Source organism: Theropithecus gelada, chromosome 13 (genome assembly GCF_003255815.1).
Source record: "Theropithecus gelada isolate Dixy chromosome 13, Tgel_1.0, whole genome shotgun sequence".
NCBI classification, from domain to species: domain Eukaryota; kingdom Metazoa; phylum Chordata; class Mammalia; order Primates; family Cercopithecidae; genus Theropithecus; species Theropithecus gelada.
This window is the reverse complement of record NC_037681.1, coordinates 12,962,377-13,034,465: the sequence shown is the minus strand read 5'-3', so window position 1 is coordinate 13,034,465 and position 72,089 is coordinate 12,962,377.

Below are 72,089 nucleotides of genomic sequence, written 5' to 3'. Positions count from 1 at the left end.
AGATACACACGGACACAATTGTCAGAGGTGAACTGTATTCTCAAATGGGAAAACTGGGAAGATGTTTCATGATTTTTCGTAGCTTCAAAAGGTAATTTTTGGATTATTTTTAGTGAACTTCTTTTTAAGAATGAGACTTAGGAAATTTGATAGAGAAAAACAATAAGCATGGTCTAACTTCGGACGAGCAGCCACTTATGAAAATAATTTCCCATTCTGCCCTGTTGCACTTTCTTGTGATTAAAATAACCTTTATAAATGGACATTTTAAAGAGTTTTAGTTTAAAATGGCCTCCAAAACCAGCCAAACATCAGAGATCTCAAATTTTTGTTGATAAAATTTGCTCAGTCAACTCAGGTGGATGGCTGACATTTAAGAAGTCTAGTTAGTAATCGCCCCTCCCAGAGCGGTGTCCTTGACAGAGGGTCTAATGGAGTGGTGAATCTTTGTACTTGTCTCTTCCCACAGCAAGTTCTCTGGTTTCAGTGTTCCAAGTTCTCCAGTATTGAGTTTTTCTTGCTGGAGTAAAGGCAACCAACTTTCTCTAAAACACTTCCTAAAAGCTCCCAGTCAATAATTCCGTGCTACTCCCTCCATGGTCTTGACAGCTCCTCACAGGGTTCCTTACTGTTTTTCTGTCTCAGTTTTCTCATCTCAGCAGGGGTCTAGCAACCCACATTCTGATTTACTAGTCTTTTACCATCTCCAGGAAATGCAAAAGCTCATTGATTTCTCCTGCTCTTTTTGTGTTTCCTACCTTCTCACATAGGAGTAAATGGAGTTCTTAGATGAAGAAACTCGCATGTTCAAAACCTTTCACCTTTCTAGGAGTACCCACCCCTTTGGATGAACAAAAAATAGGAAGAGTCTATAAGCATTTCAAAGGCTGCTTGGAGTGTTTCTGTAATAGGAAAAGAACGCCTTAAAAAAAAAAAAAAAAAAAAAAAAAACTTCTTAAAGATATGTAAAAGCTGCCAGATTCTGATTTTGCAGCAAGTTACTTAGTTACTTTGCTTTCCTGGGAGTATATGGATTGTGAAAATTGATACAGAGCTGGAAAAGAGTTCTGAGTAGAGCATCCCAAAAAAGTATGGCACCCATGTGACCAACGTCATCCATTTTTGAGGATGAAGGATCCAAACATAACATTCAGTGTTATCATGTTGATATGCTCAGTAAAGCGCCTTTCAATAAGTTAAATATAATACGAGAAAACTTATTATGGAACAGGGAATTATGTGGTTAAAATTATATCTACCAATTTCACTTGCTAATCTCTCCTAGGAAAGAAGTAGATTTATAGTGAAGTATAAAGGGCTTCATGATGGCTTGCTGATGTCATGTTTAAACTCAGAGGATTTTGCCACAGAATGGCACTTCAAAACCTTTTCAAATACAGACCATAACAATAAGGAATACTCAAAATATAATTGTTTGGGAAGAACTGATAGGACTACAGATGTTCACTAATGTGTAACCAATATGTATTTTTAATGATCTTACTGTGGATATAAGTCATTTTTACAAAGATTGGAGAGTTCTCTAATTTTTGAATTTGAATAAGCAACTATGAGGGAAAGTTTCCAAAATGATTCATAATTTATCTCTGTGGAATTAGAAATTCAAGGACTATTCTTGTAACCTTAGTGGATTTTCTGATGATTATTTACTTTGAAGTCTGAGATTCTGTTTGCTGATAATTATTAAAATGCAGTCTAAGCAGTGTCTTAGCTACAAATATGTGATAAATTACTATTTGTAACTTTTATTTTTTTTTGATTGCTTCCAACAATATCTGATAGTAATGTAAGGAAACCTCTGAAAAGGTACTTTGAAAAAAATCTTAGGAATGATTTGTAACCCTCTAAAATGTGTAATTTCCATAAACATCAATTACTTCAAAACTTAATTAATACATGCTTTAAATTTTGGAAACAAAATGTATATTTCCCTTTCCATATCTGTGTACTGAATGTTCCGTGTGTGAGTGCTGTTAAGTTTATATATGGGGGTTAATCGAATCTGGAATGGAAGAAGGAGTTGAAAACGGAAATGGCTAACATATGTCAATTTTACATTTCAAGTTAGATAAATCATTAGTTTCTAGGGAGAAAAAGCAATTAAAAAATTAGTGGAAATAAAAATATTGCGAAGACCGTGGTACTACACTAGGGCTGTAGCAGCTTCAACTATTGCTCTTAAGACCTCAAGTGTGGTCCATTCTTGCTCCTAGCTCTGTGCACACCCTCTGCAGTTACAATATTTTACCAGTTAAAAATGATCACTTTACTTTTTTACACCAAATTTCGATTTTGACTGTTTAATAAGTGACCTAAAATAGTAACATTTCATATCTAAATTACTCTCCTAGCTATGAGCAACCCTTACCAGAAAATCAATTTTTTTTGAATAATCTAAATTACAGTGAAACTTTAAAAAAGTAAATACTACTTAGTTAAATTGATATCTTATAAGTACATATAATTTGTATATGGGCATACATATTTTGTGGAGTATGTTTGTATGTGGGTATACATATTTCATTTATATGAAACCATTACATATGATATGCCTACCTGTACATGATTATGTGAATTTGCTGACACTGTTATCTCTTAAAGTTTCTCACACAAGTTTCCTAAGATTTTAATAAGGACTGAACACAAAGCAAATGATCCAGAGCAGACTACTATTTAATTTATTTGCTAGGAAATGAATGAATCCACTTGTATTCAATAATTATGATTGGAATTAAATTAACCTAGAATGAATAAGAGTACATCTTCTTTTTACTTTGTAACTAGTATGAAATTTCTCATGGATTTCATTCACTCCCCTATTTTTATGAATTATATGACTATGTTTTTATTGCTGTCAGTTTATGCTAATACAATTTTTATATATCAGAAATATGTAATATTGACATGAATGTAATATTAATCTCGCTACACATTAAATATCTAGGTTCATATCTGATATAAAGATGAGAACCTTTCAAAGTTTGAAAGACTCTCATCTTCAAAACTACATTTTGTTTAAAAATGTTATTTGTAATCTTATTAACATACCCCAATTATACATATGCTTAAATTGCATTAGTTAATGGTGAAGATTCATATTTTTCTAAGTTGTGATTTGTCTATGTTTTAATTTAAATTATTGATATGACATTGGAAAAAACATATAGTTTATATTTTTGCTTTTGAATATTCACTTGTGTAAAACATTGAAAAATAATCGGGGAAACCGTCTATCTCCAGCATATACATAGGTATAGATAACTATGCACCCTTGCCTTTTAACAAGTTAAATGTAATACAGAGAAAAATTTTTATGAAACAGGGAATTATGTGGTTAAAATTAACTGAAAAGTAATTTTTGTTTCATGGAACCTGACTTTCCTTACTTTTAACTTTCATATGTATTTTGTCTTTCAAAGAAGGCCTACTCTATGTAGTATTTAAATGGTCTAATTCAGCTTCCTTTAACCTATTGTTCATTTATTTTATTCAATTTATTTTTATAATTATTTTATAATTAAAATTATTCTTGCCCTATGTGAGAGTGTTATAACTTGAGTAAAGCAAACACTAACTCAAAGAACAACATTAACTTTGGACTGAAACTAATCACAGAACATTATAATCTTGAAGTCTGATTCCTAAGGAGGTTATTACAGAATGAATAAGTTGATTATGATGGAAATTTTCCTCCTGGTGTCATTCTGGTCCTCACTCGCATACCCTGCAATAGAACTTCACGAGCACTCATGTTCTTCAATATTTGCTGGTGTAACAATTCACAATTGAAGCCTCAACAGTGATAGTAACACTTAAATGAAATTGTTCTACATAATTTCATGATATATGAAAGAGATTAAAATAATTAAATTGCTTTAATATATCCCATTAGTGTTTTAGATATCTTGATTCACGTTTTCTTTCAAGCCATAGAAAGTGCAGTTTCTGTCCTAGGAAAGCAGCATTTCATGAAGTTGGGGGTGGAGAGGAGTGACTCCAGATGCTGACAGAGAGGGCGTTGGGGCAGCGAGACCAGAAGCTGGGGTGGAATAGAGTGAGGAAAGGACAGTGACAATGTCTAAATTTTTATATGAATCTGTGAGTTTGAATTAGTTTTTGTTTTACATTTAACTGTTGCTCAAAACCCAGAGAGTCCATTTTAAGACAAAAAAAAAAAAAAAAGCCTGTTTTGCTTCTTAATTTCTATGCTTTGAGAACTCAAAATTCAAGGAAAACATACACGAACGATTCCTCAAAATTTTTCTGAGATTAATTGACAATTTCAGTGTTATTGCCTAGTGCACTGCACATCTGAGCAATGCTTAGAGTTGGAATAATGTGTGTTCTTCATTTGAAAGGGGTTCTACGGTGGTAACTTGTCTCCTTTTTTATATAGATATATTACAATCAAGTGGCTTCTTGCTGCTACTGTAATTTAGATTTATAATCAAACCACTGCACCAATATTAGAGTGCAATTAATTACACGATATCAAAAGGAGAGTGAACATAAGAGGAAACTGAGAGAGAAGTAAGTTGTGAGACTTGCTTGAATGTGGGGAGAAATGATAAAACCTTATGGTACTGTATTCTGTGAGTATGGCTTTGCCCAAGAATGTAAAAAATTGCTATAGTTATTCACTGACAGGATCTTGTCCCTTTTACAACACCAGAGTCTGTCTTGCGAGACTTTGCCAAATGTATCTTGCCCGGAACTTCAAAGGCTAGGAACATACTTCCAATCACAGTCAATAGCATTAATAACCCACCCCCTCCCCCAACTACCATGAAATCATTATGCTAAATGCACCCAATTCTCTTCTGAAGACATTTCTATTTCTAATTCTATTCATTACTCACATGGCAAAAAGCAAAGTTATTTTAAAATCCAGCCTCTGTATGGTAGAAATTGATGAGGCACACAATTTTTCCAAGTGGATATATTTTTGACATTAAAATGATTTCTTTAAATAAGAAACGTTTATAGGAAAAGTGAACTCAGTTAGGCGAACTCAATTTAGGTAGAGAAAACTTTGAGAGCTTTGCTCTGAAAGATTATTCATATTTGACCATCATGGGAGGCTGTTCTCTGCAAGGCTTTCTATATTTGTACGATGCCCTTTCTAGGAATATGAGCAGGAAAGGAATTTCACACATCTTTCATTCCATTCTTTGGATAACAGTACATTTCCATGATACTTTGCAACATTTAATGTTCTACAACTACCACAGAAGGGTCTTTTTTTTTTTTTAAATAAAATTAGATTTGTAAAAATAGGGTAAAAAGAGCTCAACACGTGCAAGCTATGCAGCAAATAAAGTAATTTCCTCTAAGTCTGTGATATTGCCACTTACCTTAGCAGTCTTGATTCTCCTTCATGATGGCAGTTGCTTAGGACTTAGAGCCACAGAAAATATAAAATACCTAGGGGACATATTCCGGTACTGTACATTAAATTTGAGGATTTTACATGTGATAAAGTATGTCAGTGTTGCTTACAGGGAATTCCAGTGATACCTCAGCTTTCTTGGACTTATTATAAATCCTTTGTTGGAATTATTGTGGCTGGTTCAATAATTCAGATTAGCCCTCATGTTTATTAATGCACTACATCTGTGCAAACAACATGTCAAGCAGAGAGTTTATTGTAATTGCCTGAGCAAACAGAACCTGAAAGAAGCAATTTCCAGTTACAATGTGCTATGACAAGTAATGAGGTAATTGGCATTCTGTCCTGATTACTTCCACCTTCTTTTTCATCAGGTCTATATTGTGTGTGATAGATAGTTTTATAAGAAATGAAGGTGTTTGATAATATGGTTCGCTGCTGCTTAAGGTTAGTGATTAAAGACAATCATCATTTTCTCTCAGAGATCTTATTAGCTTTAACATTATTTATTCATATGTGTAAGGATGTGCCCAGGACCCAACTTCTCAGTGCACTGCATGCCGTTAAAATGTAAACGCAACCGCCACCGAGCGAATGCAGAGCGTGTTCTAGGTTTCCAAGCATGATGGGACACAGTGACTTTCTGCAGATGAAATCTATGTACTAACAGTGTGGGTTAGAATAATGGCTTTGAGCTGCATCTGTATCCAACATTCACCTGCTTTAGAATAACAGAAGCAGCATGATATTTAAGGGCAAGATGGTAATTTGATGCTGATCCTCATTTTTGCGATTGTATAACTTTCTACAGACATTACCCTTTGCTGGCAGCCTGCAGTGAGGAAAAAGATGAAATGCATCATGTTTCCAAACCCGTCATTAATAGTTTAGAAAGTTTAAGAGTCCTAGTCTTAGAAAAAGAAAGAAATTAGGAAATGAGCAGAAGTTGTTTTAGAAAGAAAGAAGAAAAACTGTTGTATTTTTATTTCAAAGAAATGTTTTCTTCTTAATTTATACCCTTTGCTGTTGTCATTTTCAAATCTATCAAGAAATTTTAAAAAGCAGTACCTTTAGATGAAGAAAATGCCTGGGGAATAATGCACATTCACTCTTTTTGCTCCCATCATTCTAATGCTATCTTTAGATTGGTGTTTCACCCGCTAACTGACCTCCTATCATTTTCCAGGTTTCACCGTAAGTGCCCCTTCCTGGCTGCCCTGGCTATGTGCTCTCAAAGCTCCCCGCATCCTTCATGTCACAGGTCAATAGTTGTTTACATATCCATCTTTCCAGCTAGACACTATAAACTACATATGGACAGGATCTCGTCTGCTTACTTGGAGGGGCTCTAGCCGACCGACAGTGGTCTCAGCGTTGAAATTGTGCTGTCCATAGTGAAATTCCAGTTCTGCCACTAACAGGTGACATAAACTCAGACAAGTCTAAAAATTTTCCTAAAGTTTATCACCGCATTTGAAAATCAGTCGAATAATTCTACATTTCTCATAAATGCCATTGAAAAGATCTAATATCAAGGGTCTCAGAGCAGCGCCTGGCATGCGTCAAAGAAACTCAGTCAATATTTCAGACATGGATAAATGTCGACTTGAGAAAACTCATCTCCCAGGTCTCCCTTTCTAGAATGCCCCATTTTTCCTAGTATTAATAAGTGAAGCAAACTCAAGCAGGAAATGACAATCTATTCAGCCATACTTTACATTCTGAATGTACTCAATTCTATAAGATTACTAATAGGAGACATAATGCAAATGGGGGAGTGGGTATACGTAGAGAAAACTGGTATAACTTTTATGGCTTATTTCCTTAAAAAGGCCCAGACTGGCATCAGATCTTTCAGAAGCTAGGTGGAACTCATCCTCACAGTTGATAAGCCTAAGAAATCTTCAGACACTCATGACCTACCTTTGACAAGACTGTGGGCTGCACTATAATATTCCAGTCTTCTAGTTGGAGAGGGACTCTGAGATCCATACACGGCACAAAATGAATGAAGTCCTGCAGGAAAAATCCTATTAGGTATCCCCATAGTCAGAAGCTGATGACATTCCACATATTCTGGCAGGAGGCCCCATAAAGTCTCTATTGCTAAAGAGAATTCTTCCACTCATCCATTTGCAAATTCCAGTACCAACCTAAGTGCTTCAGTCCTTGTGCTTACATGTTTTCCTTTTCTTAAAGTGTGGATAACTTTGTGAAAAAAAAAATATTCAGGGCAATTATTTATGCCTCAGGAAGTAGAGAGAAAGAAAAATAGTGCTGGCACGCAGAGAAGACTGTGAGTCTGGGACAGAGGTGTAAGGAAGACAGGCCATGGTGAGCAGGAGCAAAACACCACACTGAGATGCAACCTCTTCAACTCCTCATTTTCATCTTTGTTTTCTTCATCTTTTTCTTTATCAATATTTTCGAAGGCTTGTTATGAGTCAAGCGTAGTGCCCGGCAAGAGTAGCTACCTAACAAGTACTTGTTGAAAGAATGGATAGATGGGTGGATAAATTGATGAGGGCTGTGCCGGGTGTCTCTACCTGGATTTCTTATTAGTTACAGCAGACACTCTGGGGAGAAGTCCCAAACTGTATTTAAAGGTGCCAGCAACCATTTATCCAAATGCCATGTGCTCTCTTATTTGTGTCCACCTTCTCCGATTCAGAGTAATAATAACCATCTAACTTGGAGATGGCAAGCCTACAAAGGAATCTTTCTATCACAATTGCAGGAGTAGTGGCCCCCCAAAAAACTTATATCCACACCCAAAAAAATGCGCTTTCTACTGAAGAGGACACTTTTTTGAGTGTCCCACATCTAGTAATGGAAAAGCAAGCACCCAGCACTAACTCTTGTCTGAGAAACTGAGGGGTGTCTCCACAGAATTGAAGCCTATTTCATGCTCAGGTCTTCAAAATCTTTGGTAACATCTGATGCATAAGGTGACAAAACTGACAGAAAGTCCAGAAAACTTTGGAGGTTTAGACGGATATAATTAGTCAGAAGTAGTAAAGACTTGTATTAACTAATTTAAGGAGTTGTAACTTTTATTTCTTCCAGATGAGCTTATGTTATAAACTTAATGCTAAGTACATTCCAGAGGAGGGAGAATCAAAGGAGAGAGAAGGGTAAAATTAATTAGTGCATTATTTATTTAGTTAGTTAGTTTAAAACATAGAAAAGGCAAAAATGCCGGGTGCAAAAGGTTTAGGTGTTTCATAGAGTGAGGATGACCCCAGGCAGCAGTAGCATCTAGCACTTATGTATCACTCATTTTGTATCAAGATATTATGTCAATATTTGATGTTTAATTTTCACACGATATTCTGAAAATATTGAAACTAAGAGGTCACACAGGTAAAAAGAAAAAAGAACTTTGTCCCATCCCCAATGTCCATGCATTTTCTACTATTCACCATTTTTACTTAGGAGACTTGTTAGAAAACTAGAGAAATAGCTAGCCTATACATAAAGGATTAGGAGGTGGAAAAGCAACAACAGATTTGTTTCTGCAGAGGTCTTGCCCAGATCGACTCTTGGTGAAGATATGAGAAGGGGCTATGGTGCTGGTTGAGGAGGTGAGCCAGGCTGGGGCCTTCGCTGGATAGTGACTGTGAGTCCGGAGTGCAGGGAACTTGAAAGCAGAGACCCCGTGATTCCAAAAGAAAGGAAGTGAGCAAGAGGCCAGGAACACAAAGAAGTGACCTTGCCTCGGAGTAGCTCTGTAGCAAGAAAGGGCACAGACTTGACCTCAAAGATCCTGAAGCCAGTATTGATCAGAGAAAGGTCTGCAGCCTCAAGAATGGGCTGTCCTTTGAGCTTAGTCAGCTCGTACGTGCAGAAATGAGCCTGAAAGGACATAGAGTGCCACTGATTACAGGGTGCACGTATCATCGCAGATTTGGTGGGATTTTAGTTAATCTTTCTGTGAAAATAATTTAAAAAGCAGTGACACTCCTCCAGCACACGGGAAAATTGCGTGAAGGAAAAAATAATACGTATATATATAATTTTAAATAAATATAAGAATAAATTCTATTAGTTGAAATTTACATGTACTCGATCCAGCTAAAAAATTAGTAAAAGCATGAGTACTGGCTGAGAGCTTCAATAATTAGGATCATTAGAGACATCATGAACTAAAATTATATGTACACCTTGATATTCTTCTTTCATTAAAGCCATTAGTTGTCTGTGACTAAGTAAAAGGTACTTTTAAATATATTTTAAGTGCATGTTAATATCCAATAAATACTTCCAATGCTAAAGCCTTCAATCAATATTTTTCTTTAAAAATGATCAGCTGTGTCCCTAAAAGTACAAAATCATGGTTCATGAGCTTCCTAAAAATTGTGTTCTAACAGAGATATTACCTTGATATAATAGTTAAACACAGCATTTTTTTAGGTGACCACATATAGATTTACCTAAGGATACAGCAAAAAACACAGTAAAAACCTATACAGATAATTAGACTTAAAATAAATAGCCAAAGAACCAAATTGCCAAAATAAAAGAGCTGTTTCTATGCCTACTTTTCAATTCATTCATTCATTCATTCGACAGATATCTTCCAGTATATAAGGAAGTTTGCTATATGACAATGAAGAGATCAATGGTCACCTATACCCTTTATCACTCATTCTTGTCTGTCTACTTAGCCCTCAAATACTCACAGTCTTTTTTCTTCATAATTCTCAAATGATGTTCTCATTATATATTTCCATGTCCACTGAATTAGGAAGTCATCATTTCTTGTCTAGAATTGCAGCCGCCCCTTAACTAAATTACTACTCTCATGGCAGAAGAAAGGAATAGGAGATGGCATGGGACATTTGGACAACATGTAATTCATAGATCTGTGTAAGTGTGGAAAAGGTATAATACCTTCCTAATCTATCATAAGAGTCATGATTGACAGTACTATAACAACAACAACAACAAAGTTAACAAAGAAAGGCATAGTAAATTTATTTCATCAAAGTTTTACATGACACAGAAACCTTAAAAGTGAAGACCCCAATAACTAGGAAAAACTAGTTCTATGCTTAGGTTCAGTGCAGAATGGGCAGCTATGCAGGGACAAAGGGTATGATCTAATAGTAATCCAGTGAGGAGAGAATCCCAGCAAGGACTATCTGCTCAGACTCTTCTTGGCCTCTGTGAAGCATTTCTTCCTCCCAGGTATGAGGCACGACCCCTCTGAAATGAGGATCTTCAAAGGAAACAGGAGAATGAAGAGAGTGACCATTTAGGTTTTATGGCTTGCTTTAATGTTCCAGTTTCTATGTCCCAACTTACGGAAGAGGAATTCTGGGTTCGACGAATGCTTCAGGGAAGGAAGATGAGCAGGAGGCTGGTTCTGAGGCCTATCTATCGCCTGTAGTTCAAAGTACTTAGCGCACCAAAGTGCCACAATTTGGAGTACATTTTCTGAGCCCAACAATTGGAAACAGGTAGACAAGAATGCCTAGTGGGTACAGCAGCGTCTAGAGAGGTAAAAGGGGGCTAAATTATCTAGTACCAAGTTGACTAAGTCGAGGAGTTTATATCCTATTTTGGACAGTATAAGAAAACATGAGGCCGGGCGCGGTGGCTCAAGCCTGTAATCCCAGCACTTTGGGAGGCCGAGACGGGCGGATCACAAGGTCAGGAGATGGAGACCATCCTGGCTAAAACGGTGAAACCCCGTCTCTACTAAAAAAAATACAAAAAACTAACCGGGCGACCTGACGGGCGCCTGTAGTCCCAGCTACTCGGGAGGCTGAGGCAGGAGAATGGCGGGAACCCGGGAGGCGGAGCTTGCAGTGAGCTGAGATCCGGCCACTGCACTCCAGCCTGGGCCACAGAGCGAGACTCCATCTCAAAAAAAAAAAAAAAAAAAGAAAACATGAAAGGTTTTAAACAAGGGAAAGACATTCTGTGATTTGCTTTTAGAAAGTTTAGCCAGTGGATCTTGGGTTATATGAAGGGCTGTTTAATTTGTAAAGTACCATACAAACTCAAGGTATGACTAGTGTTATTTTTTTCTTACTAGTCTAACACTCTTGAAATGAGGCATACTGTTCTTTGTATTATTTTATATTGTTTTATGGCATTTTATTTTTGTATTCCTGGTATGAGTTAAAGCATATAGCATATATTAAGAGAACAAAATTAAGAAGGAAGATCCCTACCTCATAAAAATCAGTTAAATATGCTTAAAACCTAAATGTAAAGGGGAAAACATTACGACCTTTAGAAGAAAGTATAGAATGTCTTTAGGTTCTCAGGATGAAGGAAATTATATATAAAGCACAAGAAGCACTAAATTAAAGGAAAAGGCTGACAACAAATTACATTAAAATCAAGCACCTCTATTCATCAAAAGACTACCATAAGAAAGTAAAGGCTGGGCACAGTGGCTCACGCCTGTAATCCCAGCACTTTGGGAGGTCGAGCAGGCAGATCACGAGGTCAGGAGATCAAGACCATCCTGGCTAATACAGTGAAACTCCATCTCTACTAAAAATACAAAAAATTAGCCGGGTGTGGTGGAGGGCGCCTGTAGTCCCAGCTACTCAGGAGGTTGAGGCAGGAGAATGGCGTGAACCCGGGAGGCGGAGCTTGCAGTGAGCAGAGATCACGCCACTGCACTCCAGCCTGGGCAACAGAGTGAGACACAGTCTCAAAAAAAAAAAAAAAAAGAGAAAGAAAGTGAAAAGAAAAAGTGCAAACTGACAGTGGATATTAGCCACATACATAGCCAACTAATATTCAGATTCTGTGAACTGTCATGCATCCACATTAAAAAATTAATATAGAAAAGGGCAAACAATGTAATAGATATTTCCTGGAAGAAGAAGCATGAAGAATCAATAAATGTATGTAAAGTCATTTGATCTCCACAATAATTAAGTAAATTAAATCATAATAATATGCCACTTGCAACCTCTAGATTGTCAAGAAAAAGAAGGTAAAAGCCTAACAATGACAAATATTGGCAAGCATATAGAAAAACCAGGGACTCCCAATGCTGCCAGCATTGAGAATGGCAGGCATAACCTCTGTGTGAACAACTTGGCATTATCTAGTTTACTTGACCTTCATGTATCCTATAATCTAGCAATTTCACTTCTGGAGAAACTGGCACACATGCATCACTCAACATGTAAGGAAATGTTTATAACAGCACTGTTTGTCAGAACAAAAGTAACTCACTCAATAAACAAGTAAATTTAAATATATTTCTACAATTATATAATGGAATGAAATATAGTGGTGAAAATGAATAAACTAGAGCTACATGCAACAAATATGAATCTTAGTTACATAATGTTGAAAAATCACCAAGTTACATTTTTGACTTTATTACAAAAGGTAACAATTGAGTCTTAAAAATAAAGTTAAGAAATAATAAATAATACATTACATAGGAGTATGTCCAAGTGTGATAAATCTATAAATAAAAGCAATAGATTTTTTTTCTTTTTTTTAAATTAAGGATAGTGTTTACTTTTAAGGGAGAGACAAGAGTTTGGGATTTGACAGGGGAGAACTATAAGAGATATAAATGATAATGCTGGGATCTATTAAATAAATATATTTGCTGACACTTGTTAAAGACAGTAAGACAGAATTTATTCAATAAGAGGCCATCACTATAGGTATAGGGACCATTACAATGGGAGAGAGATTGGATTTGGCTGTGAATACAGCACAGGCACGTAGGAATTTATAGCCAAATAACAGGGTGGGAATCAGTGGATAGAATATTGCCAAGAGGAAATATCAGGAGTAAGAGAGAATTCTGGCAAAACCAAACTAATAGAATTTTCTCTGAAGACAAGCCAGGGTGCAGACGTCTCATGGGAGATGGTGGATGATGAGAAACCTGTTTAGATATTGAGGGTGACTAGATACGGAGGATAGGAGATTCTGACTTAGGATTCTTACTAAAATTGGACAGTGCAGAATGGAACACAAAAGTCCAAAAGTCAAAAGCTGCTTGAAAAAAAGTTTCAGAAGAGCCTGAGTAGAATCTGGTCTAGAAAAGAATCTTTGCCGGATTCAATTTCTGAAGTTGGGTATTTGCTTCAGAAGTGTTTGCTTTATTATTATGCTTTATAAAGTATAGTGATGACATCTGTATTCTTATGCATGTATCAAATACTTCCCAGTAAAACATACGAGAATAAATAATTAACAAACAATTCCATTAAAATAAAGGACATGTATAGGCATTTCTCAAAAGAAGACACACAAACACCAGACAGGTATATGAAAAAGTGCTCAACATTACTTATCACCAGAAAAATGTAAATCAGAACCACAATGAGACATCATCTTACCCCAGTCAGAGTGGCTGCTATTAAAAACACAAAAAAATAACATGTTGGTGAAGGTATGGGAAAAACTCTGTCTAGTGGTGAGAATGTAAATTGGTACAACCACTATGGAAAACAATATGGAGATTTCTCAGAAAACTGAAACTAGAATTACCAGTTGATTCAGGAAACCTACTACTGGTACTACTACTTCTTTCCCAGAGGAAAAGAAATCAATATATCAAATGAATACCTGTACTGACATGTTTATTGCAGCAAAATTCACAATAGCAAAGATATGAAATCAGCCTAAGTGTCCATCAAGTGATCAATGGATAAAGAAAATGTGCATATATATACATATATGTATATATATACACACATATATATGTATATATAGATACACAATGGAATACTATCTAGCCATGAAAAAGGATGAAATCATGTTATTTGCAGCAACATGGATGGAACCAGAGATCATTATGTTAAGTGAAATAATCCGGGCACACAGAAATATACCTTAGATGCCTCGTGTTCTCATTCATATGTGGGAGCTAAAACATTTGATCACATAGAGGTAGAGAGTGGAAAGACAGAAACAGAGAAAGTGAGTGGAGGGAAGAGGAGGACAAAGATAAGTGGATTAAAGGGCACAAACATACACCAAAACAGAAGGAATAAATGCAATGTTTGCTAGCTGAGGAAGGTGACTATACTTGACAAAAATGTATTGTTCGTAGGTGACAGACACCCTAAATACCCTGATTTGTTCACTATGCATTATATACATGTAACAAAATTTTTCATGTACCCCATAAATTTGTAAAAATAAAAATAAAATCATAAAAGGAAAAATCTAAGCAAGATTCTTTTTAAAACAGAACAATTTACAATGTAGAAAAACAGTGAATGAATGCACGATGCTCAATGTTAACATTAAATAAACAAATTAAGCAATATACAAATATAACCACATTGGGATCTGAGATATGGAAATACATGCATAGGTTATGTTTCAAATTAAGAGCAAATTCTCTAGGATCTTCTTCCGACCACCGTGTTGGTTTTGGGTGCCATCCTTTGACTGAGGGCCTTGCTACAGCTTCCCCCTCTTCTACTCCTTTCCAGGTGTTCTGAGAACACCTTGATCACATCAGAGCCAAGCTCATCTCTCTATTGTGAAACTGGTCATTATTCCCTCCTTGAAACCCTTCAATAATCCCATGGCTCTCAAAAAAAGTTCATGCTCTGTAAAATGCCACACACTTTATTTTCTTACATAATGCATTCCTTGTGGCCTTCTGCCTCCTTCGTCTTCCCTTTCCTTGCTACTGTCCACTGCTATCTAGGTGCCAGGTGCAGTGATAACATTAGGGAACACTTATATAACCCATCCTATGTCCCAGATGCCCCTCCAAGCACTTTATATATGTTAACTCATTTAATAGTCACAGCAATCTTAAGAGGTACATACTCCTTTGTTTTGAATAATTGTCCCTTCCAAAACTCATGTTAAAACTTAATACTCCATGTCACAATGGTGAGAGGTGGAGCCTTTACGAGGTTATTGGGTCACAAGGGCTGTGCCCTCAAAAATGAATTAACCCATTCATGGATTAATGGGGTAAGGAATTAATGGGTTACTATGGGAGGAGGAGGTGCGCCTCTATAAGAAGAAGAAGAGAGACCTGAACTGTCACGCTCAACCCCTCTCAGTGGCCCTGTGATGCCTTCTGCTGCTTTGGAACTCTGCAGAGTCCCTACCAGCAAGAAGGCTTTTACTAGATGTAGCCACTTGACATTGAACTTTCTGGCTTCCATCACTGTAAGAAATTAGTTTCTTTTTTTCTTTTCTTCTTTTGTTTGAGACAAAGTCTTGCTGTTTCACCCAGGCTGGAGTGCAGGGGTGCTATCTTGTCTCACTGCAACCTTCATCTGCCAGGTTCCAGCGATTCTTCCGCCTCAGCCTCCCAAGTAGCTGGGATTACAGGCGCACACCACAACGCCCAGCTAATTTTTGTATTTTTAGTTGAGACGAGCTTTTACCATGTTGCCCAGGCTGGTCTCAAACTCCTGGGCTCAAGCAATCCACTCACCTCGGCTTCCGAAAATGTTGGGATTACGGATGTGAGCCACCATAATTACAAGAAAGTATAATTAACATTTTAAATTTTAAATAATATTAATTAATGTAATATTAACATTATTAAGTTGTATTCAGATACTCTGTTATAAACAACCAAAAATGGACTAAGACAATTAATTATTATATTAATTTTACATTGAGGAAACAGATACAGAGAAGTAGCTTGTTCAAGCTGTAACACCTAGTTAAACAGCAGAGAATGGAATGGCTGACCCTTCACACCTGACGCTTTTTACCTGCCTGATTCCTGTTTCTTCATTCAGACCCACATCAGTCATGCTCTCCTTTGTGAATCCCACCCTCCAACCACACCCCATCCCTACAACTAGAATTGACGCCTTAATATTCCTGCATCACCTCGTGCATACTCCACCACAGCTCAGTTCGCAATTACCCCCCTGTTATTTCACCATTACCATCATTAGAACATTGTCAGTTGCTGGCACACAGTAGTACTCAATGCATATTGATTAAATTCATGAACGAAGAAAGACATTTAGCTAAATAGTGATCAAATCCCAAATTGACAGAGTATTTCTTTTATGTCTTTATAAATACTATTTTTCTGTATTTCTCCTTGCTAATTGATTCTTAATATTATTATACTCCTATTAAAATAGGAGTTAAGCATTTAGAAGCCATGCAAACAAGTAACATTCAAATGTGCGATTTACTACATTTATATTATATTAAGAGTTAATACAATCAGAACAAAAAAATAAACTTGAAATAAGAACAAAAATGAACTCGTAAAGGTTCTCTTGAATAAATGTTGGAGAAGTCTACATTCTGCAGGTAAGTATGGTTGTAAATAATTTAATTCATTAACTATGGCAAATGGGACCCTTTTAGAGAATTAACTGATCACCTCCAGCTGTGGACTAAAGGGTTTAAGATTACACCACTAGGGGATAATTTCATTAGTTAGTCAATTTCTGATCTCTTTGATTGGGCAGCTTGGCTGCTGTCCATGATCAAGGAGCTTGACTGCTCTCGTCCATACGAGGTACCATGAGGAACTGGGCTGAGAGAACTTAGGAATCAGTCAACCCTAACAGAAGTTATCGGTAACAACCATCATGAATAAGGAGATAGAAACCTGCAGTGTAAGTCACATAGCTTTAGACATGATTCATTTACAATTAACTTTCTACAGTTTTAAGCAGAAATATCATTTCAACTGTAGAATTCAGTGATTTCAATATTTCCTGAACCAAAAAATTATTAATTCTTTCAAGATCCAGGACAATTCCACCAAGGCTGCCTGTTAGCTGTGAAATGCAACCCAGTCTTCTTGTGCAGGGGGTACAAAAATCATGAAAATCAGGTTTTCCCCTACAGTAGTCTTTTGGTTATTCTGGAATTAACAGGTACCCTATAGATACTTCCTTCAGGGAAGCACGTGGTTTATCAGGTGCTCTTTGCAAAATCATTAAAACATGGAGAAACAAACAAAAAAAAAAAAAGAAAGAAAGAAAGAAAGAAAAAAAAAAAGAGAAGAAAAATCAATCTGCTGAGTCTTTTATTTATTATTTGATGCCAACAAAGTAATGGAAGGGCTTTCCTTTCCCCTCCCCCGCCCAAAACCCCCACTTCTCATATCCTCCTTGTCTTCCTCCTTCTTTGTCAGGAAATGTAATTGTTTAGTTGTTGTGTCATGTCCAAATTGCCCGGTGTGATGATATAGCAAGCAATGGAAGAAAATGAGATAAAGAGGAGAATGAAAGAGATATTGGTAAACATATGAGATTTTGTAGAAAATATCTAATTCACCTAAAATTGTCCACTGGAAGAAGTCAAGCAGGTAGGGAAGGGAGGCAAGGAGGGATCGACCATCATCTGTGCTCACATGTGCACCAACAGCTGGGCTAATGGGAGATCAAGAGACCACATGATTGCAGAAAGAGATCAAGCCAGTACATCAACATGACTGCAGACTCATGAGCCCTATTTGAAGAAAGTCATTTGCAAATCCCTCAATAGTTTCATGCCTTCATAAGGCGTTAAAGTGCTCCATCCAGGATGTAGAGGTCAAGCAGGGAATCCAGGTGGGAAGCACGTGTCAGGAGCGCCTGATTATGTCTGATAAAGAAGTAAGAATCACTGGTGATTCTATTTAAAAACATGACATCAAAGCATCAAATACTGTTTTCTACAAGTAGATCATTTAGAGATTGAAATAAATCATTTTTCTATTTAAAGTATTTTTAAGATTTCTTCATTTTTACAATGTGGACTGTATACTAAAGTCCTTTGTCAATCTTTATTCTTTCTTTAATATTTCTAGACATGTGACTCTATTACAATCAGGATAACATCATCAAAAAATCTTTATTGTGTACCTACCAGGTGCATGACACTTTGCTAAGGCAGAATTTATAACTATTTATAGTGTAATACTGCATATCATGTATTTTTTAAAGTCCAAAGATAACTGTGCTGCCTGCCTGTGTTGTCAATAATAGAAGTTCATGACATTTGATTTGAGTCTTTGTGAGAGGCAATGTTATTCTGATTTAATAGCTTCCATCTGCTCTTCCCATTTTCATTGCTCCTTTTACAGTTTCCAAATTCCACCCTGTACCCTCCAGGGAAATTTTCTCAAGCATTGATTCTATTCATCTATGAATTGGAGGAGGGGAAGGGTTCTTCTCCAGCCTTATGGTTTTGTTGATTGATCTTGATTGTAAGGCAACTTGTTGACACGCACACACTTGCTTTTTTATTTCATATACATACATATATATGTATGTATGTATACACACATGCACACACATATCTGGTGTTAGTAAGTTCTTAGTAATCTTAATGATTTAGCTCCTAAACAAAACTTGGTGTTGAAACCTTCCTTTACAAAGTGAAATAGGGGAACATTCCATGAATAAAAATGCACAGAAGAGAGACTCCTTTTATATTGTTAATCCACCACCAAGCAACTTTTGCCTGTTACTATAAAAAAGAAAAAAGTATATTAAAAGTTTACTTTTTTGACGTAAAAGAATGTGAATCTAAAGGCTTATTTACAATTATTACAATATATTGCAAAATTAGTCAAATATAACAATATTAACACAAATTTAACACATTTGGGAAATTTAACACATGTGGCCTTATTTTAAAGTTTTTCATTTTAAAAGTAGGTATTCTGTTCAAGTGAATAATGTAATTCTGTCTTGACATTATATTCCATCAAATATTATACTAGATTTCTGAGGTCAAAAGTTGAATATACAATATTTTACTCTACTATCATCAAGGTTTTATAAATGTGCTTATCCTCAGACAAATAAAGAATAAAAATATTTTACAAGCACTCATCATGAGCATGATTCATAATTGTAATATGTTTTATCATTATTTTTTGAGAAACTGTGTTTTATAGCTTGACACTGAAATGCTTTCATTTTCAATATGAAAATCTCAGATGGGGAGGCAGATAGATATATCTTAAATTAATAAGGAGAAGTTTCAGTAATCTATACCTTTAGTATAGAACTTTGCATACTTATTGGCCACAGAAGAAGATAAACATTTTTTAGATATACACTTTGGGGAAATTTGCCTTAATTCCTAAAGGAAATGTGAAATACATTAAAATGAATAAAATTGACTGGGGTTGAGGTGATAGAAGCTGCCTTTGCAGAAACTTGGAAGAACCATACACATGAATAAGAGGAGCTGGATTTTAAATTTTCCTTCTGGGCTTTTCCAAATGCCATTTCCATTGCCTCAGTGTCATTTAACTACAGACTGACCTGAAGGGCTTTCGGCCCAGCTCTCTACACTCTGATAATAAATAATAAAGTAACTGTGCACAAGTCAGTATACTAATATTTTATCTACTTCACCTAGACACTCCCCTCTAATTGAGAATTTTTAAATGGAAAATTAAATTCATGCTTTTCCCTTTACTTTGCTATAGTTTCCACTTTTTATTTTACATGTTTCTTACCTAATAGCTAGATAACAAAAATAATTCCATCTACCCGACAATAGCCCAAACTGGTACTCTCATTGCAATCACAATACGTTCAACTACTGTGTTAACCATACTTTGCCTAATCTTATACATACTTCTATCCATGTCATCTACTTAACTAAATTTTATGTCTTTTGGTGGCAGAAAGCCTGTCTTTTTATCCTCTGTAGCACAAGACACAGTGCCTTATACATAGTAAGTTTTAAATGCATTTTTACCAAAATGGAACCCTAAAATAGTCATCCATGTCTATACTGATAAATTAGTTAATTGATTAATTTATTCGTTTATTCTTTTATTTCACAAACATGTAGCAAAGGCCTGATGTGCTAGCCATTGTTGAAGATGCTAGAGATATAAATATGCATAACACAAAATCCAGAGAATCTGATAATGACCCTTGAATAGTATTTCTAGGTTTGAGATTATACCTCCTGAAACAACGAATATATTATTTAAAATAAAAGCTGTAGTAGATTCTACATGAATGGATATTCATATATGTAATGAAATTTAGATATCTACATCATCCCAAATCAATTTCACACTTCAACAGTTCCTAGAGCTTGGCCCTTTTTAATTACTCAGCTAGATCCTCTATTAACCAGCTATTTCTCACATTTTCAACTTTTACAAATAATTCAAATAAGAGTTTCTCTAGATGATTTAAATAATTTCCTTAAATAGTTTCTGGAAGACTTTTTTTTTTCCAATACCACTAGCATCATGTTAAACAATACTTTTTTCTTCTTTTCGTTTACTTTCTTAGTCATTATTTTGGTCAATTTTAACGTGTTAAGGTCTCTGCCTTAAGCAACCTTTTCGTTACTTGAATCCAGATATTTTAGATGCTCTTTTATATCTCATTGATTTTTTTCTCTTGATGTTCTTGAACTCATTGTTGAGTCATTAATTAAAATGTTGAAGACAATTTTTTCCCCAAGCAATAAAACAAATTAAATGAATTATAAGGTATTTACAGATACCTTAAAAACCAAGTGTATATACCAAGAGTATAAATCTAGCATACTGAGGCAATTCACTGTATAACAAACATAATTTCTGTCTAATATTTACCAAAATTCTCAAAGCTCCATCAATTCACCTGATTAGTCATACTTTACGTACTTTTCCTTTATGCATTTTCTAAATTTAAATATAATTTTATTTTTTAGTTACATTTTTAAATTTATTTTGTTCCATTGAGTTTTTATTTTTTATTCATGCCAGTATTAGTAACACCACTCAAATTTTAATTCTAGTACACAGCTATTTATATATAATCATTCTCACATTTTTTCAAACATGTAATATATAATCATTTTTATGAAATGTCAATTGCCTTGACTTTCTACTAGAAGCTCCACTCTCTATACTTACGATCAAAACAAAATAATATAAACAAGTATGAGCACCAATAAATATATGTGCAATGGCCCGATATAAGTCATATAAGTATTTATGAATGTTTAATCTAAAAAACTAGACATTGACAGAATGTAATTAAGAGAATGTGCTATGCAAAGAGCTAACTTTTGTAAGACCAGCCTACTTTAAAATATTGGTAAAGTAATTAATCAACTAATATTACCCAAATGCTGATGACCATCACAAAACCTCCCAGGGGAGTCCCAATGCCTGTGTCGTCAAGTTTTATGAGAAGCAAATTATCTTTGTTTCCTTTCCTACTTCCAGTGCCAGTAACTATAATCCACAAGCAAACATCTCATCACCTGAACAATAACTGTCTGTGGTTGTCCAATCTTGAATTAAAAGAACAAATTTCCCTATTTAGAACAAAATTCCCTGTTTAGTGATGACAAGATGGCAACGGATTTGGCTTAGTGACTCGACAGACTTAATAATGATGAAATGTTTTCAAAAGCTGAACTATTCATACAAACTAAGAACATGGCATATGTTCTTCTGAATATGGCTGAATGGCATAAAATGGGGAGGTTCTTGCAAATAAACATGTTTTTGAGATGGACAGAACATGAAATGGTGACTGAGAAGATTGACATTGTGAAGTCACTCACCTATGGTGATCAATATTGACCTGTACATTTTCTGTATTATTCTTATTCAGTGTTTCCCAACTTAATTTTTAAACCATGTCTGCGAGATAGAACCTCATATTTTAATATGTCAAACCTGAAATGTGACATTTTGCTTTTCAGTTGGATTGAAAGAGCATGTAATCAACAATTCTTTCTAGGATCCATGTATTCTATGGGCTCTCTTGTTCTCTCTCTCTTTCTCCCTTTCTCACCATTCCCTTCCCTACTCTCAATAAAGCATCTGCATCTGTTACTTTCTAGAAATCTTTTAGATATCTTAGTCACTTTTGTTAGGCTTTTGTGTTTCTTAGTTGCCACAATTTCTCCCTTCTTTCAGCCACAACCCCAGGCAATTCCTACTAAAGAATGACACCAAACAACATGTCAAGAGCCTTTCAAAATTGCTGCCAGACTTCAGTGACTTTCTTACAGCATATGGAGTACTGATGTGCTGAAAATACGGCAGCAAACTACCTGATGCTTACGATGTCAGGAAGTTCCAGCCTGATGGAGTGCTCTGGTTCAGATTTGCAACATAAACAGGAATTTTACTGTTCTTTAACAAAGCAGCTAAGCAAAAGTTACCAAAAATGTTTTTTTTTAAGTCAATTATACGTCCCAGCCCCCACTTTTCAAGCTGTGCTCTTAAAAGCAGAAATAGTAAGATTAAACAAAGACTAATCCGTAACCTTGACATATAATCCTAGTAGAATAATTTAGCTATAATTTAAATGTGTTATATGGTGTCTTAAATCATCAGGACGATGTCACATGAGAGCTATGTGCCTGCTATTGTCTTTTATATAAGGGAGACCCCTTACAGAATGTAAAACTAGGGCATTCAGTAAATACCCATTCTTTATAATAAGCACATGTTTAATTGAGATATGAACTTTTAATTTGCCAATGAATTAGTATTTGTTTAACAATATAGACTGCATGTATACAAGTATGTAGGTAAAGTCACTTAAGTGCGTATATCACTAACAGTTTTTTCTTATTCTATGGGAACATTATCTTAATTTAATTCTAGTTGAGAATTACATATTGTACAACAATTTCAGGCAGATGTGGTATTGCATGATTTCCAGATGAAGGTAAATTTGTCCCTCTAATTCTACATTTCCAAAATTAAACTGTATTCCTTTTTATGACAAACCAAAAGGTTGAAATTAATAATATTAGAGGATAATACAAGTGCCTCGAATGGGTCCTTGCAATTCAGTTTTATTATAGATAAAATCAATAACCCTTAAAAAGAGTGGGAGTATTCATATACTTATTGTTGCCTTTTAATAAGTATTTTTGAAATTTTTTTGTGTGTAAACACTTTTTGGACATAAAATGCAGGTCACTTTAATAAGCCTTGAGTCATTGGGCAAATTGCTAAAATTCATAAGGCTCAGTTTGCACAGTATACATAATCATGGAAGTGTTCTTATAATAATAGACTGTTCTTGTAAGATCAAAAAGATAATGCACATGCATTTAATAGCATGATATCTGGCAGGTGGTGACTACTCAACAAATACGTCATCAATTTTATTTAAATTTTCTACTTTTTGATACAGTTTTTTTCCTCAAACACATTTTTGGAATGGATATTAACTCTTGTGTATTTCTAGGGGGCACAATTTTTAGGAGAATTATTGGAACGCTGGCTTCTCTATCCTTCATGTGTGACTATCTTCGAATCTTACTGAAAATTATCTTAGGCACCTCTTGAATCTCTCCATGCCACTCTGTCCTCATTCCCAATACCTAATTAGGCAAAATTCACCTCAACTTGAGACTCCTATTTAAAACTGTAGTCGGCCTCACCTACCTTTTGAATCTATTCCCCCCTCTAATTTGTAATAGAATCCCTTTTCTCCAAAACGCTATTGTACTTCTCATCCTGTCATTGTTCCCAAGTAATAATTTCATACCCTAAATAAAGTCCCCATCATATGTAAATTGCTCCAACACAAAATATAAATATTTTAACAATGTCATTTTTGATGCTGCTATGTAACCACAATGCCAAAGCTTGACCAGAAAAAAAAAGCACATGAAAAGAGAAGAAAACAGCAAACCAAATATATTAATGAAACATATTCTGAATTAATATTAGTGCTAAAGTATGGTATGTGAAAGCATTAATACCTCAATGGGAAGTATAATTTATTTAGGAAATAGGAAGATTAATTTTATAATACTATTAAAATAATTACATAAACAAGTCAAAAAAGCTGTATCCATAGATATTTCAAAGGCATGGCAATCTAATCCAAATTTTTAAAATTGAAAATGAAATTTGGAAATATTACTTATACTAGCATTAGAAGGATGTTTTCTTGACATGAAGAAAGAAAGCTATTTTAAAGTAGCACATTGTAAATAGGCAAAGTAGAAAAAGAAAGGAGGAGGAGTCTGGGGAGAGAGGGAGAGTCATTAAATTCGGGAACAAAAGATGCATGTCTGTTATCAAGTGTTACAATTGCAATATTTCATATAAACTAATGAGGGAAATAACCATTGTAAAGGAGAGAAAAAAATTTTCTTCTTTATAGACACTTTCATTCTCCATTTGAAATACTCAGAAGAATCGTCAGCAAAGTATAAAATTAAATTATAATGTTTAATTATAAAATCAAATTAAATTAGTGTCCAATAAGAAGACTAACTACAACAAAATAAATGAAAAGTCAATAGATTCCTTAAAATGAATAGAGCATGACATAATGGAGGAAAATTCCATTCACTCCTGTGACTAAGTATAAAAATCTTTGGAAGTGGGCGGTTCTCATGTGCTCCTTTAGTCCCAGCTACTCAGGAGGCTAAGGTGGGAGGATCACTTGGACCCAGGAGTTCAAGGCTACAGTGAGTTATGATTGCACTACTGGGACTCCAAAAGGAAATTTTTCAAAAAAGCCTTTGGAATAAAAAGAAAATGTAGGAATTATTTACAGGAAAAACTTTCAAATATTTTTTTCTGAGAGATATAAAATGTCTAAATGGTGACATAAAACCATTCATAAGAATAGTTAAGGCACAATTGCACAAAGTCATCAATTTGCCCAGATTAATGTGTCTGTATGCTACTTCACATACAGTGAGATGGCAGCACCCTAGCTCCCCAGTTCCACCCAATCTCTTATCTGTACCTTCCACTGGCCAAACTACCCAATGTAACCGGAATTGGCAGGCAACATACATGAAGGATTGGTCCCTTCAATTGGAAAGGAGAATAGATCTAAGAGCAAACAAGTATGTACACGCACATTCACTGTGTACTGAGATACACTCTTGGCTAGCCTGATGCTACAGTTCTGTTACTCTTTGCTATTTTTATACTTCTAGCTATATTTAACTTGTACAACATAAGTTTATGTTTCCTTTTAATATGATGTAACTGTAAATAATACAAAGATGCTCTCAAAATCATGCAAAAAGAAGAACAGGGGCTGGAGGAACTCACTATATATCCACTACTGAGGATGTTAATTCTTCAGCCAACAGCTTACTGGGACATGTTATAATCAACAAACTGATTACAAAATGAAATACTTTCAGCATTCTTCACATAAAACAGTAGAGTAAGTAGAAAAAAAAGGAAGGATTTATTAATTTTAACCAATACATGCATAAGAATATGCTTTCTTGGTTCTATTCCTCGTACTGTGAATTAGCCTATAGCTGATATTTATGAATTTCTTTTTTTATGAATGTGTTTCCATTCCTTCAGCCAAGGCATACTAAACCTAGAATTTCAAGTAAATCCGCCCTTAATCTACAAATTTGGTGGAATCCAGCTTTTAGACTCATGTTTAGAACTCATTCCACGTATTTTTTGCTTGTTTGTTGTTTTTTGTTTTTTTGAAGCAGAGTCTCGTTTTATCCCCCAGGCTGGAGGGCAATGGCGCAATCTCTGCTCACTGCAACCTCTGCCTTCCCCGGTTCAAGCGATTCTCTTGCCTCAACCTTCCGAGTAGCCCACCACCACGCCCAGATAATTTTTATATTTTTAGTAGAGATAGAGTTTCGCCATATTGGCCAGGCTGGTCTTGAATTCCTGACATCAGGTGATCCACCCACCTCAGTCTCCCAAAGTGTTGGAATTACAGACGTGAGCCACTGAACCCGGCCCATTCCACATATTTTTCTTGGATATTCCACATAAATTATCAACATTTTGCAATAATTTTGCACTTGTCTTCCTGGGGATACTGTCCTCTGATTTTGGTTACATGTCTGAAATCAAAGAGAGACAGTGCACATGAGCCTTAAGAAGAGCTTTCTCTTGCAAGCAACTGCTTATGATGAGGGCTTTATTGGGTATTTATATCCAAAATAAGAAAAAAACAAAAGAAAGGAAACCTCACCTGACAGAAGAAAAAGAGCTGCTTCTGCTGGCAAGGGAGGCTCAAAGTAACTGAGGGGTTCAAAATTCTCAGAATTATCTGAATCCATTCAGAGATCGCCCCATTCAAGTTCTTTCCCATTCTTCCCAAATCAGTATCCCAAACTTTACATAGAAAATGTGAGGCTTTGCATTAAACGTTTCTTGAGATTCTGCTACAAAAACAATTAAGATCTGCAGCTTTTTTTTTTTTTTTCAATTTCTGTCCTAGAGTTAAAAGAATTAAGAGTTAATTTTAAGTTTTACAAAAATCCTAGGTTTGGTAAAATTTGCTTTTCTAAAGTAAGAACTAATTCTTAAATTTTCTAATTTAATGTCATAATGTTGAATTTTCTGAATATCTTTTGCATTGTTTACAGAACCTCTGATGCTGACCGCTTTTTCATTACTGATGCTTGGTCTTGGTGCCTTTGCTGTATCTAGATTTGCCTTGGCACCTGTTTATTAACTTTATTAGCCTTTTCAAAGACTTTTTCAAATCCAATCTACTGAAAAATGATTTCTATTTTACTAATGTCCACCCTAAATTTATTACTTATTTTTTCGTCTTTCTGCTTTCTTTGACTTAAATTATAGTTTACATTCTAACCCCTATAAATAAATAAGATTATTGATTTTCACCTTTGTCTTTTTCTAATACATTCATTTAAAATGTCTGTATTTGTACAATTACAGCTGCAGTTACACAAGAGTGATATGAAGTGTTTTCATTATAATTCAGATCATAACTTTTCTTTTTCTCTTTATTACTTTGTTGACCAATGAATATTACATAATTTCTAAAAATCTGAGAGTTTTTAAACAGCTTTCTGTTATTAATAACTAGCTTAGTTATACTCTGGCTAGATAACACAGCTTATATCCTTTCTGTCGCCTGGCATTACGGACCCCTCATATGGTCAATTTTGGTAAATGTTACGTGTACACTTTCTTACCCATACTATGTATTTCTTGTGGCACATGTTTTTGTTGTTGTTGTTGTTTTATTTGTTTGGTTTTTTTTGTTTTTGTTTTTGTTTTTTGAGACAGAGTCTTGCTCTGTCTCCCAGGCAGTGGAGCGATCTGAGTTCACTGCAACCTCCTCATCCCGGGTTCCAGTGATTCTCTTGCCTCAGCCTCCTGAGTAGCTTGGATTACAGGTGTGTGCCACCACGCCCAGGTAATTGTTGTATTTTTAGTAGAGATGGGGTTTCACCATGTTGGCCAGGCTGATCACTAACTCCTGAACTCAAGGAATCCACCTGCCTCGGCCTCCCAAAGTGCCAGGATTACAGGTATGAGCCACCTGTAAGCCCAGCCGATACATGTTTTAAATACATCAATTAGGTTATCTTTATTTACAACACTGTTCAAATCTATATTCTTAATTTTGACTGCTTTTTCAATCTATTCCTGGGAAAAGTTTGTTAAAACCATTCCCTGTGGTTTTGATTTGCATCTATTTCTCTTTTATTTGGGCAATTAGTGCTTTATGTATTTTGATGACATATTTAATTACATATAACTTTGGAATAAACACATCTCCTGGTTTATTAAAAAGTATGATCATTATTAGACACAACCTTTATAATTATATTCTTAAATTCTATTTTTTAAATTAGAATATCTATGCAACTACTTTCTGTCTCTCATATTTTGTGATAAAATTTTTGTCACTTTACCTTCAAACATTTTATTCCTCTTATTTAGAATATGTCTCTTTTAGCAGGATAAAGTTTTATTTTTTACCCTGTCTGACAAGTTTTATTTTAAATTTCATTACGTATAATAACATTTAGTGTAATTAATACTGTATTGAGGTAGGTTTTTTACCTCTTTCCTGCAGTATGTATTGACGATTTAATGTGCTATCTTTCTATTTGTTTTACATTAGGTTGTGTTTCTGTTTTCTCTCCTTTTTTATCTTGTTCTGAGTGAAATAAGTATTTTACTGATATTTCTTTTTTTCTTGCTATATTCTCCTGTTAGTTTTATATTCTTTCTTTTTTCTTTCAGATAGCCTTCAGATTAAAATGTGATCCCTTGTCTTAATTCTTACATGTAGACAATGTGAGGACTAAAAATATTTTACCTTAATTTGCCATCCTGCTATTCCCCACATGGCATCATCATCATCATTAGTATTGTTGCAGGTAGTCCATATTTAGTTAGATTTACTGAAATATCCACTTTTTTGTTAACTTCCTTCTTTCCTGAAATTCAGAGCATCCATCTGGTATCATTTCTTCTTGACAATTCCCTTTACTATTTCTTTTAGCGTAAGTCTGGATGAATGGTCAATTTTGTTTTTAATGTGAAAATGCTTCTATTTACCTTCACTTCTGAAGGATATTTTGCCGGATGTATATTTCATCTCTTATTAGTTTTGGAAAGTTCCTAACCATTATGTCTTCATAAACTCCCTCTCTCTCTCGTTCCTACCTTCTTTAGTTCCTGGACTACAATTATATTACCCACTTGTTAAGCTCTTTTCTATGTTATATTTTCTGTCATTTTTTTTTCCTGTTTGATTTTCCCTGGATTTTCATCTTGTCTATCTTCTAGTTTGTTATTTACACTTTACTATTATTTAGACCTCTATTAAACTGTATTTAATCTGCCATTAAATGCATCAGTTGAGTTCTATTTTCCAATGATTGTATATGTATTAGTTTTCTATCGATGCACAAACTTAGTGCCTTAAAACACAACTGTCTATTAGCTCACAGTTCTGCAGGTCAAAACTCCAGGCGGGTTTCCGCTTTGAGTCTCATAGGGTCAAAATCAAGGTGATACCTATATAGGGCTGTTATCCAGAGGGTCTGGAGAAGAATCGTATTCCAGATTTATTCAGTGTTAGCCGAACACAGTTCTTTGCAGTTGGAAAGCAGAGGTTGCCATTGCCTTTTCGGCTGTTGGGTGGGGCTTTCAGCTCCTAAACCACCTGCACTATTTGACACAAAACCCTTTCCACCTGCAGAGCCAGGAACAGCACATCAAACCTCATCATGATTTGAATCTCTGGCTTGCTCTTCTGTTACTGACCAGAGAAAGCTCTCTGCTTTTAAACTGTCAATGTGATTAGATTAATTCCACCTGGATAATCTCCCTATCTTAAGATCAACTAATTAGTCATCTTAATTACATCTGAGAAATCCCTGTCATGCTGAACCCTAACATAATCACAGGAATAACATAAGAGGGCAAAGGTCATGGGCCCTCTGGAATTCTACCTACCACAGCAAATCTCAATGATAAAATCTCTATTGACTATTATGTTTTTCAGTTTTTGATGAAATCGTCCAACACTTTATTTCTTAAACAAGTTAATCATAGTTATTTAAAGAATGAGCTGATAATTTCCAAATTTGGGTTATCTTGTACATCTGTTGTTTCTCTCCCTTTTTTAAATTTTGACTTTTGTTCATTTTCTTTTTTCATACCTATTTTTTATTTAATGCCTGATGTAGCGTACAAAAAATTATAGAGTTTTGCCTGAGATACATGACTTTACCTTCTGCCAAAAAGATTATTTTATTTATTTATTTTTTGCCTTTGTCAGACATTTCAGCTAGAAAAAGTTCATCTGGGATCAAACTAACATGACAAAGGGTTTCAGTCTTAAAAAGGGCAGCTCCATTATGATGCATCATAAATTCTATGTTAGGATCCCAGTTGAAAGCCTATATTTATCAGCTACCTCCTACTTGGTAAGACCTGAGTTTTAAATCTTGTCCCCTTCTCCAGAGACTGCTGAAAGCCCTAATCTGCTCTCCCAGTTGCTCTTAAGCTATCTTATGTTCAACTTTACCATCTTTCATGCATAATTTTAGAATTAATAAGTGCATGAAAGGGCAGAGTGGTACAAAATATTAGACTCAGCTCTCTTCGCTAATTTTCTCTTTATCATGAATGCCTCTATTCTTCATTGTTTTGACTACTTAACATCTTAGCTACTTAACATCTTAAACAGTGGGCTTTAAAAGAGTTTCCCACAAATGGAATCCTAATATACCATGTTGTCATTTATCTGGCTTCTCTGTGCAAAGCAGTGCTTTGGGAGGAGTCCATTAATGTTGTTTCACATATCAATTCTTTTTTCTTTTTATTACTAAGTATTACTATATAGAAGGGTTTGTCTTGTTGATGGACATTTGGGGTGTTCCAATTTTTTAATATTATGAATTAAACTGCTTTAATTTTTTGTAAAAGTTTGTGTGGTCATATGTTTTTACTTATATTGGGTATCTAGGAGTTAAATTATTGGGCTATAAGGTACATGTGTATGTGACCTTACAGAAAGTTGCTAAACTGATTTTCAAGGAGTCTGTCATTTTACATTTTTAGCAACAATGTGTGAGACGTTCAGTTGTTCTACATACTTGTCAACACTTGGCACTGTCCGTATTTTAAATTGCGTCTATTCTAGGGAGCTTACAATGATATCTTACTGTAGTTTTACTTTGTATTTAATTTATGAATAAAGATCTTTAGTACCTTTACCCATGCTTATTTGTATATGAACTTTGTACAATATATGTGCAAATTATTGCCATCCTAAATTGTTTTGTTTTTTAATTATTGAGTTGTAAATGTTCTTATACATTCTGGATACATATCCTGTTTCAGATATATGTATGGTGAATATTTTTTCCCAATGAGCATCCTTGCCTTTCCATTTGCATAATTATATATTTTGAAGGACAATTTTTAAAATTTTGATAAAATTAAGATTCTCAGTTTTTCTTTGTCTTTTTTGTCTCCTATGAAATAATTTATTGTCTATTTAATGTTTGCAAAAATATTCTTTCATGTTTACTTCCAGAAGTTTTGTCACTTTACCTTTTCCATGTAGGGCTTTAAGCCATTTCCAGTTAATTTTTGTGTAGGAGTGTGAGGTGATGTTTGAAATTCAGTTTTTTCATATAGTTATTCAATTTTCTAGTACTATTTATTTAAAAGACATTATTTTTACTTTTGTAAAACAATGTTTGAATTTTGGATATTATATTAAAAGGGACTACATACATAGACAGAGAGATAAGTTTATTTCCAAATCCTATATATATGTGGGTTTATTTCTGGACTCTATCATCTCTTTCTTATATATAGCCCATTTTAATTTATATGATGACCTTTTGATATGAGATTTATGTGTGTGTGTGTATATATATATATGAGGAATTGGACTCTGTTGATGAATATGTAATGTGTATTCTTATACCAAATACCACACATTATTAATTATTTCAGCTTTGTAGTAAGTGTTACTTAGTTGTTGTCAGTCCTCCAATTTTGTTTTCCTTTTCAAAATTACTTTGGCTATTTTATATCTTTTGCATACTTTTATAAGCTATAAACTCAGTATGTAAATTTCTACCATTAAACAAAGGGTTGCTGGGCATGGTAGCTCATGTCTGTAATTCTAGTACTTTAGGAGGCTGAGACAGGAGGATAGGAGTTGGAGACCCGTTTGGGCAACGTGGTGAGACCCTGTCTCTACAATTTGAATAAAAAATCACTGGGCATGGTGGTACACACCTGTAGTTCTAGCTACATGGAAGGCTGAGACACTTGAGCCCAGGAATTTGAGGTTGCAGTAAGCTATGATCATGCCACTACACCACTCCAGCCTGGGCAAGAGAACAAGACCCTGTTTTAAAAAAAAATGATGCCTGTAATTTTTACTGCAATTGTGTTAACTATATAGGCATATTTTTGGAGAGAATGGTTATTTAACAATACTGATCCTTCTGATCCATTAGTTCTGTTTTACTTTTACATTTCTCCATTATTTAGATCTTCTTTAATTTCTCTTTGCAGTGTTTTATAATTTTAAATGTACACCTGTATATTTTTTAATGAAATCCTATTTAAAAGTCCTTCCCTGACAACTTATACTAAAATAGCACCATATTTTTACCATATAATTATTCTGTTTTATTTTTCTTCATACTACTTATCATTACCTAGCACTAAATCCTATGTCAATTTCATTTTCTACTGCCCATCTCACTCAAGAAGAGCAACCTTCATGAGGGTAGAGCTAATACCTCTATTATTCACTGCCTTATCACCAGTGCTTAGGAAGGGTTATGGCTTACATTTGTCACTGAACAAATATTCACAAAGAATGAAATAAAATTATTGCTCCAGCTGCATTACAATTTGCCTGCTCGCAAGAAAACTTTTTTACTACATATCTTGTATGTAAGATATTTTTCTTTCCCCCTTGATCTTGGTTCTCTTTTTCTACCTTTACCCATATGTCTCTATGACCTCTCCTTAACAAAAATTTCTGGAGAATGAGGGTTTCCAGAGAAAGTTACTCTAAATTTTCTCTTAAAGGCTGATTTGTTTGTTTGTTTTAGTCACCAAGGAGTGGGAAGAAATAGGGTTTGTTTTCCATTATTCATATTACTTCTGATTATTATACACCTGCACTTTTGATTTTTACAAGAGTGAAATGGAACTTTCTTTACATTTTCACTGTTGTATAAAGAGATCCTTTCTCTTCATGCTCTAAAATTAGGTCTTCAGAGTCCACCTCTTAAATATAGTGTGATACCTAATCCACAACCCTGTTGTATTGGACCTAACTTAATAAGTTTGTTTTATGTACACCCACACATGTGCCCATGCACACACACACACACACACACACACAGACATTCACCACATACACACACACACACACACACTCACCACATATCATAGTGTCTGATATAGTTTTTTTCAGGACATTCCATTAAGTATCATATACTTAAGTGTGCACACATTTAATAATATACAGGAAATTAAATAAAAGCACATAATTGGAGAGTATTCAGTGCTCATTTTGAGGGAATATATTGATAAATATAGGATATGTCCTCAAAAATATTATTTACTTAAAAATAAAAATTCATTTTAAAATAATTACATTTAAACTCATTATTTTTTTCTGACTCCTAACATATGAACATTATAAAGTATTAACAGCATTTCAATTTCTTTTCCATTTCATTAATTAAGTCTACTTACATGAGATGCAAAATCTACAAGACACTGCTTCTCTTAGAGAATTTGGCAATACAAGCTTTATTTGTCTAGTTTAGAAATATTTTTGGCAACCACAAAAGTATCCCAGGATTATCTTATACTTTTGCTTATGTACAGGCTACTTCACAATATCTACCACTCAAAAAAAAAGTCAAAATAACATAAATTACTAACATCTTTTTCCTTTTTTAAAATCTTATTTTTTAGCACAGTTTTAGGTTCACAGCAAAATTAAGAGAAAGGTACAGAGGGTTCCCGTTAAATACCCTGTCTTCACACATGCATGGCCCCCTCCATTAGCAGCATCCTTCGCCAGAGTGACACATTTGTTACAATTAATGAACCTACACTGACACATCATAAACACCCAAAGTCCATAGTTTACAGCAGGAATTCACTCTTGGTGTTGTACATTCAACGAGTTTGAACAAATGTGTAATGACATGTACCCATAATTATTGTATCATACATAGTACTTTTGCTGCCCGTAGAATCCTCTGTGTTTCTCCTCTTCAACCCTCTCTACCGTCACCCCTTGCCAACCACTGTCTTTTTCCTGTCTCTATAATTTTGTCTTTCCCTGAAGATCATGGAGTTGAAATCCTACAGTATGTAGCCTTTTCCGATTGACTTCTTTCACTCAGTAATATGCATTTAACTTTACTCCATGTCTTTCTATGGCTTGGTAGGTCATTTCTTTTTAGCATTGAATTGCCTGCATGTAGCAGAGTTTATCCATTAGCTGAATGTACCACAGTTTATCCATTCACCTAAGGACATTCCTGGATATTTCCAAGTTTTGGCATTTAAGAATAAAGCTACTATAAACATTCATGTAGCAGGTATTTGTGTGAATGTAAATTTTCAGTTTCTCTGGATGAATGCAAGAAGCATAGTTGATGAATCATGTGGTAAAAATACTTAGAGCTTTGTAAGAAATGACCAAATTGTCTTCCAAAGTGACTGTACCATCGTGCATACTTACCAGTAATGAAGGAGAGTTCCTGTTGCTCCACATTCTCATCAGTTTTTGGTGATGCTAGAGTTTTATATTTGGGCCAGTCTAATTCTTAGGTAATGGTATTTCATTTTTTATTAATTTGCATTTCTTTGCTGACATAGAATGTGGATCATCTTTTCATATGCTTATTTTCTATCTGTATATCTTCTCTGATGAGGTGTCAGTTAAGATCTTTGGCCCATTTGTAAAGTGGATTGTTTTCCTATTGTTGATTTTTAGGAGTTCTTTGTGTATTTTAGATAACAGTCTTTTATCAGATGTGTCTTTTGCAAATATTTTCTCCCACTCTGTGGCTCGTCTTCTCATTCTCTTGACATTGTCTTCCACAGAGCAAAAGATTTTAATTTTGATGCAGTCAAGTTTGTCAATTATTTCTTCCATGTATTGTGCCTTTGAGGTTGTATCTAATCGTCATCATAATCTGAAGGTCATATAGGATTTTTCTTTTGTTATCTTCTACAAATTTTATAATTTTGTGTTTACATTAAGGTTTATGGCTCATCTTCAGTTAATTTTTCTGAAGAGTGTAAGGTCTGCATCTCTCTTTTTTCATGTGAATGTCCAGCTGACCTACCATCACTTGTTGAAAAAAGGTATCTTGGCTCCATTGTATTATCTTTGCTCCTTTCCTCAAGATCCAGTAACTTTGCTTATGTGGGCCTATTTCTGGGCTCTCTAGTTTGTTCCATTGATACATTTGTCTATTATTTTGCCAATAACACACTGTTTGTATCACTGTCGCTTTATAATAAGTTTTGAAGTTGGGTAGTATTAGTATTAGTTCTCCAACTTTTTCCATTTTCTTCAATACTGTGTTGGCTAGTCTTGGTCATTTGCCTCTCCTTGTAAGGTTTCAGATCATTTGCAGTGGCGACTGGGATTGCATGCAATCTATACATTTGTTTGAGAAAAATAAAAATCTTGACAATGTTGAGTCTTCCTATCTATGAATACAGAATGTCTTCTTTGACGTCATTCATCAGCATTTTGTTAGTTTTCTCTGATTTTATTCATCTGCAATTTGTAGTTTTCCACATATTAATACCCTTTATAGATATTTTGTTTTATTTATACCTGAGTATTTCATTTTGGGGTTTGCTAATTTAAATGGTATTGGTACTTTTTGTAATTTCAAATTCTACTTGTTTATTGCTGGTATATAGAAAATTTATTGACTTTTATATATTAATCTTGTATACTAAAATCTTGCAATGATTACATATTAGTTCTAGGATATTTTTGTCAATTATTTTATATTTTTTACAGAGATGATTATGTCATCTACGAATAAACCCAGTTTTATTTTTTCTTTCCCAATTTATATTTGTTTTTTTGCCTTCCTTTTCTTACTGCATTTGTTGGTTCTTCTAGTACAGTGTTGAAAATGATTGGTGAGAGGGGACATACTTGCATTGTTGCTGCATCTTAGTGATAAACTTTCAAATTTGTTATAATTATGATGTTAGCTGTAGGCCTTTTGTAGATATTCTTCATCAGATTTAAGAAGTCTTCCTCTATCCCTAGTTTATTAAGACTTTTTATAATGAATAGGTGTTAGAGTGTGTCAAATTCTTTATCTGCATCTATTTATATGAATATGTGATTTTTTAAACTTTTTAGCCTGTTAACATGATAGATTACAAGAGATTTGGGGTTTTTTTGTTTTTCTTCATTTCTTCTAAAAAAATTAAAAATGGGATACATGTGCAGAACGTGCAGGTTTATTACATAGGTATACGTGTGCCATGGTAGTTTGCTGAAACTATTTCCCCGTCCTCTAAGTTCCCTCCCATAACCCCCGAGCTGCAACAGACCCTGGTGTGTCCTGCTCCCTGTGTCCACGTGTTCTCAATGTTCAACTCCCACTTACGAGTGAGAGCATGCAGTGTTTGGTTTTGTGTTCCTATGTTAGTTTGCTGAGAATGATGGCTTCCAGCTTCATCCATGTATCTGCAAAGGACATGATCGCATTCCTTTTTATGGATATTCCTTATATGGAATACTACATAGCATTCCATAGTACAACATTTTCTTTATCCAGTCTATCATTGATGGGCATTTGGGTTGGTTCCATGTCTTTGTTATTGTAAATAGTGCTGCAATAAACATACGTGTGCATGTGTCTTCATAGTAGAATGATTTATATTCCTTTGGGTACATGCCCAATAATGGGACTGCTGGGTCAACTGGTATTTCTGGTTATAGATCCTTGAGGAATTGCCACACTGTCTTCCACAATGGTTAAACTAATTTACAGTCCCACCAACAGTGAAGTGTTCCTATTTCTCCACAGCCTCGCCAGCATCTACTGTTTTCTCACTTTTTAATAATCACCATTCTGACTGGTGTGAGATGGTATCTCACTGTGGTTTTGATTTACATTTCTCTGATAATCAGTGATGTTGAGCTTTTTTTCATATGTTTTTTGGCCATGTAAATGTCTTCTTTTGAGAAGTGTCTGTTCATATCCTTTGCCCACTTTTGGATGAGATTGTTTGTTTGTTTGTTTGTTTTTGTAAATATGTTTAAGTTCCTTATAAATTCTGGATATTAGACCTCTGTCAGATAGGTAGAATGCAAATTTTTTCTCCCATTCTGTAGGCTGCCTATTTACCCTGATAACAGTTTCTTTTGCTGTGCATAAGCTCTTTAGTTTAGTTAGATCCCATTTGTCAATTGTGCCTTTTGTTGCAATTGCTCTTCGCGTTTTTGTCATGAAATCTTTGCCTGTGCCTATGTCCTGAATGGTACTGCCTAGGTTTCCATCAAGGGCACAGAACTGGACAGAGGATCAGATGGATGAATTGACAGAAGTAGGCTTCAGAGGATGGGTAATAAAAAACTATGCTGACCTAAAGGAGCATGTTCTAACCCAATATAAAGAAGTTAAGAACCTCAACAAAACTTTAGAGGAATTGATAACTAGATTACCAGTTTAGAGAGAAACATAAAAGACCTGATGGATCTGAAAAACACAACACAAGAACTTTGTGTATATACAAGTATTAACAGCCTAATTGACCAAGTGGAAGAAAGGATATCAGAGTTGGAAGACCACCTTGCTAAAATAAGACATGCAGACAAGAATAGAGAAAAAAGAATGAAAAGGAATGAACAAAGCCTCCAAGAAATATGGGACTTCACACAAAGACCAACCTATGACTAATAATAGTACCAGAAGGAGACAGGGAGAATGGAAACAAACTGGAAAACACACTTCAGGATATTATTCAGGAGAAATTCTCCAGCCTAGCAAGACAAGCCAACATGGAAATTCGGGAAATACAGAGAAGACCATTAAGATACTCCATGAGAAGTTCAACCCCAAGACACAAACATCAGATTCTCCAAGGTAGAAATGAAGAAAAAACTGTTAAGGGCAGCCAGGGAGAAAGGCCAGGGCACTTACAAAGGGAAGCCCATCAGACTAACAGTAGACCTCTCAACAGAAACTCTATAAGCCAGAAGAGATTGGGAACCAATATTCAACATTTTAAAGAAAAGAATTTTCGACCCAGAATTTCATATCCAGCCAAACTAAACTTCATAAGCAAAGGAGAAGCAAAATCATTTCCAGACAAGCAAATGCTGAGGGATTTCGTTACCACTAGGCCTGACCTGCAAGAGCTCCTGAAAGAAGCACTAAACATGGAAAGGAAAAACTGGTATGAGCCACTGCAAAAACACACCAAGATACAAAGACCAATGACACTATGAAGAAGCTGCATCAACTAGTATTCAAAATAACCAAATGGCATCATGATGACGGAATCAAATTCACACATAACAATTCTAACCTTAAATGTAAATGGGTTAAATGCCCCAGTTAAAAACACAGGCTGGCAAATTGGGTAAGGAGTCAAGATTCACTGGTGTGCTGTATTCAGGAGACCCATCTTACATGCAGAGACACACCTAGGCTCAAAAGAAATGGATGGAGGAAAATTCACCAAGCAAATGGAAAGTAAAAAAAAAAAAAAAAGCAGGGGTCTTTCACAAAACAGACTTTAACAAAGAAACAAAAAGATAAAGAAGGGCATTACATAATGGTAAAGGGGGAACAATTCAACAAGAAATCTAACTATTCTAAATATATATGCACCCAATACAGGAGTACCCAGATTCATAAAACAAGTTCTTAGAGACCTACAAAGAGACTTAGACTCCCACACAATAATAGTGGAGAACTTTAACACCCCAATATCAGTATTTGACAGATCAATGAGACAGAAAATTAAAAAGGGTATTCAGCACTTGAACTCAGCTCTGGATCAAGTGGACCTAATAGATGTCTACAGAGCTCTTTACCCCAAACCAACAGAATATACATTCTTCTCCATGCCACATGGCACTTATTCTAAAATAAACCATTAGTAGATTTTTGAATATTGATCCCATCTTGCATACCTGGGATAAATCCTATTTTGTCATAGTTTATAATGTATACTTTATACATTGTTGGATTCAATTAGTTAATATTTTGTTGAAGATTTTTACATCTATGCTTATGAGACATATTTGTCTGTTGTTTTCTTTCATTGTAATGCCTTGATCTGGTATTGGTATCAGGGCAATGATGGCCTCATAGAATAAGTTAGAAAGCACTCCCTCTGCTTCCATCCTCTGAAAGAGATTGTAAAGAATTGCTGTAATTTTTTCCTTAAATATTTGCTGGAATTACCCATCTGGGCCAGATGCTTCTGTTTCGAAGGTTATTAATTATTGGCTACATTGATATTATTATAAATATCTGTATTAAATATAGATATAAGGAATGGTGTATATCTTTAATAGATATACACCAATTCAAATTGTCTATTTCTCGTGTGAGTTCAGCAGGATTTTTCTTTGAAGAAATTGGTCTGTTTCATCTAGGTTATTACAGTTGTGGGCACAGAGTTACTCATGGTATTTCTTTATTATCCTATTAATGTCCATAGGATCTGTAGTGGTGTCCCCTCTTTCATGTCTGATACAAGTAATTTATGACCTTTCTCAGTTTCTCTTAGCCAGGTATAGGCTTATCTAGTTTATTGAACGTTTTAAATAACCAGATTTGGTTTTGTTAATTCTTTCTACTGATTTCCTGTTTCCAATTTCATCTATTTTTGCTCTAATTCTTATTATTTCTTTTCTTCTGCTTATTTTGGATAGAATTTGCTCATCTTTTTCTAGTTTTATAAGGTGGAAGATTAGATTATTGATTTCAAAACTTTTTTCTTCTCTAATATATGCATTCTATGATATAAATTTCCCTCTAAGTGCTATTTTTACTATATTTCACAAATTTTGATAAGCTTTGCTTTCATTTCATGTGGTTCAATATAATTTTAATTTCTTTTGAAATTTCTTCTTTGACCCATGTGTTATTTAGAATCATGTTGCTTAACCTCCATGTATATTTGGCTTATCTTGTTATCTTTCAGTTAGTGATGTCCAGTTTAGTTTCACTGCAGTCTGAGAGCAGACATTGCATTTCTATTTTTTAAGCTGTGTTTTAAGGCCCAGAATGTGTTCTGTCCTGCTGATGTTCCATGTGAGCCTGAAAAGAATGTGGACTTTGCTGTTGTTGAAGTTGTTTATAAATATTGATTATATCCACTTGGTTGATAGTGTTGTTGTATTAAGCTATTTCCTTACTGATATTTTGCCTGCTGGATTTGTTTATTTCTGATAGGGAGTGTTGAATTCTTCAACTGTGATAATGGACTCTTCTATTTCTCCTTGCAGTTTTATTAGTTTTTGCCTCACATAGTTTTATTCTCTGTTGTTAGGCACATACATATTAAGGATTGTTGTCATTATCTAATGCCCTTCTCTATTTCTGATAAAGTTCCTTGCTTAAAAGTCTGTTATTTCTGAAATTAATACAATTATTCTTGCTTTCTTTTTATTAGTGTTATCATGATGTATTTTTTTCTATCCATTTACTTTCAAACTATACGTTACTTTACATTTTAAATGTGCTCCTTCTAGACAACACACAGTTGGGTCTAGTTTTTTATTCAATCTGATAATCTCTGTCTTTTAATTGGTGAATTTTGACCATTGACATTCAAAGCGATCATTTATATAACTGGATTAATCTCTGCTGTATTTATTAAAGCTTTATATTTATTGCTTTTGTTTTTTGTTCCTATTTTTGTCTTTTACTTTTTCTCTGGCTTTTGTGGTTTTAACTGATAATTTTATATAATTATATTTCCTTTTTTAGCGTATCAATTATACTTTCTTTTTTACTTTTTTTAGTGGTTAATCTATAGTTTGCAATATGCATTTACAGCTAACTCAAGCACTTTCAAATAATACTATACTACTTAAAGGGTGCTTGAATATCTTATAACAAAATAATCTTAATTTCTCTCTCTCCCCTTATATAAATGATGTTATTTATTTTACTTATATATAAGCATGCAAGACTATATATGATATATACATAAGCATAAGTAATAGAATACAATGTTGCCACTATTATTTTGAGGAAACTATTATCCATTAGGCCAATTAAGAATAATAAAAGTAAAAGACTTTATTTTACATTCCTTCATTCCTGCTCTGATACTTTTCCTTTTTTATATAGATCTGAGCTTTTGCTCAGCTCTATTATTTTCCTTTATTCTTTTTTATAATTATTTTTATTTTTATTTTATTATTATTATTATTATTTTGAGATGGAGTTTCTCTCTCGTTGCCCAGGCTGGAGTGCAATGGTATGATCTCAGCTTACTAAAACCTCTCTCAGGTGCAGGCAATACTCCTGCCTCAGCCTCCCTAGTAGCTGGGATTAAGGGTATGTGCCACCACATCCAGTAATTTTTAGTAGAGACAGGGTTTCACCATGTTGGTCAGGCTAGTCTCAAACTCCTGACCTCAGGTGATCCACCTGCCTCAACATCCCGAAGTGTTGGGATTTCAGGTGTGAGACACCACTCCTGGCCTATTTTCCTTCATTCTTAAAAACTTCTTTTGATCAGGTGCGGTGGCTCACGCCTGTAATCCCAGCACTTTGGGAGGCTGAGGCAGGCAGATCATTAGGTCAGGAGTTCAAGACCAGCCTGACTGACATGGTGAAACCTGTCTCTACTAAAAATACAAAAATCAGCCAGGTGTTGTGGCACGTACCTGTAATCCCAGCTACTCAGGAATCTGAGGCAGGAGAATTGCTTGAACCCGTGAGAGGTTGCAGTGAGCCAAGATCACGCCACTGCACTCCAGCCTGAGCAACAGGGCGGGCCTCTGTCTCAAAAAAAAAAAGACAAAACGATAACAACAAAAATCTTCTTTTAACATTTAATTCAAGGCAGGGCTATTCCTTCAATGTTTATTTGTTTGAGAAAGTATTTCTTTTTTACTTTTGGAACACACTTTCACAAGGTACAGAATTCTAGGTTGTTACTTTCTTTTTCTCTCAACACTTTAAATTTCCACTTCACTTTCTTATTGCTTACATGGTTTCTGAGGAGAAATATTATCTTTACTTCTCTGTAGGTAAGGTATGGTTTTCCTCTAGCTTCTTTCAAGAGGATTTAAAAAAAAATTTTGGTTTTCCGTAGACATAGACTGAAAATAATGTGCCTAAATGTAGGATTCTTTAAAAATCCTGCACTGTGTTCTCTGAACTTCCTTGATTTGTGGCTTGGTATCTGACATTAATTTGGGGAAAGACATTATTGCTTCACACATTTATTCTGCTTTCTCTCTTTCTTCTCCTTCTGGTATTCCCATAACCTGTATGCTACACTTTTTATAGTTGTCCACAGTCCTTGCATATTCTGTTCTGTTTTTCTCAGATTTGTTATATTTCCTCTTTAGTGTTTGAAGTGTCTATTTATGTATCTTCAAATTCAGAAATTCTTTTTTTTTTTAATTAATTTATTATTATTATACTTTAAGTTGTAGGGTACATGTGCATAACGTGCCGGTTTGTTACATATGTATACTTGTGCCATGTTGGTGTGCTGCACCCATCAACTAGTCATTTACATCAGGTATAACTCCCAATGCAATCCCTCCCCCCTCCCCCCCCCCATGATAGGCCCCAGTGTGTGATGTTCCCCTTCCTGAGTCCAAGTGATCTCATTGTTCAGTTCCCACCTATGAGTGAGAACATGCGGTGTTTGGTTTTCTGTTCTTGTGATAGTTTGCTAAGAATGATGGTTTCCAGCTGCATCCATGTCCCTACAAAGGACACAAACTCATCCTTTTTTATGGCTGCATAGTATTCCATGGTGTATATGTGCCACATTTTCTTAATCCAATCTGTCACTGATGGACATTTGGGTTGATTCCAAGTCTTTGCTATTGTGAATAGTGCCGCAATAAACATACGTGTGCATGTGTTTTTATAGCAGCATAATTTATAATCCTTTGGGTATATACCCAGTAATGGGATGGCTGGGTCATATGGTACATCTAGTTCTAGATCCTTGAGGAATCGCCATACTGTTTTCCATAATGGTTGAACTAGTTTACAATCCCACCAACAGTGTAAAAGTGTTCCTATTTCTCCACATCCTCTCCAGCACCTGTTGTTTCCTGACTTTTTAATGATTGCCATTCTAACTGGTGTGAGATGGTATCTCATTGTGGTTTTGATTTGCATTTCTCTGATGGCCAGTGATGATGAGCATTTTTTTCATGTGTCTGTTGGCTGTATGCATGTCTTCATTTGAGAAATGTCTGTTCATATCCTTTGCCCACTTTTTGATGGGGTTGTTTGTTTTTTTCTTGTAAATTTGTTTGAGTTCTTTGTAGGTTCTGGATATTAGCCCTTTGTCAGATGAGTAGATTGCAAAAATTTTCTCCCATTCTGTAGGTTGCCTGTTCACTCTGATGGTAGTTTCTTTTGCTGTGCAGAAGCTCTTTAGTTTAATTAGATCCCATTTGTCAATTTTGGCTTTTGCTGCTGTTGCTTTTGGTGTTTTAGACATGAAGTCTTTGCCCATGCCTATGTCCTGAATGGTACTACCTAGGTTTTCCTCTAGGATTTTTATGGTATTAGGTCTAACATTTAAGAGACTTAAATGTCAAATTCAGAAATTCTCTACTCAGTCATGTTCAGTCTACTAATATGTCCACCAAAGGCCGCTTTTATTTCTATCACTGTTTTTGATCATTTGCATTTCTTTCCTGTCCTTCCTTTGCATTTTTGTCTCTCTGCTTACATTGCTTACCCATCTTGCTTGCTGTTTACTTTTTCCATAATACCCCTCAGGATATAATTATAGTTGTTTTAAACTTCCAGTCTGATAATGCCAACAGTCCTGTCATGTCTGGTTCTGATGCTTTCTCTTGTCTTTTCAAATTGTGTGTGTTTTTTATTTTGATATGACTGGTAAATTTTCTTGATAGCAAGATATGATGGTAACAGAAACTGCTGTGAATAGGCCTTTAGTAATATAGTGGCAACACGTAGGGGCACAGGGAATATTCTATAGTCCTGTGATTGGGTCTCAGTGTTTTTGTAAGCTTATGCCTCTGTACTTTGAACTTCATGAGTGTTCGTCAACTATTTTCTTCCCTCTTAGGTAGAACAGAATGGCTAGAGTGAGCTGGAGTTGAGTATTTCCATTCCCCTACCTGGAAGGCTAGAGGGAGTTGAGGTTGGATATTTTCCTTTATCCAGATCAGCTGGGCTCTGATAATGTACCAGCAGATTAGGTTCTAGTTGAATAGTTTCTCCTGAAGGCAGGCCTTATTTTAAAAAATAGTGTTCTAGCATATTTCAAAATAGTTCCTTTTCCCCTCCCCCTGGTGGAAGCGTGAGGGGATTTTTCTATTACATTTATTGTGGAATCTGGTTGAGCTCCTGGAGGTAAATCTCACAACATTGTGCAGACTCCCCTACATCTGGTTCCTCTGGAGTTTTAACTCTCAAACTTGTCTACACTGACCCCCCAGCAATTTGTCAATTACAGTTGTTTACCCCAAAACTGGTTCTCATAGCAGTTCCATTCATGAGTCTCTGCTCAGCTTAGCTGGGACTTTCTGTATTCACTTGTCTATCTCTGGAATCTTTAGGGCAGTGGGTTGCTCTGTGTCTTCCCTTCCCTTAAAAATCTTTGAAAAGTTAATTTTTCAGCCTATTTAGCTTTTTATTTCTTGTTAGAATGAAGGGATGACTTCCATGCTCCTTCCATGTGGTACCAGAAATCAGATATCCTTGCATTTTAATTTTTATTAAAAAAAATAAAGGTGTAATGGGGAAGAGATTAAAATATAAAATGTAGTCATATAATAAAGAAGTGACTCAATGACTGCTAGGTATAATTTTGTGTATGCACACTTTAGGGTTATACAGAACAGATTTAGAATAAATGTTAAACGACTTTCGATAGTCTCTTATTCTTAGTGATATCATCCAAGCATTTGTAAAACTGAAAACGTTGTAGAGAAAATGTAATACGGAGGATGAAGGCCGTATGTCCTGGCTTTTGATACTGTCTTCCTTTTCAGTTCAGTTTTCTGTCTTTCACAGAAATTGATTTCAAAAAAGTGGTTTTAAAACATCTGTTTGTATTAAAATTTGTTTACGTTAAGCATTAGTCATCTCCATCTAAAATAATTGTTGGAAGAGACTTTATTATTTCACACACCTACCTAGCATAAATTTAAAGCTACATGCAAACTCCACCTAAGCAGGTATTATTTTACAACTTGCTATGTCTGTATCCCCAAAGCCTAGTCCAAACCTCGACATATAATAAATACTTAATAAATATACATTGAATGAAAAATGAGTGAAGTAATAAGATTTAAATATTACATGAGGAAATTAACAAAATAAAAGTTAGCATTATTATAAGACCCTCATAACTCTAAAAATTTTGTGCTGCTAAGTTTTGGTCTAAACTCTTACAGGATCTTTATGGGCCTCTAAACAATTATTTCTTGGTTAGATACAGAATCCAGTACATAAAACATAGGTTGAAAAGGAAGATTTTGTACAGATGATTTTGGGTATTTATTTTCTTGGTACCAAAAATTACAGATACACTTCTGACATTTGACAAATACTCTCAGAGTGCATAAATTGGAAATTAATCACATGCGGTCATTAGGGCTTGATGTTTGCTCATCTATGTTGAGACTGAAATCAATCAAGCAAACTAGCCGCTGTGCAAAATGTCAGTTGATTCCAGACTTACAAACAGTAAAGCTAATAACATTACCGTTATTGAGTTCAGATATTATTAAATTAATAAAATATATCCAGGATTTTAAAAAATCAATTTTATTTCAATACTCATTTTTTTAACTAAATAAAATTAACTGTAGCCTTTGTTGTTGTTTTGTTTTTCTGTTAGTTTTATGGTTCACCTTGATACATTGATATTCTTACTGCTTGATCTATTGCGATAACCTTTTAACAGGTTTCCCTGTCTTGGGCATCTCATCCATTCAATTTATCTTGAACTGCAAATAAATAGCACTGTTCCTGTCTCTTCTGATCAGAAACCTGCAGGGACTCCCCATTACATAAAGAACAAAATCCGGATTCCTCTCCCTCCAAGAAATGATCCCTGCTGCTTCTACCTGCCTCTTAAATAGATTTCAAACACAAGAATTTATCTCCATCATCACTGCTAACATCTTAGTTCAGCCTACTTCCGCTATTACCTCGATCATCGTACAAGAAACCTCTATAGTCTTTCTCTACTCTTGCCTTTCTCTACCTGCAACATCATATGGACAGCAGGGAGATATTTTAAATTAAACCTGATCACATTCTCACAGAACTGTTGCTTTGCACTCTTTGGTGATGTGCCCATTTGCTCTTCGATATATTTCCGATCTCTTCTGTGCCAGTCTTTATCACAGGGAGCTATTTCGTAAACTTCCTTGTTGCTGCCAGGTTTCACAGTAGGTCGCTAGAGTGGGAGGGCAGTATCTTACATTTGAGGGCACTTCCTCCATGTCCCCGTTTATCACCAGGAGTGCCAACCATTTTTCTCTCTGTCATACCACCTCCTCCCTATATCCCTTCAGCTTGATAGTAAATAGTGTCTTCCATCCGTACTAAATTTATAAATTGCTTCATTATCCCCTTCTTGGCTTCCTAACTTTTCCATCACCTGTGTAATTAGATCTGAGTATCAAATCCCTTCTGTTTGAAGCATGTGCAGTGGTTTGTTTTTCTGATTGAGTCCTGATTGATACATGGCTCTACCCATTTTACTTCGGGTAAAATTCAGTGGCCTTGTGGCTTTGAGATCCTCTGTGACCTGTTTTCCCTGACATTGGTAGCTTCATCTCTGATGACTTTCCTCTTTACTCACTGGAAATCCACTGTATAATATCCTATTTTTGATGCCAGGAACATCCTTGCTTCTCCTGAGTCTGGGAACATACTACTTATCTTTTAGTTCTAAACATGAATGAACTTTCTAATAAAAACTTCACTGACTTCCTAAAACTATTAATTGTCCTGTGGTACCTTAGATTGCTATAAAATATTTGATTGTGTTATGATTTGATGAAACTACTATCTCCCCTATTAATCCATGAGCCCCAAAGCAGAGGGAATGTGGATTGGACAAGAGACTAGCAGAGTGGCTGACACAAAGGTAGCTGTCAATAAGTGTTTGTTGAACTCACTTTAAAATCCCCATTTGTTCAGTTAAAAAGAAATTTTGAATGCTAGGTACTATGGAGGCAAAGAATTTGTATTCTGGTAGGGCTGAGAAATAGGAGATAAATGATTGAAGTAAGATGTGTTGAGAGCCGTGGGGGATAAGAACACACAGGAGCATCCTAGAAAAGATGCTAGCATGGACTATGGAGGGGTTGGGTTCGTCAGCATGACACAAATAACAGAGGTGAATTTGCAGGTATAAATATTTAAAGCAGGGAATCTCTGCTGTTAATACACGTGAGGATCCAGCGTTTTAAAAACCAATGCCCTGCCGCCTGACTCCTGAATAAATAGATTAACGAATTCTGGTGTGGGTGCCTGATTTTGCTGCTCTCGTTATTCTGTTCTGCAGCCAGGATTGAAAATAGTTGTTTTATTAAAGTATTTAGTACATGCAAAACCATGGAAATATTAAAGAAAGGTGAGTAAGTGAACTTCGCACAGCACACTTATAGCTGAACCCCTGCAAAGATTACTTGGGGGCAGAGGAGAATAAGGTAAAACAAATAAACAAAAAAACAAGAAATGAGTTGATGGAAGTAGGAAGGAACCTACTGATAAGCTACTTCTTGGAGTTTATATTTTATAATGACGAAAGTGGGAAGTCATTGGAACATTTTAATCAGAAAAGGAGGGACCTGATTAGGTAAGAGTTTGAGAGAGATCACTGCTAACTCGAATGCAAAATAAGTTAATAGGCTAGACTGGAAGCGGTTCCTGGTCCCAAGCGGATGTGTTTTGGAGACATGCCTGTGATGGGGCATCAGTACACAATGCCTGAGAGCTGTTCTGAGTGTATTTGCAAGGAGCTATTTCTGCATGTACCTGTGCTGCTTGAAACATCAATTCTAACCTCTTTGTGATTAAAGGAGTTTAATTCAAAATATACATCTAAAATTAAGCAAAATACAATGTTTTTATAACTGAAAGCATCCCTGTCTCATACATTCTTCCCAGCTTTGGAAGACCAAATTTCTAGACGGTGTCACCTGTACTGTACAGATTGCATGTATGGTGTGATGTCATCATGGCCCTTGCACTAGGGTTTTTGAGTGTGCACTTACAGCTCAAAGGACATGTACATTTAGATGGGATTTTAAGCTGCCTTTGACTTTGTGCAATTCATTTAAAAACAGAATGGTCAGCCATGATATTGGAAGATTCAAAGCTGCTCTTCTTTCAGATTCCTCTGGCCCTGTAGAAAAACTGTGCAAGTTTCTGAGGGTGAAAAAGTAAAGGATAACCTCCCCCCGTCTTACAAGCAGAAAAAACAGACGTGTGCATTTCCATATGTCGCTGTTCCTTAAGGCCAAAAAGACTTACCCTGTCTGCACTCCCTCCCTGCTCCCCCAGTAGCTCTTCAATGTCATTGGTGAGAGTTCTGCTCTACTCTGGTTGCTGCTATCAGGCTCAGGGGACCACTGGGCCCAGTATTCCATGGGGTTTCCTATGGAGAGGCTCAGCCAGTTCCACCAGCTGTGTTGAATTGAATAGGGCCACCCTGAGTAGTGACTTTTCTTCCACCTCTGTAGGAGACAAATAAGCACATGGCTTATTTGGACTTGTGAGTGGCCCTCTCTCTGTGTGCCCCATGTGGCCAGTTGTTTCGAGTGCCTCTTATTCCAGCTCTACATATCAGTTAAGCTTAGGTTACTCAATTGCTTGCAGGTAGCTGAGTGTGTTGGATGTTTTAGTTGGGACTAATCTCTGGTTCCCATATGGGGACAAGAGTATTATCACACTTCAGCCCACTAAAAGAAAATCATAAGTGGGGGAAGTAAAAGCTTTGCAGGTGTTCTCCTCCCTAATGGACCAAAACACTGCAGCTTGTGTATACTTTTATTTGTAAAGTGTTTTTCTCTGTCTGCATGTTTAGAATAAGAGTAGTGTAAAGCACTGCTGTTTAATTACTAGCAGGGCCAAAGGTTTCGTTTTAATTCAAGATTATTTAAATAAAAACATTATTTATAAATGAAGTGCTGTTTTCTGTCTAAACATGTAAGAATACTGCTCTAGCTGAGATCCAACACCGTTACAGAAGAATTTAATGTTTTTATGTTAGCTTTTTTAGAATTAGAATTTCTATTAGACCACTCATTATTTTAATCATGTCCAATTTTAAGATAAAATAAAACACTGGAACACCCTTATGTACCAGTATTTCACTTATACCAATACTGATTATCTTATATGCTAGTAAGATGTCAATATTATCTTTTTTCCATCTAGTGGATAAAACCAAGTGATTGCCATCATAATGATTATCATGATGAAAACATACATTAACACTACTTATATTTACATTTTACTTGTTACTTTTTGAAGTGCACATGTATTCATCATCAATCAGCAAATATTTATTGGGAGCCTACTTTGTTCTGTGTACTTTGCCAAAGTGCAGTGGAGATTGCAGTCAATATGAGAAAAACTAAAGCAGACCACCTGAAATACTTACAGAGTGATATTAGACTATGATATTTCATCTATCTATGTAATTATATATCTCACCAGAAACATTGAGGAAGAGTACCAGATAAAATCACCGAAATCGACAAGTTTTATGGAGCTATTTCTTCATCTGGAACATGAAAAAGCCCAAATGAAATCATTTATAGGATTTTTCTTCTTCTGATATAGTGTTCTGTAGCATATAATCTTTATTTCTAATACAAAAAAAGTTTATGCTAGAGTTGGAAATTTAATTCAAACTTAGTAGAAGTGTAAGGACCAGTAAAGCAGAAAGAATAGATCTGAAAAAAGACAGAGAGATGTGATATGACCATATGACACTGGAGTAAAAGCTAGGAGACATTAAGAAACTTAACATCATCTTCCCAATTAAATGAAGGACAGGCCATATTTTCACAACTTTTTTTTAACCCAATATGTCTCATCTGAGCAACTTTAGGTATTGTTTTAGGTGAGACCCAGCAATTTAATGAATGGATTTAATTCTTCTGTAAATTACTCCAAAATTGGCCTAATACAATTAATTTAGTTTTACAACACAGATACTTTTGCAATAAGATATATTTATACACACACACACACACATTTGTAAGGAAATTTCTTGAAACATGAAATAGGCAAGCAATTTATACAAAATGGTTTGAATTGGCTCTAGATATCACTTTAAATCTGTCAGCAGATGGATTGGAAAGGAATTAATTACTCTATAATCCAGTCATTTATTCATCAGTCTTTGACTGAGACACAAGAATATATAAAAGAGACCTACTCGACCTACTCTTTCCTTCTACCACTTTGAATTTTCATTGAAAAGACAGAAAAAATAAATATGAACAGAAAAGCAAATAATAATTGCAAACTTGAGAATATGTTAGAAGGAAATAATTAAGGGAAAGCAGTGGATAATGAAGGAGGCTGATTTTAGTTAACTTTGTTAGGAAAAGGAAGCTTTTGAGAAAGAATCTTTTTAGACCGAGGGAAGAGAAGAAATTAGGTAGCATCAGTGAAAGTGTGGGGAAGAATGCTTGAGGAGGCCCAGATGGCATGTGCAAAGGTCCTGAGGCCATAGGGTGCTCATCCCAGCTCAGGAACTAAATAGAGGAAACAAGCCTGGATGCAGCACACAGGTCTTTGCACTTACATATATTCCAGCATCTATCAAAATGTTATATAATTGGCAATTCCTGTGTCTGATTTTACATTTTTAAATAATGTTATTAACTCTTTAAAAATTATAATCAATACATATACACATAGAAACTTTTGAGAAAATAAAAGAAAAAAAAACACTAGAAAATAATTAGGGCTTATGGAAAACCCTAATCAATAGGAAATGACTGTGACCATTTAGGTGTAATTTTACATAATCTATGCATATAGATAAATACCTATATATATACATTTCTATAGATGTACATATACAGATATAGACCTATATGCATAATTATTCTGTCGTATAGACAATAAATACTTTGATACCATATATACTGCTATCTCGTTTTTAAAATAGAGTTTTGTAACTTATATTAAAACTTAAAAAGATACCGAGAAAAATATTTACATACATAAGGATCACAATTATGCTGAAATCAAAATAATGCATCACTTTTCATGAAAAGTTTTTTTGTTTTATTGAAGTTGCATATTTTTTTGTTAAAATTTTTCTATACCGAAAACACATTAGAAAATGCTTTAACATTCAATCAATCATATAGTAGTGGGATTAGTCATCCCCACTTATGATTATTCTTTTAGTGACTTGATGAATTCTATTTCATACTGATGTTTTAGGATTTTTATATCTATATCCTAAAGCAAGACTGACATATAGTTCTCTTCTTCTGTTTCTTTCCTTATTTTGTGATAGAATCAGGCTTTATTTATCATTGTAGAATTAGTTGGGGAAACTTTTCTATGCTCATAAACCTTTATGTGATAAAAAATTATGTGTCTATTTGATGATAGATCTCTGACTATATTTGTACTTATTCTCTAGCTTTTGGTATGTTCAGCTTATCTATTTTCTTTTGGGTTAATTTTTTTAAGTCTTCTTTTAATGAAAATAATTTATTTTATGTATATTTTAAATCACAAGGATATAAAATAGCACCTAGCACTATAGTGTTTTTTCTTATTTCTTCTTGTTTCCTTCTTCACTGTCTTCACCAGGGTTTATTTCTTTACTAGGTTTCTTGTTTTTTGTCTAACAATGGACAACATATAGATTCCAGAGGTAGGGTGGGAATCTACCCCTGTTAAATGTGTTTAGTTAGCTTATCTTTCAACAAACAGGAGTTTCTCACACCTCAAAGTAATGCAAAATTATGTGTTTGCTAGTCCCTTTGTAAATCCCAGACTCCCTCACTCTGCTGACTCTTTTGTCAGGGAGCTCCACTTCCGTTTTATTTTGGGATTGTGGTGGGAGTGGGATAGGTATGCAGTCTACATCCTGCAATGTAAGTTGATGCTCTCTGGCCCCTTTAATGATGTACCCACCCAGCCACACGTGGTCCATGCTCTGATATTGGGTTTCTTCTTGAGTTCTCTGGAAGAACTATCTAACAACAAAAGGCATTTGAATAGGGTTCATCTCTGAAGGAGTTCATTGACAATTTATTTGTATTCACTTTAGGATTTCCGTAAGTGTTCTAAAATAGCATATCATTTATAAAGTAACTAAAATATTAAAGTTAACACAGAAACATACAGAAATGGCACATTTTATGACTTGAAAAATGCTTTGAAGACTCAAAACAGCTGCCTTATAAAAATATGCAATGTTGCCTAATATTTTCTAGGGCTAGAAATGCATGACACAAAAAGAGAGTTTAGAAAAGAAGAGAGTATAACTTCTGTAGCATTTGCAGACTTCTAAAACTTTACATAGATGTCTTTACATACATTATCCCATTTCATCCTTATAACAACACTATGCGACAGGTATTCTTAATAGCACCTAGGAACAGAAAGGTTTAATAACTTGGCCAAGGTCATAGAGCTAGTTAGTGGTAGATCTGGAACATAAACCCAGAGAATCCAATACAAGATCAACGTGATTTATCAATACGTGGTTTCATTTAGTGACAATTAAAAATTAAAATTGGACAATTGTCATAAATTTCCCTTGGTGATATATAATATTATGTATACTTATATATGTCAAATCTATTTATAATTCTGTGTTGTAAAGTAAAATATATATATCTGTTTCAATCAAATACCAATTTGATAACTCAAATTTTAAAATATTGAAAGTTACTTTATCAGGAATGTGGTAATACAAGTCTGGGAAACTATTTTTGATGTCAAATTACTAATGTATGCTTTAAATAGAAAAGTCAGAAATCTTACATCTCAGAAAAGATTATGGGGTGACTTGGTTAATGTTGTTGTTGTTACTGTTATTGTTTTCCTGTGACATCACTGACTTCAGCTATCAATGGTCTGTAAAGGCCCAACTGTGATTCTATGATTCTCTGATTTTGTCAATATTTGCAGTACTCTGAGAATTTATTTTGTAAACTGAGCATCATTATTCCCAGTGACATTTTATAGTTCCAGAAATCTTACAATAAAAAATTTTTTGATTTACAGTAAATTGGCATTCATCTCCTATTTTATAGCTGTACCTCTCTCTGGCTGACCTCTATGTTAAATAAGCAGGTAAAAGTTTCTAGTCAGCAACTTGAATTTTCCATAAGACAACATTGTTTTCAGGTGATAAATTTTTATTCAAAAATGAGTTTTCTTAAAAAAATTGTGTGTGTGTGTATGTGTTTGCACGTTCATGTATCAGGTATGAATCTAAGGATTACAAATTATTTTCTTATAATTTGACTTAATTTTTGAACGCCTCTCCAGTTCCATCTGACTAGCAGGAAATTTAACCCCATTGATTTTTATGACTCCTAGCAGCAGCAACAAAGTTGAGCCACCAACCCAGGCCTTCCCAAATGTGAACCAAAATGTAGAAAGTACAAAGAAATGTTGGGAAAACTGAGTAGTACATGAAAATACAACCACAAATTCAGAATGAAGACTAGAAACCAACATCTGATTGATTCTAGTTTCAGTCCAATATTGAGAAAAGCAATATGCAAGAAGGAAGACCTGGGAAATCTATAAGCTTTCAATGACCATATTTTTGGGATGGTCGCAATTTAGAAAAACACTGGATGTAGACATTCTTACAAGATTTAATAATTTAGCATGTATTTTTGTCTTTAAAGGGACCCGATGGCTATTATTGGATGATTTAGTGTCTCAGGGAAACAAACAATAAAGCATCAAAATTAACTGAAATGACTATTGTCTTGGTATAAATTATGAAACTCCAATATTTCAATGCAACCTAAGAAATGTGGTCTTTCCGCATTATTATTATTGCCAAGAAATAACAAAGGACAGAGTTTATCACAAATAAATAACATTTGTAGAAAAGAGAATCAATGCTGTACTACTATAGACACTGAAGAGTTAAAAATCAAGAGTGATTTTGATTCAACATATTCTAGTAAAAGTGTCTGTGGAGAAACTTGCTTATTCTTTCATAAAGTACAAGGTAAGTAACTGAAAAATCTAAGTAATTAATTTTTTAAAAGAAAGTCAGCAAATATATTCTTTGAGTTGCAAGTTCACAAGTTGCCATAAAATCCATAGTGTTTATTTCAACAAGGGAATACTTGTGTGGAGAAATTTTTAAATTATTTTTTCTTTTTTAAAATTGTCTCTGTCATGGAAAAACAAATACCTTTGAAAATTGGGTTTTGAGAAGACTGTTATCCAGAAACTGATACTTTCCCCTTATTTAATGGATCAGTTTGGATTTTACTAGCATTCTTTAAAAATTCTCTTTCATAAAATGGAAAAAGAATTTTTGTTTGAGAAAATGTTGTCCTCATATGAATTCATTCTGAACAAGAACTTTTCAATTAAATGTAGAAAAAAATCTTATTTTCATTATATTTTGTATTTTAAATGCAGTAAGTCACAGAAATTCTGCCTACATTTCATTGCTTTTGGAAAAGAGGCACTTCAAGGAGATTACCTTCTCAGAAACCACTGGTAAATGACTCAAAACAAAGATCCTCATGCCCTGAAGATGATTAGAACCTCGGAGACTCCTCCTACGAACACATGACTGCCTCTAGAATCCTGTATTTGATCATTAGGTCAATACAAATTAAAAACAGAGCAATTGGAAATTTTAATTCATTGACAAGTAGCTGCTTAGGACAATTAGGAGCTTTCTTTTCTTGACTTTGCTAAGATGACCACATTTTATGAAGGAAAACATAGCTAAGACAAAGTGCACTGCATCATTATAGTATGCTGGAGCATGTGGGGCTTAGAAAATTATCCAAGAGAAGCAAGTTTGTAGTTCTATAACTGTCCCAAGAGGATGTTTTTGCTAGGTTCATGTAAGAGTAATCCATCCATTTGCAAGTAAGCTCATAAAGTTTTAGGGATCACTGGATGAATTTGAGAAGCAGTGCTAAATATTTGCTTCATTCTAAAGAAAATGTGCCCAGGACTAATTAATTAACATGACAATCAGTAAAGTTTCTGGTAGATTTGCCCAACATTCACCACCTCTTCTGCTACACTTTCCTACTTCTGTCTAAAGTAGTCAAGTTCACCAACACTTGGTGGTCCTGGTTCTCATGATGTTCACGATTTCAGAGGAACAGTGTACTAATGAAGGATGATCAACTGAAGATGTTAGATTTGCTTAATTTGTAGATGGGTATGTCTAGAGCCATTAATTTAATGGGTTGTGTACTCTTCATACTCATACATAAGCCAGGGTTTTAGAAATCTTAAGGGTGTAATGTAAAAGGAAAAATACTACAGGCGAAATTGAAAAATAAATATAACTGCAGCTGAAAATTGTCATGCTTAATTTTTCTTGAAAGGATTTTGATTAGTGCATCATATTTGTACTAGTAAAATAAACAAAAGCACTTTATTTTTCTACTAATATTGATTTGGTAGACCTTTTAAGTATTCTCAAATATTTTCTTCTTTGATTATTACATTGGTCGAAAGTAGTGGCGTTCATTAATGATAAAACCCACATTATTTTTTAGTTGAAAATGACAATTAAAAAAAGTAATTTGATATACTCTTTGAAAAGATTTTGTGTTATTAAGCACTTGTGAACATTTAAATTTTCTTTTATTCACTTTTTCACAGATTCTTTATTTCAAAGAAGTCAGAGCTCTTTACAAATAACTAAAATTATTCAAAAAGCTTACATTTCAGAATAACTTTGAACGGTATAAGTGAGAGCAGAATAAATAGCTTTTTGAATAATGATTTGGGTGAGACTTTCCTCAGAACTCAAGCTAAATTAGTTATTTTTCAAGTTTGAAAATGTTTAGCTAGCTTTTTGCGCTCTACCTTGCATTATCTGACTGACATAGTCTGCCTTTCCCTGAAACAATAGTGTTGAAATAGACACAGAATCTACATGACAGTGTGTAGGAAAGTGTGGCTTGATGGACAGATTGCTGGATAAATAGGCAATGCATCCAGACATCTACTTCTCATCTCTCTCTCTTCACATGGTACTTGATTTTAATAATAAAATTAAATTGTTTGAGCTGTATGGACCCATCTTGAAAATAAAGAAAGAATGTCTGGTAACAGCAGTATGAACAATTAGTAATGATCTGTCTTGCCATTATAAACAGTAGCTCTTGCCTTTCAGATTTGCTCCTCATCATCCATTTTGCTTAGTTACTTTATGAATATAATGAAATAGTTTACCATTCTAACCTAGAAGGTTCGAGGAGGAAAACATTTCTAGCCAAATCAATTGTCTTCCTAGCTCGAGGAGAGTACTTACAAGCAAACAAGTTAAATGTCTTCCATATGGAGGAGAGAGTCCAGCAAACGTTAAAAGAGGTCAGCTGGACTTTGTATCCATCTTAGCAGTTATTGCAGCTCATTCCTCTCACAGAATCTCACAATTCCCACATTCTGGTAATGTGAATGCTGACAACGTAGTTCTGTTATATTGTTTGCCATCTTTAAAATTCCCGCAAATTAAGAAACCTCTCATTCAAATAATAGTATAAACATGCCTTTCTTAGCCAACTAAAATGTTTAAATGATCTAACTTTTGGATTTTTTAGTATAATTGCAAGTTGTAAAATATTTGTATTAGACATAGTCATAAAAATGAAATGGATTTTAAGCATAGACTGATGAATGTTATTTCTCTTCTTAAAAGCTCGAAACTAAAATAATACACTTTTGAGGCTATCATTTTTGTTAACAACTTGTGATTTTAATTTCTATTTTTATCTGTTGATCTTTATACCTGAATTTATGCTATTTCATTTTATTTTATTTTATTTTATTATTTTATTTTATTTTTAAGAGGGAATTTCACTCTGTCTCTCAGGCTGGAGTGCAGTGGCGCAATCTCATCTCATTATAACCTCTGACTCCCGGGTTCAAGTGATTCTCCTGCCTCAGTCTCCCGAATAGCTTGAATGACAGGCACGTGCCACCATGCCCAGCCAATTTTTTATTACTCTCTACCTTAGTAGATGTAAAGATGGGGTTTTGCTGTGTTGGCCAGGCTGGTCTCAAATTCCTGACTTCAGGTGATCCGTCCGCCTCCACCTCCCAAAATCCTGGGATTACAGGTGTGAGCCACCGCACCCGGCCCTGAATTTATGCTTTTAATAATCTACAAACCCTAAACTGCATTTACAACAGATATTACTAAAATAATACAAAATGACCAAAAGACAAAACTGGATGTAGCACATTTATTTACTGTAATAATTCTCTCACTGTTATAGATAATTAACATTAATGCTATGACAGGGTTTTAGTTGAGTTGCTTCTTACAAAAGCTTTCACACTGGATATTTATGGATATTGTATTAGGCGGCTCTTGCATTGCGATAAAGAAATTCCTGAGGCTGGGCAATTTACAAAGAAAGAGGTTTAATTGGCTCATGATTCTCCAGGCTGTACAAGAAGCATAGTGGCATCCACTTCTGGGGAGGCCTTAGGAGGCTTACAATCATAGCAGAAGGTGAAGTGGAAATAGGTACATCACATGGCAAAAAAAAAGAGAGGGAGATAGAAAGAGAGAGAGAGAGAGGAATGGTGAGGGAAGCGTCATACACTTTTTTTTTTTTTTTTTGAGACGGAGTCTCGCTGTCGCCCAGGCTGGAGTGCAGTGGCGCGATCTTGGCTCACTGCAACCTCCACCTTCCCAGATTCATGCCATTCTCCTGCCTCAGCCTCCCAAGTAGCTGGGACTACAGGCGCCCGCCACCACATCTGGCTATTTTATTGTATTTTATTTTTTTTGTATTTTTAGTAGAGGTGGGTTTTCGCCATGTTAGCCAGGATGATCTTGATCTCCTGACCTCGTAATCTACCCACCTTGGCCTCCCAAAGTGCTGGCATTACAAGTGTGAGCTACCACGCCCGGCTGAAGGTGTCACACACTTTTAAATGCCAGATCACATAAGAACTCACTATCATGAAGACAGCACCAGGCCATGAGGGATCCTCTCCCATGATCCAAACACCTCTCACCAGGCCCCACCTTTGGCATTACAATTTGACATGAGATTTGGGTGTGGGCAAATATCCAAACTCTATGTTATTTATATCTCTTGGGAGTGTGTGAATGTCAAAAACTTCGTAACTATGAAATGATGATCCATAGAGGTTCCTGAAGTGGGATTCACGGACAGGGGGTTCAGTGGGGAGGCGTCCTGACCGGGCTTCCCAAGGTCGCTGCCCTTCCTGATCACTACATTAATTGGACAACCAACCATCTGTGAGATCCACAGAGAGGACTGGACAGCAAAGAGGCATCCTGAAAGAAAGAGGAACAGAACCATAACAACAAAAAAGGGAGGGGGACCCTCTGAAGAACGGTTTTAGAAGACATGATAAGAATTTAACGTTCACGTCATTGCAAGGGTCAAATGCCCTGGAAAGATGCATTTAAGTTTGGAAATGTAAGTTTGTGAATGTCCGATTGGAAGGAAAAGATGAATGGGAAGCATCGTCCCATACCCACTAGATAAAGTCTTCAGGTGGGGTCCAGGTGCCTGCATTTGAAATGTCCACTCTCATGAGCAACAAGTTGGAAGACAGTTCCCTGGATGCAGAAGGAGGCTTAGGAGGCTGACTGAGGAATCAGAGAGGCACCTTCTTATCTCAGAAGATCTTCAGGGACACATCATAGTTACTGAATAAAGTTTTAACTCTCTCAACACGATAGTGCCTACATACAATAAACTCTCATGAGTTTACTAGTACAGTTTTTTTGCTTTATTAAAACTAATCAATCATGAGACTTTTGCTGGTACAGAGAAAGTACAAGAGGAAATTTTGGGGATTTGCCTCCTCCATCATTCTACACCGAGTTAGACATAAGCATATTCTATCCAATTTTTGTTGTCCCCTTCAAAATGCTCAACGTGTGCTATGACAGGAAAAATACTACGATGTTATGTTGCTTCCCCAAAGACATGACCAAAATGAAAAATATCCTTCTACCTTAATCAAAGCATTAGTGACTTTTGAACTGTCTATTACTGACATTTCCTTTAGCCTTCCAATTCATTGCCCCTTCGCTTGAGGGAACATAGGAAAAGGGAGTTAATGAAGATAAAACAAACCCAAGCTAATAAATATGTATACTTTTTAAGCAAGTGGTATGGGTATAAAGTTTGAATGATTAAGAAGGATAAATGGGTTGTGTCCTGTAATCCTAGCACTTTGGGAGGCCCAGGGGGAGATCACCTGAGGTCAGGAGTTTGAGACCAGCCTGGCCAACATGGTGAAACACCATCTCTACTGAAAATACAAAAGTTAGCCGGGTGGTGTAGGGTGGGGGTGGGCACCTGTAATCCCAACTAGTTGGGAAGCCAAGGCAAGAGAATCTCTTGAACCCGAGAGGTACAGGTTACAGTGAGCCGAGATTGTGCCACTGCACTCCAGCCTGGGAGACAGAGCAAAACTCCATGTCAAAAAAAAAAAAGGAAGGATAAATGATTCTTATATGTGGATCCAACTTATTTTATTATTTCCTATTAAGTTACATAATTCTCAGTTTTTTGGAAGGTATGAAACATCTACAAAATACATGATACCATATTACCACAATGATAATTTATGTATTAATATTTTATATATTAATATTAATATAATATATTATATAACATATCTACAAAACCTGGCATAATGTAATTCACACGCAGTGCAATTATACACTGGAAAAATAAAATGTCTATGTTAGAAATCTAGATATCCTGACTTTTAGTAAATGTTCATATTTTTTCTACAAAAACCTTTCTTGAAAATTGAAAATTTACTGTTAGTACTTTAGCTCCATAGTTGAAGTATAGCTTTGGTCAAGTGAAGAACTGGGTGTTCATTTTAAAGAGGATGGGCAACTGAGTAGAATGCTCTCCACACTAATCAAAACTGAGAGTGGAAGTTTAATGGTGCCCATGCTTCCACCAGCATCAGCCATCAGTTTGTGTCTCCTTTGACTGAGACTTGGCTTAGTTAGAAAAGTTGCTAACCTTAGAAAGAATTTGAATGACAAAGGTAAATTTGCAGGAAAAACTATTTCTATGGTTACTATATTAAAAAATGTAAAGGTAAGGATTGTTTAGACATGATCTTATCACTTCAATAAGATAACGAATATCTTGTTTTATTTATTTCATTAATCACTTCAGTGGGGATACCAAATAAAGGTGAAACATAGAGCAGAATCATTCTCAAAATAGAATTAGTTAAGAGAGAAACTAACTTAGCAATTTGTGTTTTACAGAATAAAATTACACACAGTTAAAGACTATTGAGCATGTATATGTAGCTGTGGAAAAATGTTTTAAAAAACAATAGTCTTACTATTCCAGCCATGCATTTTAATATTTAAAATATTTTTGCTCTTTTTAAAGAGATGGTTCCTAAACCTACCATTCATTTTGTTTAAAGATATTGTAGTATTCTTTTATCCAACACATATGTTGTGAAGTGTTATGCGTTATTTTCAGTAGGTATTTATTAAAATAAAAACTATTTAAGACGTGCACAGTTATTACTCTCTCAAAGTTTAACATCTAGTAGACTAGCTAATAATTTAGAAAGTGCCTAAAAGGTAAGGGAGTGATGAATGACTTTGGAATATTTAAGAAAGCGAATTATTTCTTCTGGATAAGGCATTTAAAATACATGGTTTGGGGTGAATTTGAAATATAGGTAAAAGTTTGTCAGTTAAAATAAAGGCAGCAAAACCTACACACTTAATAAAATAAATAAGGTTAGCAAACCCACCAAAATGCAGAAACAGTGTATGAAAAACAGAAATAAAAATTGACTCATAAGTTTGGAAAAAGCAACAAGGACCATCAAACAAGAAAAAAGGAAAAAAAAATCATGTAATTTTTAATACTGCTAGTATTTTCCTCATGGATAGATGGTCATTTTGTTCTGATAAAGATATAACTATTATAAAATATAATAATTATGAATCTGTATGTACTATATAATATAGCATCAAAACCATAAAATCAAAGGCACTGTGTTAGTATAGACTGAAATTATTATGCCTGTATAGTAGAAGAACGCAGTAAAAAGTGAAACAAAAATTTCTTCATAGTGACTGAATGCACAAGATTCCAATGGTGAAAGGAGGGAGAGGAAGGGACAGAACACACTCTAGAGGAAAGCTTAACATTTTTTAAAAACCCAAAATCACATGAAGAAATACATACCATGATAGAGAATTAACAGAAATGAACAAAAAAGTAAGCCCAGATAGATCTGTAAAATTATAGTACATGAAAAATGCATTTAATTTGCCGTTCATGAATTTACAGATATTCCTATAAAATTTTCAGCATAAAATATAACAGCACAAAAAGTTTTAAAACAAATGATAAAATGCTGTACTTAATAACAAATAACAAATGCTAGACAGCAAAGAATTACTAATATCAAATCAAATACATATTAAGATAAAATAGCTATTACAATTGCTGAGCGATATTACATAATTGTATAGAAACTTTTTTTTTCAGGTAAATACTACAATAATGTACCCAAGAATATGTGATAAATATTGATAAAATAGCTTCTAAATATATAAAGCTTTAATTGAGGAAATTACAATGTAGTATTTTAAGTAAACGAAACCTAATGCAAATTTTTAAACACCTATAATAGAAAGTGATAGAATACGTAGAACAAATGATAAAAACACTGATTTTAAATATTTAAATGTTAAGAAGATTGAGCTAGGTAATATTCACAGATTCTTGAAACCAACAATTAGAGAATAATATATATTCACTTCAAGTGTACATGAAATATTTACCAAAAAGATCTTTATGTGGGACAATAAGAATTTATGTATTATAGTGATTATATCAGGTTCTCTGACCACACAGCAATAAAATTAAAAGCTGTCATCATAAAACCATCTTCAAAAAAAAAAAATAAAGAAAGAAAAGAAAAAGGTACAAGGAAGGAGAGAAAAAAAAGAAAGGAAAGATATATGTGAAAAAGGTTTATTAATAAAATAAAAATTGTAATGGAAACTATTCTATTTAAGACTAAATAACAAGGAAAGCATTGCCTATTAAAATATGTACCATGCAAATAAATTTTTAATTATAGGTAAAATTCAGTATTGAATGCATATATCAGAAAAATAGACCAAAATCAAGTAGCTCAGCATTCAAATTACAAAGCTAGTTAGGAAATAAAATAAATCTAGATATAAGAGGAAAGAAATAATATTGACAAAATATTATAGGGGAAATATAATGAAATGGAGGACAAGGATACAAAAGTAAAATGATTTTTTAAATATAATAAAATGTGGAAAATGAAAAAACAAGAGTTAGAAAGGTGAAATGGATTCTTTAAAATACTCATATAATAATATCTCACAGTATTGAGTTTATAAAAGGGAAGAAAATGGACAAACTTCCTTTATGAATTGTAAAGGAGACAAAATAAGGTGGAGATCTTAAAAAAAATTAAGAGTAAACTCTATACTAGTTTGAAACAAGTTGACCATTCTTGTTATTTATTGATGAGGCTGAAAACTGTCCTGGTTCAACTGTTCCTGCACTATTTCTAGGTCCCCAATTAAACACCTTGTTTAATAAGTCTATTAGATCCTTTACACTATCAGCAAAATTGATTCCAGACTGATTAAAGAGCTAGATAAATAAAAGTAAGTTCAACACTTCTAAGAACATTTCAGAAAATTTTCTTTGACTTTGGGACAAAAGTGATTAACTCATAAAAAACACAACTCTTAAAACAACACCAATAATAATAGTAAATAAAATGATCTACCATGTAAAGCAACATAAATCAGATTTTGAAAAAACCCACAGACTTAGGAAAGATATTTATAACACAACTTTCAAATTGACTCACTACTTGAATAACTTTTACATTTCATAGGAATAAAAATCAACCTAAATATAAAAAAGGCAAAAGAAACGTACAATGTTAAGTGCTCATCTGAATGAATAGTTAATAAACACATAGATAAAAGCTAAACTTCTTTAGTAAGCAGAAACCAAAAAATGCAAATCAAAGCAGCCAAGAGTTTCCACTTCATAATTATCACATTGGCAAAATCATAAAATCTGGCAATAAAACTTTTTGAGAAAAATATGGAAAAATGGAACTTTCATACACTGTTGGTAGGATTAAAAACTACTGGCAACATGATTAAATTGAAAATGAAGATGGCATACAACTCAACAATTTGCTTTCAAATCCTCCCCAACAAAACTGTCAAAAATGTACAAGAATTGCTATTGCAAAATTACGTGTAATAAAAAACTAGAAAAAATTATTCAAAACACAAGAAAGATGATGTATTATGATTTATTCTTAAGAGGATGTACTGCATGGTGGCTCATGCCTGTAATTCCAACATTTTGGGAAGCTGAGGCAGGAGGATTGCTTAAAGTCAGGAGTTTAAGACTAGCTTGGGCAATAAAGCGAGACGTCATCTCTACAAAAAATACAAAATAATAATTAGGGGCTGTGGTGGCACATGCCTGTGGTCCAGCTTCTCGGGAGGCTGAGGTGGGAGGATCTTTTGAGCCCAAGAGTTTGAGACTGTAATGAGCTATAATTGCACCACTGCACTCCAGCCTGGGTGATAGAGTGAGACCCCATCTCTTAAAAAAAAAAAAAAAAAAAAAAAAAAAAAGAAAAGAAAAAAAGAAAGAAAGAAATAGTTCAAAACACTCACGATTACAAGGTAGATTATGTCTAAATGTAACAGCATGTTAAATCTGGGAGGCATAATATTGACAGAAAAAAGTTGCAGGATGAAGAGATCTTTATGATACTAATTATGCAAACATTATAAGTTAATATCATGTTATTTATATTATATGGATAAATAAATATATTAAAGTATAAAACATGCTTGGATTGGTGCATGCCATCTTTAGAATAGGCACCTCCAAGAAAGGGGGGGAATAAATTGGAGAAGGCACTCAAGGAAAACTGTGTCCATAATGACAATGCATCAAATATGGCAAATACATACATTTGTATCATGTGGATGATGAGTGTATGTGCACTTAATTATTTTTCTGTAATTTTGTGTATTTGAAATATTTGGTTAAATTATTAGATGAGACTTGAATTTCAACTGACACTAAGAAAACTCAAATCAGCTAAAGCTAATACAAAATCTATTGACTCATGATCTTAAAATGTATAGGTAGCAGGCACAGATAGATTCAAGTGTTCAAATAATATCATGAGTAGTGATTCTCTTTCTCTTATTCTCATTCTCTCCTTTGATCTTTACCCCATGTCTTTTCTGTCTTCCTCTTTTACGTCAATTTCTTCATTATTTTATTCTGGCTAGCCCTCTCTACATGATGGGAAAGGCGGTCTCAAGTACCTTTCCCTTTACATGGCCTCTGCATTTTATTATAAAGAGATAAAGCATTATGACCAATCTCCTAAAATGGAACTGAGTGGTCCAACATTGGACAAAGGTTAGGCAAAACTTCCCAAGGACTATGGGAGACTAAGACTGATACTTAGAAAATGTACATGAGTCAGACCCTATTGGTTCTTTATGGCAGGCATCTGTTCTCAGTGGTTGGCAACCTATTCAGAATGGTCAGTAGAGGCACTACACTGGTTATTAACTACTTTTAATGATATTTCTTGGAATAAAGTACCTTGATTGGCTGGCCTTAGTGAATACTGGGTGAAACAGCAATCCTGATTAACAATCAAATGCAAAGGAAAAGGAGAACCTCCTAGAAAGAAGTCAGGCAGGTTATTGTCATGCCATTTGTCCATTTTTGCTTGGATTGCCTACGCTTTTGAGGTCTTACTCAAGAAATATTTACCCAGACCGATGTCCTCAAGCATTTCCCCAATGTTTAATACTAGTTCTTTCAGAGTTTCAGGCCTTATATTTAAATCTTTAATACATTTTTATTTGATTCTTCGATATGGTGAGAGGAGTCTAGCTTCATTCTTTTGCATATGGATATCCAGTTTTCCCAGCACCATTTGTTTAAGAGACTGTTCTTTTCCTCATGTACATTTCTGGCACCTTTATCAAAAATCAGTTGACTGTAAATGTTTGGATTTATTTCTGGACACTCTATGGAATTGGAATATGTATCTGTTTTTTATGCTAGTACCATGCTGTTTTGGTTACTATAACCTTGCAATGTCTTTTGAAGTTGGGAAATGTGATTCTTCCAGCTTTGTTCTCTTTGCTCATGATTTCTTTGGCTATTCTGGGTCTTTGGTGGTTCCACATAAATTTTAGGAGGTTTTTTAGTCTATTTCTGTGAAGAAATGTCATTAGTACTTTGAGAAGGATTGTATTAAATCTGTAGATCACTTTGAGTGGTATGGACATTTTAACAATATTGATTCTTCTAATTCATAAATATGGGGTATATTTTCATTGATTTTGTGCATGTCCTCCTCAATTTCTTTTATCTATGTTTTATAGTTTTCATTGTAGCAATCTTTCACCTTTTTGGTTATGTTTATTCTTAGGTATTTTTTTCTGTAGCTATTATAAATCAGATTGCTTTCTTCATTTCTTTTTCAGATGATTCACTATTGGCATACAGAAATATTACTGATTTTTATTTGTTGATTTTGTATCTTGCAAATTTACTGAATTTATTAGTTCTAATAGATTTTTGTGGAATATTTAGATTGTTCTAAAATTAAGATTACATCATCTGCATAGAAGGATAATCTGACTCCTTCCTTTCCACTATAAATGTCCTTTATTTTTTATTTTATCTATTTATTTATTTATTTGAGACAGAGTCTCACTCTGTCGCTCAGGCCTGGAGTGCAGTGGTGTGATCTTGGCTCACTGCAACCTCTGCCTCCCAGGTTCAAGCAAATCTCCTGTCTCAGCCTTCTGAATAGCTGGGATTACAGGCATGCACCACCACACCTGGCTGATTTTTGTATTTTTAGTAGATATGTGGTTTCAGCATGTTAGGCAAGCTGCTCTCGAACTTCTGACCTCATGATCAGCCCATCTCGGCCTCCCAAAGTGCTGGGATTACAGGTGTAAGCCAACACGTCTAGCCAAATGTCCTTTATTTCTTTCTCTTGTCTACTTGCTCTGGCTAGAACTTCCAGTAATTTGTAAATTTAAAGTTGTGAAAGTGTACATTATTGTCATGTTTCAGATCTTAAAGGAAAGACTCTTAGTTTTTCCCCATTCAGTATTATACTAGCTATGAGTTTTTCATATATAACCTTTATCATGTTTAGGTTTGTTCCTTCTACACTCAGTTTGTTGAGGGTTTTTAATCGTGGAGGGAGTCTAGCTTAAATTCTATTGAATCCTTTTTTGGTATCTATTAAAATGATTACATAGATTTTTTTCCTTCATTTCACATCATTGTTGATGTGATGTATCATGTTTATTGATGTGCATATGTTTAGCTGTCCTTGTATAGATAAAAATTGTGGATGCTGTCAAGGATATGGAGAAAGGAGAATGCTCATACAATGTTGGTGGGGATGTAAATTAGTACAATCACAATGTAAAACAGTATAGAGCTTTCTCAAAAAGACTAAAAGTAGAACTACGTTGTAACCTAGCAATCCTACTGCTGCATATATATACAAACAATACAAAATCAGTATGTCAAAGAGGCATCTGCCCTCCCATGTTTATCACAGGACTATACACAATAGCCAAGATGTGAAATCTACTAAGTGTTCACGAAGAGATGAATGGATAAAGAAAATGTTGTACAGATACATAACGGAATATTATTCAGCCATTTAAAGAAATGAAATCCTGTCATTTGCAACAACATGGATGAACTTGGGGGATATTATGTTAACTGAAATAAGCCAGGCAAAGAAAGACAAATATCATATGTTCTCACTCATATGTGGGTGCTAAAAAATATGATCTTATTGAGGTAAGAAGTGGAATAATGGTTAGCAGAGGCAGGGCAGGGTAGTAGTGAGGGAACAAAAAATGGGTTGGATAATAGGTACAAAAATACAGTTAGTAAAAATAATATGTAGTGTTTGGTAGCACAACAGGGCTACTATAGATAAAAAATAAACTATTGTATATTTCGAAATAGACAAGTGGACTTGAAATTTTCCAAACACAATGAAATGATAAATATTTGAGGTAATGGATAACCCAGTTACCCTGATTTGATCATTACACATTCTATGCTTGTTTTAAAATATCACATATACCCTATAAAGATGTGCAACTGTTATATACCCACAAATATTAAAAATAAAAACTAACTAACTAAACTTGAAGTCAAAGAAGTCAGGCAGGGAAGACAACTGATACCATCTAAATATGCAGAAAAGCAAGTTGACATAAATCCAATGTAAATATGAAACTTCAATATACTCCTCTCAGGTGTTGGTAGATTGACAACAGAAAATAAGAACAGAGAAGATTTGAAAAACATAACAAATAAGGTAGTACTAATATGTTTGTGTCCTGTGAAGAACACAGCTGCTTCTCACACTTTCATAAATAATTAATCATGTAATGGATCAAAAAATACTCCAGACTAAAAATTGTGCAGGCTGCGACTTCTGATCACAATCCATTAAAACTCTACCTAACTAAAGAAACTAAACAACTCCCAAAGTTCTAATCCCCTCTTTAATTGAAAATAACTTTTAAAAACTACTCTTCTCAATAACAATTAAATCCTGAGGAAATAAAGTCGACCTTTGAAAATAATAAAAATAAGAATAATTGGGAAAACACATATTCCTGACTGTATGTGGTTTGCTTCCAAATTATTACTCATTGTTCTAAAACTTTAATCATTAGCAGCTTATTGTTATTCCTAGTCTTAACAAATGACCAGGGCTTCATGCTATTGTGAGCGTATAGCAGAGAATCTAACTTTTGTATTATCAGAGTTTAAAAATGAGAAGAACAGGAGGTTAGGGTTGAAAATACTTGAAGAAATAATAACTTTTAAAATTTGCTGATCGATAAACACACAGATTCGCAGAGTTGTGCAAATCCCAAAGGGAGTTCAAATCAAGACACATCAAAATTAAACTTCTGAATATTAAAGACAATGAAAAAATCTTATGAACAGCTAGAGGTAAAATAGTTCCATATCTGTGGAATGAAAATTTATATTTTCAGTGGATTTTTTTAAATCAGAAACTATGGAGGTCAAAAGGACTATTTCTAAAGTGCAGAAAGCCAAGAACTGTCAAGTATAATGCTATACCCAGCAAAAATATCCTTCAGGAGTAAAATAAAAATCACAGCATTCTCAGACAAAGGATTAAAAAGATACTACCTTGTCAAAAGACTCACCCTAGAAGAATGGTTTCAGAATGTTCTACAAACAGAAAATAAATAGTGAAAAGAGGAACATTATAAAAAAGAAAGAACACATTAAACAAAAACATGAGAAAATACATTGGATTTTTCTTATTTTGTAAATTATGTTTGATGATTGAAGTAAAATTTATAGTATTGTCTGATGTGATTGTAAATGTATTTAGAAGGCACATTTAAGATAATTATGTCATAAACAACAGAGAGTAAAGGAATGTAAAGGGAGGTAATGTTTTTAGACATCATAAGAACCAATAAAATAAGGATACTAGTAGACTGTGATATTATGACATATGTATAAATAATGTAATGACATGAGAAATAACTTTTAAAAGCTCTACAAAAAGATACATTCAAAAACATAATAGATAAATCAAAACAAAATTCTAAAAATTGTTCAAGTAACCTGTCCAGAATTAAGGAAAAGAAAATAGTAAAATATATACCAGTAAGAACAAATAGAAAAGAAAGACTTTTAAAATGACAACATAAGCTTTAAAATGTCAGAAACTACATTAAATATAAATGGCCTAAATATCCCCTTTAAAATAAAGAGATTGGAAGAATATATTTAAAAATAGGATCCAACGGTATGCAGTCTATAAGAAATTTACTCAAAATGTAATTATATAGTCAAGTTGAATTAAAATAATAGGAAAAATATTACATAAATGTTAATGAAAGAAAATCAACACTATCTTATTAACATCAGATAAGATTTTAGAGCAAAGAAAATTAAAGGGAAGAAGAGATAGATATATAATGATATCAGAGTCAATCCACATAACAATTCTAGATGGGTATGCATCAAATAACAAAAAGCAAAATATTCGCAACACAACTGATAGAATTGAAAGAAAAAAAATCTGAAATTAAACTTATAGAATTCAACACGTTCTTTTATCAATTTATGTAACAACTAGAGAGAAATAAGCAAGAATATGTAAGAACTCTCCAACACCATCAACCAACAGGCTCTAATAGAAATTTGTAGAACATTTCACTTAACAACAGCAACACATACATTCTTTACAAGTGCTCAAGAGCACATAGAAACACAGACCATAAGCTGGACCAAAACCAAAAATCTCAAAAATGTCTTTAAACACTGAAACCAGACAGTGCGTGTTCTCTGACTACAATGGAATTAAACTAGAAATCAATAAAATAAATGATATTTCCAAATACTTGGAAACTGAATAGCATATTTCTAAATAATTGATGGGCCAATAAAGAGTCTCAATAAAAAAAGTTTTAAATTAAAAAGAAAGTAAAAATATAACTAAAATATATAAAATATAAATGTTAAAATGTGTATTTAATTTTAGTATATCTTAATTTAGTATAAATGTTAAAATTTATACTAAAAATATAAATGTTAAAATTTGTTGTACACAACTAAAACAGTTGTGAGAGGAAGACATACAGCATGAAATGTATATCTTAGGAAAGTGGAGTACCTTTAACTCGTTAAGCTATATTCTCTCATTTAGAACTACTAAAAAGACGAGCAAAGTAAAACCAAAGCTAGCAGAAAAATAATATTATAAAAATTAATGCAATAATCCATAAAATAGAAAACAGAAAAACAATGTAGAAAATAAATTAAATTAAGAGCTCTTTCTGTTACAAGATTAATAAAATTGACAAACTTTTTGTAAGACTGACAAAGAAAACAAGAGAAAATATATAAATTATCAATATTACAATGAAATAAAATATTACTACAGATCTTTGGTAATATGAAGAAAAGTACAGGTCAATATCCTCATAAATATTAACACAAAAACATGTAATAAATGATTGCAGCAATATAGAGAAATAACTATATACCATGATAATGTGGGATTTATTTCAGGGTAGTAAGTCTGATTTTAATATTTGAAAATCAATAATTATAAGTCACCCACTAACAGGCTACAAAAGAGAAATATATCTCATCAATCAATATGGAAAAATAACTTATAAAAAACTCATGCATAATAAATACTCTCAGAAACATAAGAAGAGAGAAAACTTTATCAGCAACTTGATAAAGAACACTTACCAAAAAAAGTACAGCTAACATAGAACTTAGTGGTGAAATATTGATATTTTGTGTAAATTTAGTGAAATATGCACAGTTCTTACATCCTGAAAGCTATACAATATTAATGAAAGAAATCAAAGATCTAAATAAAGGGAGAGGCATACTATATTCATGGATTTGAAGACTGAACATAGTAAAGATGTTAGTTCTCCCCAGAATGATACATAATTTTAATACAATTCCTTCAAGCCAAGCAGATTATAGAATTTATGATGGAAAAGCTAAGAAACTAGAATAATCAATACAATTTCAAAACAGAAGATCAAAGTGGCAGGAACTTGACTACATGACTTCAGAACTCATTACATAGCTACAATTATTGAAACTGTGTGGTATTAGCAGAATGATAGACAGATAAAAGGAAAGGAGCAGAGAATCCAGAAATTGGCTCATACAATTATGCTCACACAGTCATACTTTAGACAAATGTGACAGAGATTTCAAAATAATTCAATGAGGAAATGATAGCATTTTTAAACAAATGGTCCTGAAACAATTGAATATCCACAAGGGTTAAAAAAAATTGACTCATATTTTAGTCTCACACTTTATAAAAATGTAATTCAGGGTATTTTAAAGGTTTAAATGTAAAAAAATAGAAATTTTTTTGGTATAGCACTGGAAAAAATATTCTTAGATTTTACACCAAAAGTACAATCTACAAAAGGAAAAATTGATAAACTAGACCTCATCAAAACCAGTTTCTCTGGAAAAAAAAAAAAACCCCTGTTAAAAGGAATAAAAGAAAAGCTATAGATTGGAGCAACATATCTGTGAACCACATATCTGACAAAGGACTCATATATACACTATGTTAAGAACTCTAAAAACTTACTGCAGAGTAAAAGAACAATCAGAAAAAGAACAAAGGCACAAAGACAGATTTCACATAACAATGTAGAAGACAACTAAGTACACAAAATATGTTTACCATCATTAGTAATCAGGAAATGCAAATTAAATCCACAATGAGATATTACAATTCACTTGTCAGAACAACTGAAAATTCTGACAACATCTAATGCTGCCAAATATGTGGAGAAACTGTTATTGCGTTACTATTGAAATGCAACTCACTTAAGAACTCTGAAATATTAAGAACTGACATAGCTATTAATGTTGCATAAATATTAAGAATCTCATAGCTAGGAGAGATGCAAGTGTGTGTGTGTTTATAATTTTGAATCTAATGGATGTCAGGATGCTACAAATGATTATTCATACATTGCTAGTGGAAATATAAAATGATGCAATCACTCTGGAAAATAGTTTCTTACACATGTATGTAAATCTATAATTTTCTCAATAAAAAGGTTAATTAGAAAATATCTGTTTTTAGTGTTTAGTAATATATTGGTGCACAATGACTTGCAGTTCAATAGTTGTTGACATGCCAGTCAGTTAAAATTTCTCCTGGGATCACTAATAACTGTCCACTGATTATCCTTTCTCAAAATTACTTAAATTTACTTCCTACTTCACTTTGTGCCTGTGTATATCAAAGCTAGGAGAGATGCAAGTGTGTGTGTATATACTTTTAAATCTGATGGATGTCAGAATGCTATGTGACCATTTGTCTCATACTTTCACAGAAGGAATTCAGATGTCTTGGGATTTTGGAGTCTATGTTCCTTTGTACAGTATCC